This window comes from Sapajus apella, unplaced genomic scaffold, assembly GCF_009761245.1.
Source record: "Sapajus apella isolate SASKATOON/1434 unplaced genomic scaffold, GSC_monkey_1.0 scaffold8, whole genome shotgun sequence".
NCBI lineage: Eukaryota > Metazoa > Chordata > Mammalia > Primates > Cebidae > Sapajus > Sapajus apella.
This window is the reverse complement of record NW_022436948.1, coordinates 44,846,316-44,918,404: the sequence shown is the minus strand read 5'-3', so window position 1 is coordinate 44,918,404 and position 72,089 is coordinate 44,846,316. Positions and strand designations below refer to the sequence as shown.

Below are 72,089 nucleotides of genomic sequence, written 5' to 3'. Positions count from 1 at the left end.
TTTACAACTTTGAACTTTGAGGATTGATATATTTTTACAAACAGATCTAGGACATTTATATGAGCAATAGTTGTAATCATTTGAAATCAATCTTTTAGAAGAAAAACACTTGTGTAAATTTATTGATATAAAGGTTTTTAAAGAAGAATCTTTAATAATTGAATTTGAATCTGAAAGCTACACATAATTTAACAGTTTGTAATTAAAACAAAATTGAGGTTTAGAAGTAAATGTTTCCAAATGTAAAGTTCTGGAATCAGTCCAAAGGGGGATACAGATCTGATGAGATTCTTCATTGTAAAATGGGTGACCTAGACTTTAATCTACATACAGATTTTCTATGAAATAATGACCTCCTAAATTGCTTTTTAATTGGTATCATACATAGTTTTCTAACTGATAAATGCAAAGTTGCATATGTTTTCATTTTCTTCTAATTATTTCAGTATTTACCTCCAGACCAACAGAAGTTCGGCTTTCTGATCTTTGTTTCAAAGTCTTGGAAAGAGAGTTAATCAACAAATACATACTGAATTGAACTGAGTTGACGTCTTTTTCTTGAACATACACAAATAGTTTTGAATAACCATGAAAAAAGAAATAATAGAGAAAATGTACAAAATATTTATCAGATAAGGAGTCACCATGCCAAGCACATAAAAAATCTTATTTAATTGCAACAATAATTTTTTGAGGTATTATATACCCAGGTAAGATTATATTTAGCCCAAATTCACAGAAAACTTAAAGTAACAGTAGCGTAATGCAGACAGGTGCTTATTTCTCTCAAAAATAATGGAATAATTTATGTGATCACTCTGTTCCATAAAATCCTCACAGGCTGAGGCTCTTTCAAACTGTCTGCTTCACAGTGAGAAATTGAGATCCTCATAGATAGTGCCATTGAGGTTGAGAAGGAAGGGCATGAAGAAAAGGATGAGGAAGAAAACAGGAGCTTTCTAGATACAGACACATTACGGCTTGCATTTGTCAGCAATAGTCATATATAAAGGAAGGAAAAATAGAAAATATTGTCTTCGTTTTGAAAGATTATACATCCAAAAATTCTTTCTGAGAAAGGAGTATCTGCATATTGATGGAAAACTAGCATGTCTATAAATGTATTTCAAGAGAATGTACTCACGAGTTGAAAAGTTGTAATTTCTCAAAGTTGAAACAATTAATAAATGGTGGAGTACATACAGACAGAAAGTTTGTCTCCAGACAGTTTCTCATGACTATTTTTTTAATTTAGAATTTCTTATAACTTTACGTAGGATTTTACATAATGTGTCTATATGTTTTCCAGAATTATACTCAGAAAAGGACATCAATTGTCAAAAAATAAGAGAGGCTGGGTGTGGTGGCTCACGCCTGTAGTCCCAGAACTTTGAGAGACCAAGGTGGGTGGATTGCTTGAGTTCAGGAGTTTGAGACCAGCCTGGACAACATGGAAAAATCTAGTCTTTACAAAAAATACAAAAATTAGCTGGTGTGGTGATGCACACTTTTATTTCTAGCTATTGGGGGGCTGAGCAGGAAGATCACTTGAACTCAAAAGTTGGAGGCTGCAGTTAACTGTCATGGCACCACTGCACCCTATCCTGAGTGACAGAGTGAGGCCCTGTCTCAAAATACAATAAATAAATGAAGTACCAAAACCTCCCCAAATATAAGAAATACCTTAATCTTGCCAGCCAGAAATGACAGTTGCTACTGACTTTTGGTTCATTAACTTAATCTGTTTATTTGTTTCTTTGTGCATTCTATCATGAGTACAGAGAAATTAAAATTGTTAGACAATCAAGTCATACTTTTAAACTGTACATCATCAGTGAATGAATTTATAGCACATATTTTTATATATTCAGACCTGTCAACATTCTTTATTTATTGTATTTCTTAAGTAGCTAATAAACGTGAAATCTAAAATTAGAGAATACTAAATAATAGGTGAAGTGGAGAGAACTAGGAGTTGGACCAATGGTGCTGAGTTATAAAGACTAAATTTATTCTGAAAATCCAAGCGTTTCATTACTTTATAGTTAGTAAGCATGATTTGACTTACGTATTTTAATTCAGAATATTTGGCTAAATTCCAGGCAAATCTGAGTCCATGTGTTACTCACCAGTCTGAAGAAATGTATTTTGCAGCTTCTTGACAGGAACTGCTTGCAGAAATTCAAGGTGCTAGTGACAAGATCAGCTTGTTCCAATAGCACCTCTGTGAAAGGCTGTGAATAGTAGATAAGAAAATAGATTTATTATATAACAGCGCTTCAAGGCATAAGATTTAAATAAATTGCTTTCATTCATTATAGTGAAAATGACATGATATTTATTGTTTCCACATAAAAATTGGATAACTGAATTACAGTGCTTAGGAACAGGGAATATGTAGTCAATGTTAGTAATACTCAGGCTCTCCAGAAGTTCTCTTCTTCCTTAGCATATGGAATATTAAAATTCTAAGGTTTCTTAAAGCATGCCTTGAATGTGTGACTATTTCAAGCCAATAGACTGCGGAAAAGATTAGTAGGTGTCATTTGTAGGTGGAATTATAGAACAATAGGCGAAGCTTAACCATATTCTCTTTCTGAGCTGCAGCAAAAGGCAATAACATTGTTGAACCCCAGCAAACCTAAATTTATGAATAACTGCATGGAGCGTTGTTCCTTACCATTGCCCAGCTCTTTTGCATTAAACGTTTAGTGTAGATGAGAAAAGAAAAAATCTTTCCTGATTTAAGACATTGAGGTTTTGGATTACTATATTTTTCTGGCAGCAAAACTAACATATTATAATCAACACAACTTGGAGTAATTAGAGTTCTATGTTTTATTTTTATTTAATTTCTTAAATCACTGAAAAAACTTTACCTTATAATATTTATATAAATATGATATTATATCCAATTTATTTCTAGTGTGAATCAGAAAAATTCCTTATTAGTTTGTGAAACTATAAGTAAATTTAGAATTATAAATAACTATGTGTTGCTTATCCATTTTCTTTCACATGAAGCTATAAATGTATTTGATGTATTATTTCATCATAATGTTTAAATAACAATCATAGAACCAGGGACACAGAGAAAAAGCATTCACTTGTTGACCTACTGTAATAGGTTATAAATTCAGTCATAGGATCTTCAACATTCACATCTAAAATAAAATCTTTTTTAAAAATAACAATGGTATCCTGTTTCTCAAAGTTTCTTGCTTAACCCATTTGTATAGACATTTACAAAAGCAGAAATGAAACAAAAACCCAGATTTCTCACAGTGTGCTGTAGACTGAATATTTGTTTCCCCATCAAATTTATTTTTGAACTATAAGCCTCAGTGTGATGGTATTTGGAGGCAAAGCTGTGGAAGTGGCCTTGACAAGGGAGTCTTCTTGAAGGGGTGTAATGCCCTTACAAGGAACTGAAGGGACCAAAGTTCTTCCCTTCTGCTATGTGAAGACACAGGGAGAAAGTAACAGTCTATGATCCAGGAAGCAGGCCCTCACTACACATGGAATGTGGTGGTACCTTGATCTTAGACTTTTCAGCCTCCAGAAATGTAAGAATTAGAATTATGCTGTTTTTAAGTCACCACGTCTACGGTATTTTGTTATAGTAACCTGAGTGGACTAAGACATGTTGCATAGATTTTTAGGAAGACAATGACTAATTTTTCAATTTAGAACCAAACATTTGATTTTGCAGTACTGAATTTAAACATATTTTATGGAACCATATTTTTTGTATGAGTTGTTGCTGTGGAGATTACATGCATAATTCAAAGGGGATAGCAGATCGGAGCTCTCTTATTTTTTGCAGTACAGTAATCATTCATAAGGTGTTTAAGATATTTTTGTCAAGAAGTCTAATATTTTGTTTCAGGTAATCTGGTTTGATTTACTTTGTGAACATGAGGGAAGGGGAAGTATGTTGTCCCATTCAATTTGATTTTTATTTCATAGACTACAAGTGTAACTAAAGAGTGGTAATTTTTAAACCAAGGCTGTGGTATTCTCCATTATGAAACCCTTAATCCTTTCTCAAATAAAATTCTTACAGAGGAATAAGTCCTAATGGCCTCAGACAAGCACTAAACATAATAAATGAACTGCTTTTCTATGCATCTAGAATGATACGATTTATGTATTATCCTTAAAAAAATTGAGAAAACAGTCAAATCATTTATTATTCATTAGAATTGAGAAAGACTGCAAGAAATCAGTCCATGTTATCCATGGGATAAGTCCAAGCCTCTTAAAGTGGCATATAAAAGCCACACTGACCTGGCCTTGGACGCCTTGCTTGCCTGGACTTGTCAGCAGTCACTTAGTGTGGCCTACAGTTTTCTAGTGTACAGTTTTCTCCACATGCACTATGTCTCACTTTTACCACAAGCAATGTTTTTGTCAGCTCCATTCAACAGCTTAATACATGTTCATTTCTTCCAAGAAATGTTTGTTGATCTCTTTCCCCAAGAGGAGGCTATCTTATAGCCTGTCTGCTATTTCTGAGTTAAGGCTCTTGCAGCACATGCCAGCATACACAGTTATTTAATTATTGCTGTCTCATATCTTTCAAGTGTGGGGGCATTCGTATAAACCAGAGTCTTCACATGTGTGTTCCATTCCCATTTACCTGCCACAGGCAAGCATCTTCATAATTGGGAAGCTATGTCATGCCACAGATTAGCACCATGCCAGCGGTTGTCACCATCCTGTTTATACCAACAATATGATCCTTATTGACACCTGACCAAGGAGTGACACAATTTTTAAAGCTCATTCTGAAGAACTGTTCTCTAATGCCACTTCCGGTAACTCTTTTTTTTTTTTTTTTTTTTTTTTTTTGAGATGGAGTTTCACTCATGTTACCCAGGTTGGAGTGCAATGGCGCGATCTCGGCTCACTGCAACCTCCGCCTCCTGGGTTCAGGCAATTCTCCTGCCTCAGCCTCCTGAGTAGCTGGGATTACAGGCACGCGCCACCATGCCCAGCTGATTTTTTGTATTTTTAGTAGAGACGGGGTTTCACCATGTTGACCAGGATGGTCTCGATCTCTTGACCTCGTGATCCACCCGCCTCGGCCTCCCAAAGTGCTGGGATTACAGGCTTGAGCCACCGCGACCGGCCTCCGGTAACTCTTAATTTGCAATCCATTCACTCCTCTTCCCTGCCAAACCTCCCACGGAAAGAGGATGTTGAGACAAAAACTTACATGCACTTTGTTCATTTGAGAGCCAATCCCAGGAAGCACCAGTGAGTGAGTGGGGAAGGTGAGGCATTGAAATAAGCAAAAGCGTGTGTCAATGAACATTTCACCACTATGGAAACAGGGACTCAATCACGCTGGAAACACTGAGAAACTGCATGGAACACACATCACAATTATCCCACCAGAAAACAGGAAGCTAGTATTATTCTACAAATACCAGCCCCTTTTAGGTGAGGGCCTCTTCTCATGTGGGTATGTCAATTTCCTCAGTTTCCACCTGAGTCTATAGTGGTAGGTGGAACAAACTTGCAAAGTGCTGAAAAACGTGCAGGCAAGGGATTTCAAACGAAGCTCACAGCCTGCTGGTTACTTTGGACCATCAGTGCAGGTGAATCCACATGACCAGAGCTGATACAGGTCATGACGTTAACAGTGTCTCCTACATTGCCCCAAGATACTTTGTATAATGTCACATATTTATAACTATTGATATTATATTTTCCATGCTTGACTGGAAAATTTGAGAGAACATTACATATGATAATCCTTGGCGTATGGTGTTCAGTGTAACTGTCCACAAGTCTTAAATTTCTTAATTTTTCTAAAATCCTACATATTTCACTATTATTTTCTACCTCAATTCTATAATGCCTTCATACCTGACTTCCTATCACTTGTCTTGTTTTCTCCTGTCCAACTTCTTCATTGTTGTAATGGTGTTGATTTTTAAAAGTTTGAATATATCAGGATTCCATTGCTTAAAATCCTTAAAATGACATGCAAACTCCTCATATTCTATATTAATAGCTACTATTTACTAAGTCTATAGATATAAGACCAATTCAAAGAACATAACATAAATCATCTTATAGTATTACCAATTATAGGAAAATAATTAGCAGATTATATGTAAATATCTGTCTTTGGGAGAAGAACAAATTTTAAGGATTATTACTCTTTGAAATGTTTGTATGTAACATAGATCACACCAGCCTTTAGAAAAAGTTGACCTTCTGTAGCATAAGTAACATATTTCTCTGGATCTAATCTCTGCCTGTTACTTTAGGACCTTACCAATGTAACTCTTTACAACATTTCCTCCAATACTTCTGAGTATTCGTTAGGAATAACCCATGTTAATCTATGAAACTGATCTGCCAACCACCATGAAGCATAATGTAGATGCCACTGATCAAGTTGTCCACCAAATATGAAAACAAGTGGAAAAATATTATATTTCTTGTTTTAATCTTATTTTACTGAAAATTAGTTTTTTTTAATGTGGATAAATTTTTCAGCATTTTCATCTGAAAATATAATGTATTAAGCTTTTATTGAAAGGCCTCTCTCTCTAGAAAACACATTAGTCCTTGAGAAGTTGAACAGAAAACAGATGTGAGAGGCTGAGCTCTGCTCCTCTCAGGAACACCTTTTAATGCTGAGGGTGTTGTAACTACTCCATGACCTTCAAATGTTTATCAAGAGGCTTTCAGCTGATGAACCCACAAGTTTATAAGACATGGTCATAGCTACATCTCAGGGGACAAAATTTCAATTGTATTCTCAACTGGAAATTATGTTCTTTATCGTTTATGTTGCCCTTTAAATGTCAAAAGTACAGAGTCTTATATAATCTCAGAATTTTCATGTTACTCCACAATCCATAGATTAATGCAAATAAAATATACACTAATTTGAAAAGGTTAAAAAGGAAGAGATTTTACAAGAATAAGCTGATTATAGTTCTTAAACACTTAAAAGTTTGTTCTGAATGCATACTTTTCTTATAATACATAACTTGGTAAGTGAAATATACATTATGCTGGAAAGGTCATGCTTTTTTTTTTAGGTAGAAGAAACTAGAGGTACATGACTGACTGAAGATCAATTCAGAAGCATGTGTTCATTTTCAGAGGATACATAGTCATGGTTGTACAATGGTTTAATCTCTTCAATGGAAACTGTCCCCAGAAATCTACAAAGCCACATTTGCCACATTTCAGCCCGGAGTGGGATAGAATTTAGAGAGCTGGGATTGTATCTTTTAGAAGTCAAGCTCTCTAGCTCAGTTAATAGATTGTTACTTTTTGAAATTGCCTTATTCTACCGAGGAACAAAAGAGATATCCTTCAAAGGGAAAACCTATAATGGTTCCTTGTCAGAGAGGTCATGAAGAGGATTTTTGTTTTAGAATGCATAACCCTTAATATCCCTTGGTGCTCTAAGTTTCTCTGAATTAATGTTATTTTCTGTTTATTACTTGTGTCTCTGACATGATTTATTTTCAGTTTATGTGCACATTTGCTATAGAACTTGTTCTGGGTTACCTTCACTAAAGGAAACGTGGTAGGTAAATAATGAAAGTAACATTACAATAAGATTTTTAACACTGAACATTGAACCCACCAAGAGAAGAGAATATTACTGTAGCCAGCTAGAGATGTAAGCATGTAACAGAAAATTTACAAGGTGGGTATTCATAACCAGGTAACTAGAGCATGACTAGACTGGATTTTGGAATTTGAGTACAAAGATAATAGAATTTAGCTTCTATGAATGCTTTATGTGATTTTATTATTTATCCTAGTAATATGTATATGAGGCACTGGAAAGCTGATAATAGGGAGATGCTGGTAGTCAGATAGAGTAAAAGAACTTCATCTGCATTCTGTGTTAGGTCTGTGAAAATCCAAATTTCCAGTAAAATTAGTTGAGACATTTCAGTTATAATAGAAAATGTCCTCAGAGCTGGAGCACACTTAAGGAAATATTGAATACTAAGTAATGAGTCTGGTTCAGATACTTCTAAAAATGCATTACTTTAAACTACTGATGTTACTTTGTCATCTGCAAAGTGGAATTATTAATACTAGCATTCCAAAGTCATGATGAGAAATTAACTAATTAAATGTGATAATGGCTGGCATATTTGAGGAGACTCAGTAAGTCTTATCTGAGTCTGAAACTGTTAGCTAAAAATGAAAAAAAATTGCTTTATAAATGAGGAATTTTCAATCATTCTTGACATGGATGCTTTAAAATAAGCACTAGGGCATTTTTACTCCTTAAAAATAAGTATTTTTTGTTGACGTGAAGGTTACTCAGCAACACCTTAATTGCATCTTTGAATCCTGCAGTAGCATTAGCATTCCTACGTCTTCACCTGAAGCTTTACCATAATCCTCTCCTGGGGCTTGCATGCCATCTGATGCAATTTTATTATTTCTTCAAAACACATCCCACATTTACTGATCTCTTAATTCACCTATAAACCTGGTCACAACGTATTCTTACCCACTGTCTATGTGTAGCTAAAAAAAAAAAAAAAAAGAAGAAATAGGTTTTTATTCAAGGATAGAATGAGTCTGAATTAGGTGAGGCATAGTTTTACGCTGGACTGAAGGGGAGAATTAGAGCATGTATTGTGCATACATTACATGATTTGAAAGAAAGCAAAATAACCGAAGGCAGCATTCTTATATTTGATCATGCTTATTGGACATATCAAAATGTCCTAATAATTATAAATATATCTTTTAGCAGTTGGGTTGAAAGCTATTAACACAGAGGGTAGTAGGTATAGGCTAGTTGGCATTGGTAAGTTCTTATTGCCATTAGTGAAACAAATTATTATTGGGGTGTCTTGACCTATGGTAGCTTTCTCCCAAGTAAATTTATGCATGTTGATTTTGTATTCAGGCAAACAACACCATTCCTTTAAAATGGTAATTCCATGTTGAAGAGGGTATATTTTGCAAAGAGATGACAATTCGTCATATATACAGAATGCATACACATGAACTTTCCTAAAATCTAAATGATGCCTGGTTCATGAATAAATTTCAAAATTATAATGTTTATCTTTGGTAGTTTCTCTACGATTGTTTATTTCACACTGATTAATAAGTTAGTGAGACAAAAGAGGGTGTCTCAAGATGTTTCAGTTCAAAATCAAAGAGACAGAAATTTAAATCTAGACTGGAACTTACTAGTTATACCTTTGGGCAAATTACTTGTTCCCTGAGTCACAATTTCTTTCATCTCAAAACATATAGTAATATGGCTTTCCTAACAAACGAGTTTTCTAAACACTTAGAGGATAACTAAAAGTGCCTGAGAAATCATAGGTAAGTACTAGTCATAGATTTACTCAATAGATAGAAATCAATTCATTTATTAAGGATAATATGTTTATAACTGTTTTCAATTGAAAATGATTACTATGTTTTAAAAACTGATATGCTGTAACTTTATCATACTGACACATTAGTAATAGATCATTTATTAGACAACTTTATTATATACACAGAGATTTTATATATATTATTTCATTTGATAAGTAAACAAAGCTTATGAGTTAATTAGTAATGTAAAAATAATTACATAATTTCACAAGTCAAAAAAAAAACAGAAGCTCATAAATGGCTAGAATTACAAGCATATTGAGTGACAGAGTTAGGACAAAAACTCAGGCATTTTTACTTCCCCATTTTATTGATTCCATCAAAATATGCCATAAGTTGGAATAATATTTGAGTTTTGGGAAAATAATTCTTAGAAATAATGTTTCTCACTACATAAAGACAGTAAAATAGCAAAGTGTGAGCATTGTCAAGAAGTTTCCATTAGTGATCAATTACAAAGAATCAATGACAGTATAGCTAAAGAGAATCCTTCTCTTATTTTATATTAATGAATAAATACCTTAATATATTTTTCCAGTTTCATACTCTGAAATTAATTTGTTAGATAGACTGTTAAGGATTCTGGACGATTTTCTAATATGAGGCGATATTCATGCATAAATTGGAATTTACAAGTCAACTTTTTATATTCCTTGAGTGAGCTGGAAATTGTGAATTAGAGCTCACAATCTGAAGTGGGTGAAGTAATTTAAAATGAATTATTTAATTTGCAGGACAGAAAAATCAAAATGAAGGCCGACTTTGTATATTTGTATGATAGAAGAGTCAACTCATATGTATATAGCGAACCAGACCCTACTTTCTATGTACTGTGTGTTATATTTCTGTATTCTATGTTCCATAATAAAGTGAAAGAAACAATAGGTGCTTCTCATACTTTGAAACAAAAGTCAATTTTAAAGACAAAAAACTGATTGCTAAAATTTGTCTGAACTTCCTTATCCTCAGGAGAGGTTATTATAAAATCGGAATGGCATACCTACTTTGTACCTTGCAAGTCTTCATACACACGATATTTTACATTTTTTAAGACTTATTATTAGAAATCCAAATTAAGTATCTATTAAAAGTTCAATCATTATGCAACCTGACAGTGGCCAAGGGAGTTATTAATAGCTTAAAAAGTATGAGGAATATCAGCATAATAATACATGTGAAGCACAAGCTCATAGGTGGACAAAAATAAGAGAAAGTTAATATTATACGTGTATATTTGCATATACACATATGCTATACATATATTCATATTTATGCATTGTCATTTGTGCTGGATAATTACTTTGATTCTGCTTCACTTGAGGTTATCTTAATAACTAAAATGAATTAAAAGTTATGAAAACAGATTTGCCTGGGTGAATCTCAAAGTCTATTCATTGCTTTAGCTCAATTTTAGAGTTTCTAAAATATGCCAGTGCTAGTCAGGGGAGCACCTCAGCACAAACAAAGCAATATGAATGGAAATTCTTCCCCAGCACAAGGCATCATTCCACAGATAGGTAAAATGAATATTTACTGAGTATTTATCATGTGTCAGGCACTGTGCTAAATGGTTTGATTACTATATTTTTTTTCATGTATGTCTCACCTAGCCCCTAAAGTGTAAATACAGGGCTTTTTTTATTTTGCCAGTTACATATGGCTTGCAAATAGTTTGACATAAATTTGCTCAGTTCTCTTTCTTTGCCTTATCTCTACCTACCGTCTGTATCCTTCTTTACAGACTGAGGGCTGTGGAGAGAGACATGGTAGTGGTTGATGACTGAATAAATTGGCTTATGCCGATGTTTGAATTCCACAAGTTTGGGTGGAAGTGTCCATAGGGACCAATAATGGAACTGAAAATAGCACCAAAACAAAGTCCTAGGAAACACTAGGGTTTACATCTGGGATATTGCAATCAGTATGCAAGTCCCACAAGAAAAAGAAAACAAAATCAGGGAAATAAAACAATGAAAGAAAAATTGGTTGATGGTAGGTGAAATGGGGTTTGGTGAGAAGCAGGACAAAGGCAAAATAAACTACGTGAGAATAGTGCATAAAGCTTGAGAAAGGTATCTGAAATTTCATACTTCGGGAAGTGATTATTTCAACTATCCTGAAGAATAGCTGTGGATAACATTAGACCAAAATGAGTAAAAATTCATGGTTGTACCTCCACAATAACCATGAAAACAATGGCTTATGCCACCCTTCTCAGCAAAGTAACACAGGGACAGAACACCAAACACCGCATGTTCTCACTCGTCGGAGTTGAACAATGAGAACACGTGGACACAGAGAGGCGAACCCCGCACACCGTGGCCTGTTGGGTGGTGGGGAGAAGGGGAGGGAGAGCATTAGGATAAACACCTAAGGCATGCCGTCTTAAAACCTTCAGGCTGGGTTGTCAGGTGCAGCAAACCACCATGGCACATGTATACCTATGCAACAAACCTGCACATTCTGCATATGTATCCCAGAACCTAAAGTAAAATAAAAATTTTAAAAATTGGCTTATGAGTTTACAGGTTCTGTGCTGTTTATTCTCCATCATATTCAAGATAGATCAATTTGCTCTCTTTGTCTGGTTCTTTACCCAAAAGAGCTGACTTTACATGGGCATTCTCGCCCTCTATGTTCTTGTTGGTTTTGTTAAATGGAGGGCACTGGCAACAGATCTGAGGTGAAGAGAAGACACTACGAGTATGTACCCCTTGTTCCCATTGTTCCTGCCAGGTGTTACATCCTGCCAAGGCTACACACTGGGCAGCCCTACTTAGTGACTGCAGGATCCAGTGGCTCTAGTTTCTCTCTTGCTACATGCAATCCATTGTTCTTCCCTGATTCCCTGAAACTGGTACACAATAAAATAAATCCATTAATTACGGTCTTTTTAAAATTAAAAACCTTATTTTCTTCTAAGATACTGATTGTTAAAAATTTCTAGGCTGGATGCGGTGGCTCATGCCTATTATCCCAGCACTTTGGGAGGTTGAGGTGGGTGCATCACGAGGATCGAGACCATCCTGGTCAACATGGTGAAACCCCGTCTCTACTAAAAATACAAAAATTAGCTGGGTATGGTGGCGTGTGCCTGTAATCCCAGCTACTCGGGAGGCTGAGGCAGGAGAATTGCCTGAACCCAGGAGGCGGAGGTTGCAGTGAACCGAGATATAGAAATAGAACAGTGAAAATAATTAAAATAAGGTAAAAAGGAGTAAAGATAAAAAGAAACTGGTCAAACAGCAAACAAATACAAATATACAAGTAATTAGACTAAATGTTTATAGACTGAATTGTCCAGTTAAAAAAAAAAAGATTACAGACAGAAAGAAAAAAACTAACAAGTGAGCAATCTGTTAAAGAAAAAGATTCATACACATACTGAATACAGGCTGCTGGAACGACTCTCAATTAAACACTTGAACATACGAATAGCAGCATAAATGAGTTAATCAAGTTGTGGCACTTTGTGAAAATAGCCAAAATATCTCACCACTTGGCATTCGCACCCTTGGCAAAGTAAAATTGCAGATCTTCTCATCAAGAAATGGAGTCTACTTTCCCAATCCTTGAACCTGGCCTTGAGACTTATTTTGGGCAAAAGGACATTGACAAATATGATGTGAGCAGAGCCTTTGAAAAGCACAGTGCTCTGAGGTTTGCTCTTTTCCCGTCTTGGGAACTCCGGTAAACATATGTGAATGAGCCACACCTAGACTGCTGGAGGCAGGAGCCCCACAGTAAAGAACAGATATGTCCTAATAAGAAGTCAGCCAGCCCCGAGATAAACTAGAAAATGATTACAGACATAACAGTGAGCCTATCTGAGAAGATTTGTGTGATCCTGGCACAGACCAGCAGTACAATGGCCTATTTGAGCCCAGGTCACTGCTAATACACAGAATGACTAGGTAATAAATAACTATTTGATGTGTAAAGCCACAAACTTTTAGAGCAATTTATGCAACCAAAATTAACTGACGTAGTAATTAGGAATAGTGACTGCAAATACATCTAGAATCATTATTATAATACAAAAAGAAGAAAATCTGGTTTGGGGAAGACAAAGGTTATTTCCAAATTAAAAATATGTTTTTCTGAGTAGATTGTAGGATGTTTGTTATGCAAGAGTCAGGCTATTTCCCTTTGAATAATTTTATACATATTTTTATCATCTTCAAAATAAAGAAGCTGAAGATTATCGTTATCATCTCTAATATTCCATGGCAGTTTATGACAGCAAATTCACCACAATATTGACTTTTATGATGAACTTCTAAGTCACAGACCATAAGCAAGAAAGTATTGAAAAAGCAGCTCTGATTCTTTGCCTCAGCTCTCTAACTAGGATTGTAACTGAAGTGTTGAACCAAAATTTATGGTCACAAGAGCTCGGCATGACTTCTACTTTTCTGCTAATAAAATAAGACTCTAACTCTTTTTTATTTATTTATTTATTTATTTTTCCCATTTATTTATTTTATTGCATTTTAGGTTTTGGGGTACATGTGAAGAACATGCAAGATGGTTGCATAGGTACACATGTGGCAGTGTGATTTGCTGCCTTCTTCCCCATCACCTACATCTGGCATCTCTCCCCTTGCTATCTCTCCCCAGCTCCCCACCCCCCACCGTCCCTCCCCTATTTCTCCCCAACTGACCCCAGTGTGTAGTGCTCCCCTCCCTGTGTCCATGTGTTTTCATTGTTCAACACCCGCCTATGAGTGAGAACATGCGGTGTTTGATCTTATGCTCTTCTGTCAGTTTGCTGAGAATGATGGTTTCCAGGTTCATCCATGTCCCTACAAAGGACACAAACTCATCGTTTTTGATGGCTGCATAATATTCCATGGTGTATATGTACCACATTTTCCCTATCCACTCTATTGTCGATGGGCATTTGGGTTGGTCCCAGGTCTTTGCTATTGTAAACAGTGCTGCAATGAACATTCGTGTGCACGTGTCCTTATAGTAGAACGATTTGTAATCCTTTGGATATAACTCTTAAACATTAGGTTCTTCAACTTCAAATTCTCAGAATTTTGTGGTCTTGTTCAGATATGGTAATATTATGTACAAATTTGATATGGAAAGAAAAAAGAGGTATTCAATCCTTTTTGGAGTTTACAGAAATCTTTATTGCACTAGGTCTCATAAACATACACTGTCAACCTCATTACCAAACTGCATTCCATTATCATCATTAGTAATATCACCAGGATGTCATTCCCAAAGCAGATGTCCAGGCTCTTTTTTCCACTTTTTTAATTGGCATTTCTGATTATTAGGAATTGCCAAGAATCTTTCTGAAATTTTAGTATACTTTTTCATCATCTAAATTCTTGGGACCCTAAAATTAAATAAGGATATGAAAGGTGTAAGATGTGACTTTACACTTTTAGCAAGAGTTACCAGTAATAAAATTACATGAGAAATATTATTTCACATAGCTTTTCATCAGTTGCATCAATTGACGGCTCCTAGGTAACATACTTAGAGGAGTACCTCACTGTAGAAAGGGCCTAAGTAGTATTTGTCATTGAACTGAGGAATTACTTAGATCTATTCACTTTTGGAATGGGCAAGACAATGTTATTTTCAGTTTTTAATGTGAAATTAATTCTCTCTAAATAAACACACACACACACACTTCATATACTTCATATATATATTTATATAGGAACATTACATTTTGTTTCATCTGGTTGTCATGGAAATGAAACTAAATGCAGGTAAAGTAAACTAAAAGGTTACCTACCAGTCTTATTGAATGATTAAGACTACTAAAAAGTCAATAATTTGTAAGAGATTCCAAATAAAATTACATTCATTAATAGAAGGCCAATTAAATTGTTTCTATAATGATGGAGGCATATTTATTGCTAACTCTTTCTACATTGTAGTGCAACATCTGTACTTAATATATACTCAGTGGGTTATATATTCCTTGGTGACAAGAATAAATAGGAATAGCTACATTAGATACAATCACTTTCCTTGGAAAATTTTAAATGTTACATAAATTGATAGATTGGTTTAATTATACTGTTTACAGATTGTTAAACTCTCAATCTCATGATGAAAATGTAGCTCAGCCTCTCTTTTCTTAAGAAATTGGATATCCTTATTTTGCCAGGTGAAAATTTTTTAATAATGCTTTCCTCTTGGCCTTAGATTTCTAAGCCATTTAAGATTTAAAAAAATATCACAGGGATCAACTGGTTATTTACCAAAATGTGTAATAGGTCATCCTTTGAAAATAGCACCAAAGACATCAGTGTAATCTCAGCTAACAACCTGTAAATCATATTTAATATGTAATTAAAAATCTAAATCTTGAAAAAAGAAAACACCTCTAAAAATTAATAATAAGTTACCAATATGTTCACCACTATATCTTTAAAAATTTCTGCCATTAAGAAACAGATTTTAATTTTGACTATACAGATTTCTCATTTATTACTTATACTATATTTATGGTATAGAATTTAGTAAATCTTGTAATTTCCTTCATCATAGTTTGCTGTTAGCTGTAAAATAATTTATAAAAGTTCTGTTAAAGAATATATAAAAAAGCTACCTATACTAAGTATATTAAAGCTTATGACTATGTCTTAAATCCTCTTAAGAGTTATTTATTATTTGGGACATCTTTCTATAGGAAACTCCAGGCAGACAGGCAGAGGGAAGTAATCAAGGATGTCATTAATAATGAATAATATTGCCTCCCACTAATAATTTAATATGGCTACTTCAAATTTTTTACTATAGAAGAGACGAGGTCAATTACATAAATGAAAAAAGTACATAGCTCAGAAATCAGATTGAATTTACCATTCAAAGTTTCCTTCACCCTTCAAACAGAAATTTAAGTAAAATTAACATAATGCTATTGGGTTCTCAACACAATCTAAATAATAAATAAAATGGAAATTCCATTTGACCCAGCAATCTCATTACTGGTTATAAACCCAAAGAACTATAAATTGTTCTATTATAAAGACACATGCACACGTATGTTCATTGCGACACTGTTTACAATATCAAAGACCTGGAACCTATCCAAATGCCCATCAACAATAGACTCGACAAGGAAAATGTGGCACATATACACCATGGAATTCTATGCAGCCATAAAAAACGATGAGTTTGTGTCCTTTGTAGGGACATGGATGAATCTGGAAACCATCATTCTCAGCAAACTGACACAAGAACAGAAAATCAAACACCATATGTTCTACTCATAGGCAGGTGTTGAACAATGAAAACATATGGACACAGGGAAGGGAGCATCACACACTGGGGTCTGTTCGGGGGCAAGGGTGGGACAGTGGGGGAGGTTTGGGGAGGTCAGGGAGGGATAACATGGGGAGAAATGCCAGACGTAGGTGACGGGGGAATGGAAGCAGCAAACCACATTGCCATGTGTGTACTTATGCAACAATCCTGCATGATCTGCAGGTACCCCAGACCCTAAAGCACCAAAAAAAAAAAAAAAAAAAAAAAAACCCACATACAGTATTCTACAATTAATGAGATTTACTTTTTGAAACATATTCAACATTTACTTCATTCCAAACACCACACCACTCTATGAGAATTTACATATTTCAAAAAGAAATCATTATTTCAAAACTAAACCAAAAGCTTTCCAATACTTTTAGAAATTGCATTTGATGCCTTCCATTATAATTCTTAAGTGTCCATGTCATGGCAGAGCTCACTTTACCACAGGTACAGATGATTAGAATGCGATTTTAAAAAGTCAGGTTGGGAGGCCCGGGGAGAGTTAGCAGGGGTTGAGGGGATAGGGGAGGGGTAGTATTAAGAGAAATACCTAATGTAGACGATGGGGTCATGGATGCAGCAAACCACCATGTCACGTGTATACCTATGTAACAAACCTGCACGTTCTGCACGTGTACCCTGGAACTTAAAGTATAACAACAAAAATAAATAAATAAGTAAATACATACATACATACATAGTTACGTGTTTTCACCAAGGACTTTCAGTACTAAATGTTGAAGCTGGATCTATCAGATATTGCTAGGATATGGTACAAAATAAACAACCTAAAATTTTTGGTGACTTAGACATCAAATCGTTATTTCTCTGCCACGTCACATTTGTCTGCTGTGACCTTGCTTTAGGATGCAGTCCAGGTTCAGGTCTGCACAGTATATCTTCAGATTTTGTCACCCCAATATACAGAAGAACTTTGTGGGACATAACCGTCTCATAGGCACAGGGCACAGGAACAGAAGAGCACATGAAAACTGGCAGTGCATCCAAAATGTGTGTTTGGATGTGGTGTACATTCATCTCATTCACATGCTTGGCCAAAGCAAGGTAATCAATTAAAATCCAAGGAAATTAATAATTGAAGGTATAGGACAGAATTGTATAATCTGCCTGTAGAGAAAGAGTGAATAATTAAGGACAATAATATGATCTACCTTTCAAAGTCTCATACATATGTTTTCTGGACATATACCTCTCTTTTGCATATAATCTCTGCTCTGTCCACTGTGATGTATATAATATGAGGTATTTCATATCTGCTCTGTCCACTGTGAGGTATATAAAATGATAGGGTTTGGAAATCCTAGGGGAGGTTTAGTTCTGCTTTACAAATAAGTATGCATAAAGAAATTTTTTCTTAAAACGTAGGACCCAAGCAAGTTATAAAATATAGTAAAGTGTACGTTTCCTAGGAATTCAGAGAAAGAAAAATTTGTTTTGTCTGCAGATAAAAGAAGATGCTACGTTGAGAAAGTGGAAATTGAATCTTTAAGAAACAATAAATTTTTATTGGCAGAGAAGAAATAAGAAGACATTTAGGTGCAAAATAAGCATAGACATACCTAAAATGACCTTGGTAGATATGGATAGCACTATGGCGATTGATTCAGCTCACAGAGAAGGTTTGTGTTGTATAATTAGAAAATGTAATCAGATAGGTAAGGTAGAATCAGTTATTGCAGAACCTCAAATAGAAGGAAATGATATGAATTGATTCACAGGCAATAGCAATCTTCTCTCCTAAAAGCATAACCAAAATTATGACATGATTGATAATAACACGTCATTAGCTTTACCCTTTATCTCTTGTTATTTTTTCTTCACAGTTTTAGGGAAATTTATCTCCAAACTTATGTAAAATATTTTCAAAACACTAAAAATTAAAACAAAAATATTTTAAGAATGAGTTGGTGGTTTGAGGTGCAAAAATTTGTCTATTCTATATAAATTAACATTCCTTGCTTAAAATGTTTATAATATTTATGTTTCTTGCTGAATTACTTTAAAAATTTTATTTCTAAATATATAATAGACTTTTTTAATAATTTGGATAGAATTCTATTATTTCTCTTTTAAATCTTTGATAGAATTCAGCAATGAAATTATCAGGCATCAAGCTTTTCTTTGATAAAATCCTTTTTATTGTGGCTTTAATCTCATTGCTTGTTACTGGTTTGTTGAGGTTGCCTATTTCTTCATGGTTCAATCTTAGAATGCTGTATATGTCCACTAATTTATCCATTTCTTTTCAGGTTTCCAAATTGTTGGCATATAATTGCTTTAGCAGTTTCTATTGATTATTTGGATTTGTGTGGTCTCAGTTGTTATGTCTTCATTTTGCTTCTGATTTTATTTAGGTCTTCTCTTTCTTTCTTAGTCTAACTAAAGGTTTGTCAATATTGTCTGTCTTTAAAAATAACTCATTTCTTTGACCTGTATTTTGTCTCAATTTCATTTATTTCTATCATGATATTTATTATTTCTTTTGTTCTACTAATTTTGGGCTTTTTTTTCCCCTTGCTTTTCTAGTTCTATTAGGTTCATCATTAGATTGTTTATTTAAAGTCTCTCTACTTTTTTTTTTTTTTTTTTGAGACAAGTTTTCATTCTGTCACTCAGGCTTGAGTGCAGTGGCACTATCATAGGTTGCTGTATCTTTAACCTCCTGGGCTCAAATGATTCTCCCAGTTCAGTGTCCTAATTAGCTGGGGCTGCAGCCATATGCCATCATGCCAGGCTATTTTCTTAATTTTTTTAGAGATGAGGTCTTATTATGTTGCTCAGTGGTCTAGAACTCCTAACCTCAAGCCATCCTCCTGCATCAGCCTCCTAAAATGTGATTACAAGGACGAAGCACCACAAAGCCATTTATTGCAAAAATTCTTCTCTCTTAGTAGTGTTTTTGTGTATCTCATAGATTTTGGTATGCTGTTTTCATTTTCATTTGTTTCAAAAATTTTTAATCTCCTTCTTAATTTCCTCATTGACTCCTTGGTCTTTCAGGAGCATGTTCTTTAACTTCCATGTTTGTGTGAAGTGTTTCTCTTGTTGATTTTTAGTTTTACACAGTCATGGTCAGGGAAGATAGTTGCTATGATTTCTGGCATTTTGAATTTATCGAGACTTGCTTTGTTGTGTAAAATATGGTCTATTCTTTAGGATATTCCATGTACTAATAAAAAGAATATACAATTCTGCAGCTGTTGAGTAAAATGTTCTGTAAATCCCAGTTAGGTCTGTTTGATCTAGTGTGTAGGTTAACTCTAATATTTCTTTGTTGCTTTTTGGTCAGGATGATCTATGCATTACTGACTGTAGAGTGTTAAAGTTCTCTACTATTTCTGTTTTGCAATCTATCTCTCCTGTTAGACCTATTAATGTTTGTTTTATATACTTGGGAGCTACAGTTTCGGGTGTATAGACATTTATAATTGTTATATTTTCTTGCTGAATTGACCACTTTATCTGTATATAGTAACTCACTCTTTCTCTTTTTAGACTTTTATTCTATTTTATCTGATATATGTGTAGCAACTCCTGCCCTTTTTGGTTTTCATTTGCATGGAATAACTTTCCATCCATTCACTTTCAGTATATATGCATTATAGATGAAGTAGGTATCTTGTAGGCAGCATATAGTTGGGTGTAGTTTTCTTTACCCATTCAGCCAGTTTATGCCCTTTAACTGAAAAACTGAGTTTGTTTACATTCAGTTGTATTGTCGATAGATAAAGACTTACTACTGCCATTTTTGTTGCTTATTTTCTGGTTGTTTTGTATTTCCTCTTTCCCTTTCTTCCTGTCTGCCTTTGTGGTTATGTTTTTCTTGTATGTTCTATTTGCTGCTTTTTTATTTCAGTGAATCTATGATAGGTTTTTGCATTGGGATTACCTAAAGCTTACAAAACTCTCATAGATATAACAGGTTATTTTAAAGAGAACAACCTATCTTAGATCACAAAGAAAATATTTTTAAATCAATTAAAAATGACAAAACAAAATCCCTACATTTAAACAAACTCCCCCAACATTTTAAATTTATGTTGTCTCAATTTTAATATTTTTATATTGTCTATCTCTTAACAGGTTGCTATAACTACTATTGTTTTGGTAGATTTTCCTTTTAGGTTTCATATTAGATTTATGAGTGGATTATATACCACAATTCCAGTATTAGAGTATTCTGGGTTTGTCTGTGCACTTATTTTTACCAGTGGGTTGTACACCATCAAATGATTTCTTTTGTATATTAACATTTTTGTTTTTCTCTCAGATTGAAGAACTCCCTTTAGCCGTTTTTGTAAGATGCCTATGGATTGATGGTGGTTAATTCTCTCAGCTTTTGTTTGCTTAGAAAGACTTTATTTTTCTTTCACATTTGAAGGATAGGTGAGCTGGAAACAGTATTGTTGGGTAGCAATTTTTTTTTCCAGTCCTTTAAAAATGTGATCACATTCCCCTCTGGCTTCTATAGTTTTCATTGAGAAGTTTGTTGCCTGAAGAATTCAAACTCTTTTATATATCATTTCTTCATTTCTCTTGATGCTTTTACAATTCTGTTTTTGTTCTTGACTTAGAAAATGTAATTATTACATGCCTTGGGGTAGTATTATTTGAGTTGAGTCTATTTGGTGTTCTCTAACCTTCCTGTACCTGTATATTTCTTTCTTTCTCAAGTTTTGGAAAGCTCTTTGTGATTATTTCTTTTAATAAGCTTTCTATGCTTTGATTTTGTTACACTACCACTTTAACAACAGTAATTCTTAGTTTTAGTCTTTTGAGGTGATTTTCTGTACCTTTTGGGTGAACTTTTGTTCCTTTCTTTTTTTTTTTTTTTTTTTTCTCCTCTATTTATTTTCAAATAGCCAGTCATCAAGTATACTGATTATTTCTTCTGCTTGATTCATTCTGCTGTTGAGACCTTCTAATGTATTCTTCAGGTCAGCAAATGTGTTTTTCAGTTCCAAGATTACTATTTTTTAAATTATTGTTATTTCAATCTCTTTGCTAAATTTCTGAATTGCTTTTTGGTTATTATGGAGATCACTGAGTTTCCTTAAAACTACTATTTTGAATTATTGATCAGAGAGATCACGTATTACTGTCTTTGAGGGTCAGTCATTCATTCCTTGCTTTGGCCATTTGTGGAGGTCATGGTTCTCTGCTTTTGTTTCTTGTGGATGTACATCACTGTCTGCATTGAAGGATTAGTTATTTATTTAATACTCTCTGTCTCTGTTTTAGTCTATATTGGATATATTTGCTTAAAGTTGTTTTGTCATTTACCAGTTGATTTTATTTCTCAACCATATACAACAGTTTAATCTTAATATTTGTTCCTTTGTACTTTAATGGTGGTGTTTCATTTTCATTTATTTTTAAACTCCGATAAATTTCTAGGGTATTTTCAATTGTTGGTTTTCTGTATATAATACATCTCTTTACTCTGGCTGCTGCTGGATGTTTTTTTCATCACTGGTGTTCTGAAATTTAATTATGATGTGTTTTTGTGTCTTTTCTCTTATTTCATTAGTTACTCTGACACTTTTGTCAATAAATCTTTTCTTTCCTCCTCAAATAATTTTATACCTTTGTCAAAAATAAAATGATTGTATAAATATGAGTTCAGTTCTGGGGTCTTTATTGCTTGACCCTATGTCTTGATTATAGTAACTTTGTATTATACCTTGATATCAGGTATTGTAAGACCTAAAAATATGTTCTTTTAAAAAAATACTATTAATTGTCTATGCTCTTTGTAGCCTACATACATTTTGTAATACAATTGTAAATTTCCAACACGAAATCCCATGGGGATTATGTTTTAGATTCCTTTTAATATACAGATGTATTTGCAGAAAGTTGACAGTTTGATTCTCCATATTTTAGGACTTTTTAAATTTCCCTTTATAATACTTTTTTAGTTTAGTGTAGAGACCTTGCACATCTTTAGGAAAATTAATTCCTAATTATTTTGGTTTTGATGCTATTGTGAACGGATTGTTAAATGTATACACAATTCAGTATTCCATTGCTAGTACATAGAAATGCAATAGATGTATGTATTTTAACTTGGGAGTATACTCTCTTTTCCCAAATTATGTCATAGTCCTATATATTTGCAAGATCATAATACATATAAATATCCATCAAAATTATGTAGAGGTATGTTCACAGATGCAAAATTTTGTAACAGATGAAATTAAAACCATTCACATGTTTAGCCACAGTAGAATAGATACATAAATTCTGCGGATTAGTTTAATGTGATATAGCAACAAATATGAATAAGCTACTGTACACAACAACATGGATATGTTTCCATCTTAGGTCATTTGTGCTGATTTCTTAAGTTCTTATTTACTATGTATGCTTTTTTGAATATGTAAATAAAAGTATATTTACTAAATCAGTAATAAACTTTTGGGTAATCTTTATTTTTTAAATAAATCACACTTTTCTGGTTAAAAATATAGCAATGGGAAAAATTTATAATAAAGAATTGAGAAGTCAGCATTTCCCAAGATGGCCAAATAGGAACAGCTCTGGAGTGCAGTTCCCAGCAGATTCAATGCTATTGCCATGAATCTACCTGTGACCCTCTTGAGAGAACAGGAAAAAACCACCTTAAACTTCATATGTAACCAAAAGAGAGCCTGCATAGCCAACACAATCCTAAGCAAAAAGAACAAAGCTGGCAGCATCATGCTACCTGACTTCAAACTGTACTGCAAGGCTATAGGAATCAAAACAGCATGGTACTTGTACCAAAACAGAGATATAGACCAAATGGAGCAGAACAGAGGCCTCAGAGGCAATGTCACACATCTACAACCATCTGATCTTTGACAAACCTGACGAAAACAAGTAATGGGGAAAGGATTCCTTGTTTAACAAATGGTGTTGGGAAAACTGGCTAGCCAGGTGTAGAAAGTAGAAACTGAACCCCTTCCTGACACCTTACACTAAAATTAACTCAAGATGGATTAAAGACATAAACATAAGACCTAACACCATAAAAACCCTAGAAGAAAACCTAGGAACAACCATTCAGGGCATAGGCAAGGACTTCATGACTAAAACACCAAAAGAATTGGCAACGAAAGTCAAAATAGACAAGTGGGATCTAATTAAACTCCAGAGCTTCTGCACAGCAAAAGAAACAACCATTAGAGTGAACCAGCAACCAACAGAATGGGAAAAATTTTTTGCAATCTACCTAGCTGACAAAGGGCTAATATCCAGAATCTGCCAAGAACTAAAACAGATTTACAAGAAAGAAACAAACCCATTCAAAAGTGGGCAAAGGATATGAACAGACACTTTTCAAAAGAAGACATATATGAGGCCAAAAAACATATGAAAAAATGCTCATCATCACTGGTCATTAGAGAAATGCAAATCAAAACCACATTGCGATACCATCTCATGCCAGTTAGAATGGTGATCATTAAAAAATCTAGAGACAATAGATGCTGGAGAGTATCTGGAGAAATACGAACACTTTTACACTGTTGGTGGGAGTGTAAATTAGTTCAACTGTTGTGGAAAACTGTGGCAATTCCTCAAGGATCTAGAAATAGAAATTCCATTTGAACCAATAGCAATCCCATTACTGGGTATATATCCAAATAATTATAAATCATTCTATTATAAAGACAAGTGTACATGTATGTTCATTACAGCACAGTTTACAACAGCAAAGACCTGCAACCAACCCAAATGCCCATTGATGATAGACTGGACAAGGAAAATGTGGCACATATACACCATAGAATACCATGCATCCATAAAAAATGATGAGTTTGAGTCCCTTGTAGGGACGCGGATGAATCTGGAAATCATCATTCTCAGCAAACTGACACAAGAACAGAAAATCAAACACCACATGTTCTCACTCATAGCCAGGTGTTGAACAATGAGAACACATGGACACAGGGAGGGGAGCATCACACACTGAGGTCTGTTGTGGGGGGACTATGGGAGTGCCAGCGGGGTGTGGGGAGGTTGGGGAGAGATAACATGATGGGGAGAAATGCCACATATAGGTGATGGGGGGATGAAGGCAGCAAACCACATTGCCATGTATGTACCTATGTGACAGTCCTGCGTGATCTGCACATGTATCCTGAACTTAAAGTGCAATTTTATATATATGTATACACACACACACACACACACACACACACACATATAATTCAAAAGAATTGAGTTGGGCCATAAAGAACTGGGGAGTAAAGAAATATTGCCTCAGGGTTTTCCATTCTGTTTTATATTGTTTCTATGCCAGTTTATGCAGAACTTACTGTTTGTGTAGAATATTTACATATCTGCCTAAGGTGACTATATATACAAATTTCCAAAGTAATCCAGGGAATGTATTAAAATATAATACCATTTAAATACAGAATTAGAAGCCATTTTTTTTGAGGCAGTTTCTCATTTTGTCCCCAGGCTAGAGTGCAGTGGCATGTACATGGCTTACTGCAGTCTCAACCTCCTAGGCTCAAGTGATCCTCCTGTCTTAGCCCTCCAAATAGCTGGAACTACAAGCATGCACTACTATGCCCAGATAATTTTCGTATTTTTTGTAGAGATGAGGTTTTGCCATGTTGAACAGGCTGGGGTGGAACTTCTGAGCTCAAGCGAGTTGGTCACTTTGGCCTTCCAAAGTGTTGGGATCATAGGAGTAAGATATGTACCTGGCCCAAAAGTAATTATTTATTTAACTAGAAACAGATGAGTTGAAAATATTTTAGCTGCAATAAACACATACACATTCAGACACATAGAGAATAATTGGATATTACAGAAAAGTATGAAGTATTTTATTATTTTTTTACATTGCCTTTAAATCCATCAGAAGTGAGTTCATAATCAAATTTGTTTCTCAATATTATTTTTACTTACATATTATTTCTATTCTTAAATGTATTCCATATAATATTGAAAATATTATTTCTATTTCAAAATAAACCCAATCATTAGCTTCCCTAGAACACCTATATACAGTTCTTCATAGCTCATGTTTTACTTTTACATTTTTTTTTTTACTCTTTTATCTTTTGACACATATTCTTTCAGGTACCTGGCTCTGAGCATGGCATGCAGGGATGCGAAATTGAGTATTAACTAATCTCAAAACTGTGAAGACTATTTCAAGCTCATGATATTAGCTGAGCTTTAGCTTAGAGAGTTATTGTCATTGTCCGAATAAGAAAGCAACTCTCTACTAAAAATATTGTTTGTAATTAAGAACCAAAGACATCATCAGATGGTTAAGGGGTGACACATGCTCTGAATATAAGGGAATGATCGTTCTCTAGCAGAGGGTAATAAACAGATTACATGGGAATGACAGTGTCAGGAGTTGTTCCCCAATCCTATGGGACCTGTCGAGTAGCATCTAAAACAAATTTGGGACCCTTATAAAAGTTGTGGACATTAAACCATTGGCAGCCCCTTATGGGGTTATGTTAGAATACCTGGCTCATATGTATGAACATTGTATTTTTTCTTACCACATTAAAAGCAGCGTTTTTGAACACATACTTTCTAATAAAAGAGAGTTATTAAGGCCAGAAAGCTGCTGATTCAAAGTGCCATATATGTAGAAGGCAAAACAGGCCACAGAGATGTCATATGAAACTTAAGGAGGGTCATAGCCAATAAATAACTCCAAAGTATTAGAGAGTTACATGGATTCCAATTGTATATAAGAAAATACAGGGTGCCATTCTCAAAAAAAAAAAAAAAAAAAAAAAAAAACTTGAACATTCCAGTAATTTAAATTCAGTGGTACTTTCCTGAATGTTAAATTCTGGGTTGTAGAAGAAAGCCATACCGAGAATCTCATATATACAGTTTCAGAATATGCCGCCCTTGCTCCAGAGGCCTTATGATCCACTCCTAGGCTTCACTCCTAGTTGCTCGTAGTACATTTTAGCCATACTTGCAGTTTTCAGAGTTTATAATACCTGTCCTTCCGTACCAGGCCTAGCTCTTCCCTAGTCATGAGGGGAAGGCAGCTGGAGCAAAGCGTGAGGAGGAAGCATTTGGCAAAACATCTGCCTCATTTAAACAGTTTAAAATAATCTTCAAAATGGGAGGATCCTTTTTTTTTCCTTCTAATTAGGATTTGGCCATTTGACCCCAAAATTTTCAGGAGAATCTCAAGACACTACTCAGATATTCTCATTGCAAGGTTCCCATTCCTTCCTTTTCAGGGTTCTAACATTGGACACTTGCTAAAAATGAGATTTCACTATTTTCTAAACTTCTGCTGCTCTTAGGATTGGGTCCTGAGTCTGGTCCACATACTTACGGCACTTAGGCTACAGTATATGAAGACTGCTTCCTTTAGAGGCCTTCTGCTGTCGTTTAATTGGTGTTTAATTGCCTAAAATAGTAATATTTTCTCTTCAAATCATCAATAGTATGCAATAATAGGCACCTGATTAACAGTCTTTATAATTATTTGCCAGTTACCTCTCTAATGTCAGAAATAAGCCAGTCTGTCTCCTACTCCCCAAGTTCATCATCTGTAAAAATCTTAGTAATTATATTCTACAGATGTTAAGAAACATTGATACACCACTAGATATGTGATTCTCATTGCTCACTCCCTGGTAAGTGATCAAAAGCAAATATCCTTAGAATCTGCCTTGTAAGGTCATTTCTGGGACCATCTGCCTTGGACTAGGTTTCCTAGAAGTAGAGCCTGAGACAAGAATTTTGGGCAGGCAAGATCTATTGAGGATTTGCTATTAGGAGAAACAGTTTCCATAAAAAACAAAAAACAAACAAACAAAAAAACCCAATGAAACAATCAAGCAACGAACCAACCAAACAAAAAACGTTGAAAAATCCAGTGGAGGAGCAACACAAAGACGTGGTGTCAGCCGGAGTCTAAATTGTATGAACTGCAACGCAAAGTTGTTCCTGTCTTGAGGCAAAGGGACCAGAATTTTCTGTTCCCTTTTTAGTCAGTCATTGTCTGTAGGTTACCTCTGGGTGGAGAAAACTCTGAGGAGGCAGCTTCTGTTTTACCAAGGGCAATCAGCCATTAGCAGTCAACACTTAAAACAGCTGGGGATTGGGTGTACTGGCCCAGAAAAGTGGATTTGCAATTCTGCTACAAGCGAGTTACGACAAAGTGAACAATTAAATTTTGAAAATAATGTGTAATTTCATAACTTTCAACTTATCAACTTACTAAGGTATTTGATATTTCATTTTATCAAAAAAGATAAAATTATCTCTACTGAATGTATTTTATTTTCTCTGAATTGATGTTTTAAAATGGAATTGCATAATAATCTTTTCCTATTTTTATAATCCAAGATCATTTATTACAGCCTTTGTAATTAGTAATGATAATATTTACTCAATTCTATTAAGTTGCTAAATCGTTGGTGATATCACCACTTGATATATTCTATCTTGGGCACAAAACCAAATATTCTACATAATAAAAAAAATTAATATGGGTGCAAGGAAAGAATATTTTTATTATAATGTCCTATTTATATTATTTGTTAATAATATTCTTTGAAAATGGTATTCCCTTATGTCTGAGGTTTATGCTAATATAAGCTCTTCATAACACACTATAGATATATATAATTGAGGCTTAATATAAATTCTTTGGAAAATGTTCTGGAATAGCTAATGAAGAAGTGGTGCAGGGGTTGAGCTTTTATATACTCATCCATCAGGCTCAGCTGTCTATAAACAGGAGGCCCCACTAACAGCTTCTGTCAGCATCCTGATGGATTTTGCTGGATTTTATTTGTAAAGAGAAGACAGATGAAATGCTCTATTGTTGGTGAAGGTCCTTTTATTCCACTAGATTTATCAATAGGCTACTTACTGAAATCACACGACTCATTATTTCATCTGCACACTGCTCATTTGTGTTTTCAGAAGAGGATGAGAAATTTCTAACAATAAAAGGAAGCCCATGAAATGGTGATACAAATTTGTATTTTATAGCACTATGTAGCCTTTCAACCATTGTCACATTTTCCTTCTCATTGGATTTTTGCAACTGCACCATGAAGTTGGCAAGGCATACCATGTGTGGATTTCTTTTTTGTTTCCTTTTGCATGTTTTTATAGAAAACAGACACTCAAACATATCCAGGGTAAGACAGGAAATGCTCGATCCAAAACCAGGCTCTAGCCCATTTCCAGATATCCCCAAGGTCTTCTAACATTTATAAAATTACAGTGATTTTTTTTCTTTTTCTCAACAGATAACAGAGGATTTTTTAAATATGGCTGTAAAAATACCTTATGTTATTTTCTCTTTATGAATGAAATATATCAGTCACATAATGCTAAAAGTTTAATAACACTTACAAAGTAAAGTAGGCTCCATTTGATATTTGCCTGTATTTGAGGAATGCCAGTTACTAATTACTGCCTTTTCAGTTGTTAGCAGCAGGACTTAGATTTGGCTGAGGATTGTAGCAATGGAATACTTTGTAAAGTGGTCTGAATTCAGGAAGCAAGCAAAAGATATGGCAGCACAATTCAAAATACCTCCCCAGCAGGAAACAGTTTAACTCGTTAGCTCTGTACAATTGACTGTGCCTTGCTGTTATGTCAGCTGCTTAACTCAAAGATTGCCCAGTGCTTCTCCCGCCCATCTAAGGAGGAGGCAGAAGGTGCAAAGATCAAGTTCCTTTTCTGATGTGGAAACATGGCATTCAGCAGAGTAGGCAGGGACGCAAATCAAACAATAGTTGTCAGGAGCATCCGCCGTGCAGAAAATCTGCCAGCTTTCTGTACTCCTCAGACCTCCTCACCTCCAGGTTACGCCACCTTCCTATTCAATTTGATCTCTAGGCATGATCCCAACAGCGGGGAATAAGCAGCAAAGGTTGAAGACAGTAAAGAGAATGAGAGAGCTAGGTATTTTTACTGCCCTTTTAGCAGGCCCTGGCAGTGTTATATTTGGGAAGTGCACCACGAGGCAAAAAGGGGAAATCTGGAGGGTTAATCTGCAGCTTCATTGTGTGGCAGCTGGTTTAAATCTGAGGCATTATGCTCCTGCCAGTCTCAGGTAATTTATAATAACCTAAAGTTCCAATATAAAAAGCACATAGCTGCAGGGAGACTTGTCAGCTTCCCTTACACAGCCTGTCATTTCCTTGGAAACATAATAATTAAGATGTCTGGTATAACTGCTTCTGCCAGAAATATTTTTAGATTTCAGCCCATTTCAAGAAATTCTAAATTCAAGGAGAGAATTATGAAATACTGCATGACAAACTATGGCAAGTACTCTTACAGGTTTCTTCTGTCAAAAGGAACAGATACTTCACCTAAATCTCTTGACAGTAAGTAGAGAAATACCTAGACTTGAATTAAAAATGAAAGGATTGGCCTCGGTTTGATTAGAGCAAAGCACATGAGATGGGAAAGGAATCTGCACACTTAATCAAAGCATTTTTCTGTCTAAAATACTGACACAATTTTCAAGGTAGAGTGACATCATCCCCCATTCTCAAATTAATGCAACTGCCTTTTTTGATTATCCATGTTATTCGTAAGCAAGCTACTTATCGTAGCGTGGGGGCACTACAGAGGATGTTCTTCAATATCCACTTGCTTGCAACTATCAGAGCGGGAAACGCACGACCTATGCGTGGTAAATTAATTTCCTGGCGGTATGATCAAAGCATGTCTGCTGTGTTAAAATCATTTACCTTTAATACGTTTAAATTAAAGAAAATATAATTAGACAGTTAAAAGGGGCATTTATATCCAGAGGTTAAAATAATTAAAAAGTGGGGCAGCTAAGTACTCTTTAGCAATGAATCCCTTTTTACTCTTACCTTTTCTTGGCTTTCTTAAAAAAACTCATTGTGGCCTAAGGTGAAAACATCAATGCAATTGAAATAGAAGAGTCAATATATATACTCTGATAACAAAGACAATATTACATTTTTCTGATGAATTTTACATAAAAGTATAATTAAAGAAGCATTCAAACTCAATTAACATTTGCTTCCAAACTAGTATGTTCCAGAGAACATGCTGGGTCGCCACTCCTCACATGTATTCTCTCATTACTCCTCACAAGTATTCACTGAAGGATGGCAAGTACTATTTTGAAATGAAGAAATTAAATCTCAACATCACTATTTATGAAATGGCAAATCTGTGAATTTTCTCAGCCACACTTAATGATTGTTTTCTTTCTTAATTACTTTTTTTTTTGAGATAGTTTTGCTCTTGTTGCCCAGGCTGGAGTGTGATGGCCTGATCTCGGCTCACTGCAACCTCTGCCTCCCAGGTTCAAGAGATTCTCCTGTCTCAGCCTCCCAAGTAGCCGGGATTACAGACATGCCCCACCACGCCCGGCTAATTGTGTATTTTTAGTAGAGATAGCATTTCTCCATGTTGGTCAGGCTGGTCTCGAGCTCCTGATCTCAGATAATCAGCCCACCTTGGCCTCCAAAGTGCTGGCTGGGATTATAGGTGTGAGCCACTGCGCCCAGCCAAATTACCTTTTTTTCTAAAAAAGTTTTGTTTGCAGGGAGGACACGTTTGTTTTTATAGCAAGCTGAATTCTTTGATTTGTCAACAATAAACATTAAAAATTAAAACTCTATAAAATATCTACCTTAACTCATTGCACATAATAGTACTCTGTGAATGTGAAGTATTCTGAGGGGCGGTTTAAGTTATAATAACACTAAGGTAAAATAGATTCTTATTCCAAATATAACTTGGAGGTTTATATAGACTTTGCTAATACCAAAGAAGTACAAATTTAATAATATCACTCTCATTACCTTATCTTACTCTATTTTTCTACACTGCTTTCCTTCTCTCTCTATTTCTAGCTATATCTCTATGTCTATTTGTATATTTATCTCTATTTCCACATCTACTTACCCATTCTTCTACTTATTATCTATGTACTCATTTTGCTATTCTCATCCCTCCTCTAATAAAAATGTGAACACCTTGAGAGCGGGGAATTTACTTTTTTGGTTCACTAGTATTTCCCTTTGCCTCATTCGCAGTAAGCTTAATAAATACTGATTGGACGAAGAGCTGATGCATTTATTGACGTCTTATAGGAATGTCTGATGTTCCCCTTAAAGTTATATCCACTTGGAAACTCAGAGTGGAATCTTATTTGGAAATAGAGATTTTGCTGTTGTAGTTAGTTAGGAATCTGGAGACGAAATCATCCTAGATTTAGGGTGGGCATGAAATCCAATGACTGGTGTCCTTGTAAGAGGAAAAAAAAACATACAAGAAGAAGAAGGCATGTGAAAATGTAAGCACACCATTCTCTGCTCTTGTATTCACTGTTTTTCATCTCTAAGTTCTGCTGACTACCTCTGTGCAGGACACCAAACACTTGTCACATTGTACCATCCTGCAGTTGTTAGCAGATTCTTCTGTCGTGATTGGAACTAAAGGGTGCGTTCTCAACTTTCACGCTCCCCCAGAAGGAAGTTATCATATTCTGGCTTGTTCACTGCTTTGCAGACTCCTGTATTTTCTGAAGCACCTGTCCTTTCTGCTGTTTTATGTCTGCTACCATTTGCAATACACTTTCTGTCTTTGGACTTTTCTTTGGGTTCCTATGGCCTATGTGACTCCTTTTGCCAAATATACGCCGCCTCTGTTTCCAGTGGCATACAGCATTGCATGTTAAATAGAAATGGGGAAAATAAGCAGCCATATGTCACGAGGCTGAATCCTTCGGGGATTATTCTCATGGAAATCTTTTCATTGTTTCATTAAACATTATTTTAAAAGCACATTTCATGGGAGGTACAAAATGAGGCTGAAGAGATAAAATCATTAATCAGAGTGACAATGCTTGCTCTTGCATTCTTGACAATGTATTCCTGATGAAGATCCTTAGTTCTTCAGGTCTAACTTACATTTTTCCATCTAGACAACGGGTAGGGACCTTAAAACATACATCAGATTAACAGTATAACCATTGGGATGATAGTCTATAGTATTTCCAAACAGTAAAAATTAATGTTATTTAAAAAATCTACTGCTTACAGCAGCACTCAATGTTGATATTTTCTACCATTTTTCCCTACAACAAGCTAAAAACTACCACAGCATTTATTTACATTCAAATTTGTTTTTGAAACTGGTGATGCTGGGAAGAACATACCTTTATTAGAAGTTGTCAGGTCAATGAGGCCATGAAATAAAATATCCGATATATGTTTGTATATTTTTGTTTTGTTTATAACTTTAAATTATAACTACAATACACGCCCTGGATTAATGATAACTTGGTAGATTATTTCTATGGGGGATCACACCTAGCATTCAGAGATGCACTTATAATTCCTTGAGAGCCATTGGTCCGGTACAATCAATATCCATGCTTTTCTGCATCCATCTGCAGTGTGGCCAGCCTCACATCACAATTCCCATTTGGATCACATTTTACTTCCTCCTACAAGTTTAAATCATGCCCATTTCTTAAGAACTGACTTAACTTTCATTTCCTTTTGGACAGTATTTAAATTGTAAAGTATAAATAAAGTCTATGTGGTTTTAAAAATTGAAGTATTTGGCTGGGCGCGGTGGCTCACGCCTGTAATTCCAGCACTTTAGGAGGCCAAGGCGGGCGGATCATGAACTCAGGAGATACAGACCATCCTGGCTAATATGGTGAAACCCGGTCTCTACTGAAAATACGAAAAAAGTTAGCTAGGCGTGGTGGCACGTACCTGTAATCCCAGCTACTCAGGAGGCTGAGGCAGGAGAATCACTTGAACCTGGGAGGTGAAGGTTGTAGTGAGCCGAGATTGTGCCACTGCACTCCAGCCTGGCAACAGAGTGAGAGTCCACCTCAAAAAAAAAAAAAAGAAGTACTTGAAAAAAAACATGATTCTTGACACTTTTATTATACCAATGAAGTCATTTTAATGAAATAGTTGTATAGTAGTTTAATTCTCCAAGCCGTAATGGATAACCATTTACTAAGCTAGAACTAAACAAATCCTCAGTAAATAGTACTATGACATACACTCTACCTGTGAAGGTACAGTAATAGAGTCATATATGGAATAGTGGAGTGTCTATTTGAGATGACCATTGTTGAAGAGTTATTTCAAATTTTCATATGTTTCGTAATGTGTAGCCAATTTGCATTAAATATGTCCCAGGAGGTGAAAATTTCACCAGTTCTTTTTGTAATTTGGAAGCACAGATGCTCTTCTCTGTCCATTTTTTTTTTTTTAACAAATCATCAAAGTTAGAAGTCTTTTTCCTTTTTGCTCTCACGACTCTTTGCACTTTTTACCTCTGACTGTATACTGGACTGTAATTGTTAGTTTCCATCTCTACCTTTCCCCAGTCTGCACGGTATAAAGGCAAAATCTGATTTACTTATCTTTTGGTCCCTAGCAACCTGAACAGAGTGCAACTAGACAACCCTTTCATTTTATAAATAACCATGTGTGACTTGAAGAGGTAAAGTGATTTGCCTTAGAAAATAAAGCTGCCACTTGACAATAATCTAAGTTTTTGTTCTTCTCTAAGCTATACATCGATAACAAAGACATTGACAGAAAACTATGAATAATTTTGCATTTATTAAATTTATTTTTGTCTATACATAGCCAACATCATGCAGTAATGTTTGAAACAATTTGTATCTTCCATTGTAACGCCCATGTTGCAGATTTTCCATAGTAAATCACTTTCGTTACAACAACTATATTCTGGTTGAATTTACCTTGGAATCAATTGCTGTGTAAGAAGGGGTACTGATTAATTTTAACTATAAAATGTACTAAATTTAACAATGAAGCTAATTTTCTCTCCTTAAATTCCCGGCATAAAAAAAAGGAATGAATGTTGAAAAAAAACTGCCCTCTGGTTCTCAATGGCTGGACTATCATTTGATAGTTTTCCTTGAAATGTCTATGAGAGCAAATTTAATTCTGTTACATATCTGAGATGTTTAAATGTGATTGATACATTATGATTTCATACACAAGTTTTAGTTTAGACTCTCAGAATTTAGTTTGTTTTATAACCCAACAATTGCTTATTCAGAACACTGAGGACGGTATTATGTGCCAGGAAGAGAAAGTCATTTTATTTCCCATTTTGACAGTACTATTTGTACAACCTCATTCTCTTAGCCCTTTATGTCCTCTGGAAGTGGAAGCCGAACCATCTGCCATGGGGGGTTTCTTTGCACTGCTCTTTCCCTTCTGCTGTCACCATCACGGTAAATATGCTGATAAACTCCCTTCAGACAGACTCCCTTCAAACATTATTATTAAAACTCTATTCCTGAAATAGTTTTCAAAACTTTGTTTTTTATGATTTTCCCATGGAGACTTTCAACAAAAAGGGAGAATTCCCATTTTAAAATATTATAAAATTGTCACAAGCTTCACCTCTGCGGCAACGTTAAACAAAGGCCATGGTTACGCTATTACAATAAGGTTGCAGAGAAGCATAAAGAGAAAATAAAATTGGCAGTAAAATCTCTGGTTATAAATATATTCATAAAACCCTATTCTTTCAGTTGAGAAACTAGCATATTTCTGTTTCAACTGTGCCAATAACAGAATAAATCTGAATTAGTTTAGATTTGTCTTTGCATGGTCAGCACCTAATTGGCAAGAAGCGTTTGTAGCTTTCCCAAAAAACTATCAAGTGACAATAACAAAAAATAAAATAAATACATATTTCAGAAAAACCAAAGCTATAATTGTGTCTAGCAGGAAAGTTACAATAAAATTGCAATAGAACCAAATATCCCTTTTAATAATTATATTCATTAAACAGGGTCTTGTTTTGACAGTGGCTTATAAGTACTGCAAAATAAAATATGAATATGCTTTAATAATTAATATTCTAAAGAATAACATAAGTTCTGAAATAAATTAATATATTTTTATTAAGAGGAAAACAAATATAAATGAATTCTTCCTTGCTTACCTTATATTCCTATGAAATTGTTGAGTTAGGTTTACAGAGTGTTAACCAGTTTTGTGAATATGACTCTAGCTACAAATTTTAAAAGCCCTTGGTATAGTTAAAAATGCGTATTGTGAGATCAATTCTGCCTCTTGGAACTCAAGCATAGTCTTTTGGAAAAGTAAAGTCTTGCAGTAAGTACTTACTGCACTAACATAAAGTATATCCTTCACTATATTTTCTACAGTTGCGTTAAGCAGTACTTAAAATTCTATTTCTATATCAACTATAATTAGCTATCTATCTTTGCTATAGATTTCAGACAAATTGTTATCTTGATGTGTATTCTTTTATAAACAATAGATAGAATTGAATGTTAATTACAATTTCATGCCTTTTTTTACTTGCTTTACTTTGAATTACCACCATTAAGTCTGGGTATGGATTTTCTCTTTGACATCCATATTTCTCACAAGATGCTATTAGCTGAGCTATGATATGTGAACAATTCATTTTAGAGAATAACACATTTAAGAAAGCAAATTAGATGGCGAACCTGCAAATGTTTCATCACACCTTTTGTCATCAGGGAACCGGGTAACCATCAAGTGTCCGAAACACTGTTCTTTAAGCATCAAATTTAGTATTGATCATAACACAGGCATTTTTCTAAAACTGATTGCATTTATTTGATACCTTCATGGAAATAATTTCCTAATGTAAACATTTTCTTGATGCGCGAGGATTACAATTATAGATGTTATTGTATTCTTTTATATACAATAACTTTAAACTGCTAAAGTCTATAAAATTGTCTATTTCTATATTTGAATGCCCTAAATTTTTATAATTTGCTAATTCTATGTCAGTTTTTCAGAATTTAACGCATTTTTGTAAATGACCGAATGCCAAACTGACTTCCTTCTTACAGCTGTGATTAGTATTCACTAGTCATTAATTTAACACAAGTTTTGCTTCACAAAAATATAGGTTTGAGTGAAGAGTGTACCATAGAACTTGGCAGTTAGTAACAAATGAAATCTCAATTTCGTCAGTAAAATGGCAACAATATTATGTAACCTAAAGTGTTGCGCTGAGATTTAATTAAAATAGAACACGAAGAGTTCCCAGAGTAATGATCATAAGTGCCATCTATTGCCAGTATTATTGTTTTATTAATTACATATTTATTAGTAGTTCATATGATTTTAAGAACAGTGCTTTTTAGATTTGATATTTAAGCTGAGATATGAATGGAGCCAGGCACACAAAAACTGGACAACAGTTTTTGAGCAAAGTTGCAACTTAAATGAAGAAAACTTTTAAGTCACGAAGATGAAGTCAATATTGGTTTAGTAAAACAGAAATAAAGTTGGAGATGTAATATAAGGGTCAATTCATAAAGGCACTGTAGAACACGAGTGGAAACCTGGTTCTTCCTTGTGTAATGCAGCCAGAGGCATTGCGTGAGTTTACATTCTGGAATGGTCACGATTTGATTTAGGTTTTTAAAAATATTACTTTCATTGATTTTTGTATGGAGAACTATACATGAGTAAGAGTCAAGATACAAAGGCAATAAGAGGTGTAGTGTATGTAAAAAATAATCATGATGCAGAGTAGAGTGAGTTTTCATGAAGATAAAAATAGATATGATTAGAAATGAATTATGAAAATAAATTCAACAGTTCTGATAGCTTAGATGTGTGAGAGGGATAATATTTGGTCCTTAGAGTTATTTTTGTTAAATAATTTTAGGTAAGAAATTTAATATTTCTGGATGATAAATGTATGATCTTACACAAGCTTTCTTGTTTCACTAATACAAGTTATGTGGACATTTCCTGAGATTTCCATCTGTGATACAAACTTTTGACTGAGTACTAAATTTTGGAAGATTGAGATTGTCTGAAGTTTATATTACTGTTATGTGAATATTTATTGCTTGTTGAACTCACATTGTTGTGTAGCTATGTCAAGTCATATTGCTATAAATGGAAACATGACATAAGGCTGTGAAAGATTTCATCATCCTCCTGCAAATTCCAGTGATAAGGTGGGTAGGCTGGGTGGCATTTAGTAGTTCTTCAATTATGTTTTTAAAAGAACACAGTGAAAAGTAAAATCACTTAATATTTTCACTGCCAATAAATAAGACATTAAGTATTGGATAAAAGTGTGCATGTGGTTCATATGCCACACACACACACACATATGCACACACGCACACACACACACTCATGCACAGTGCACACACACTCTCATACACACACACAGACCTGTGTTTTATTTCCTCTAATTTCTTCATTTTACCCTAATGTCATATTATAAAGATGACTCTATATCTTTCCTTAAAATCAATCACTTTGTTTGTATTTAATTTTGTGCTGGGGTTACATTTAAAAAATTCTGTAACATTTTATGCTGTATGGATAAACTATTTTTCTGCCTTCTGTTTTGGGTAATTTGTTTCAAATATTTTATTAGCTAAAACTATAGTGTTCTTGTCATTCTTATAAATAAATATTTGTATTAGTCTGTGACATTTTGAAGTAGATTAAAATTTTGTACTTTTAGACATGAAGTAAAGATGGACTATTAATTACATAGCCTACAGAAGAATATGTAAGTAGGAAAATGGATGGAAGAATGGGGAAATGAATTCATAAACAGGCAAACATCCTTTTTTTAAAATATAACATTTGATTTTTATATATAATTAATCAATCATATATTTAATTGATAGTTTATGCTCCTCCATGTGTTCTTTAAACAAATTTTATCTGAAGAAATAAGTTTTCTTCAATTGTATATTTTCTGTTATTTTGCAGCATCTCAATGCAAAACTACTTAGTTGACATTAATTAACTTATAGAAAATTAGTTAACATGAATTAACATATAGTTAACATTAATTAACTTACAGAAAATTATAAAATATAGTTCTACTGGATTCATTATATCTCTCCTATGTCAAAGAAATTAAACAGTTGTAGTTGCTTCCAATTAATTAAATATAGTCTTAAAATATATTCTTAGAATCTATTTAATTAGGCTTACATTTTATTGCTTGGATTTCTGATTCTTGATGGGAAGCACAGGTCTATTCATATTTTCATGGCTGGGTGCTTACCACATGACAGTGTTCTTGTATATAAGTATATATACTACTTTATACAAATCCCATTAGTTTGTTATGGATTGAATTGTACTCCCCTTTCAACTTCACAGGTTGAAGGCCTAATCCCCAGTACCTCAGAGTGTGACTTTATTTTAACATAGGGTCATTACAGTTGTAATTATTCAAGATGAGGTCATACTGGAATACAGTGAGCCCTATAGATGATCAGTGTCCTTACAAAAGGGGAAATTTGGAGACAGACATGCACACGGGAAGAGCACCATGTGAAGACCTGAGCTATGCCGATACAAGGTGAAGATCTTAGAGAGAGGCCAGGAACAAATTCTCCAGTGCCTTCAGAGAAAGCATGGTCTTCTTGGCACTTTGATTTTGACCTTCCCGTCTCCAAAACTATGACAATAAATTTGTCACAACAATAAATTAATATTGTTCTAAGCCATCCACTTTGCTACGACAGCCCTAGCAAACTAATACAGAGATATATCTTACAATCATCTTGAAGAAATGGTGGCAAAGAGGTTACATAAACTAAGGTCACATAGTGATAAATGTTAAAGCTGAGGTTACACGTGTGCTCGCCTCAGCAGCACATATACTGAAATTAGAACGATACAGAGAAGGCTAGCATGGCCCCTGCGCGAGGATGACATGCAAAGTCGTGAAGCGTTCCATACTAGAAAAAAAAAAAAGCTGAGGTTACACTTAACAATCTGGCACCGGAGACTGACCTCTTAACAATTTTGTGAAACTGCCTCATTAAGGCGTCTCTCAACTGTAATGAATTAACTTCTGCTTCTATATTTATTATCTGGTACAGATAAAGCAAATTTGTATAACAATGAAAATATTTGTAAATTTGAATTTGTAAACTTTATATACGAATTGATAAATTAGCTTCAAATATACTGGGAAATGTTTATTATTTGAAATTAATAATGATCTTTATAGTTATGACGTTAACGTGTTATGAAACAGTATGAAATAAGTAAATTTTGTTTAGAAAAATATTCAAGTTACACTATTTGGTCATTAATTGAATGTCAGATACTTTTAATAACTTGGGTAGTTGGTCACTTTTCAATTGATGTATTTTTAAAGATATCTGACAAACTTGAAATTTAGAAGAAAGTTATGGTTTAGTTTTTTTCTCCTAATACAGCTAGTGCTCGACTTACAACCACGATTGGTTCCGACAGACCGGTCGTAACATGATTTGTTCGTAAGTTGAGTAGGCTATATGCACAGTACTGTGAAATGATGTTATAAAAATCTTTAAGTCATATTTTATTGTAAGACTTAATGGTGTCTGTTTTTGAATTTGATCTTCCATCCAAATATATAGCAATTTCTCCATTTCGTGGATGGGCCTGCTTCGTTGCTTTGTTATAACTGTTGATCGCATGGGTGCAGAACCTTTCACAGCTTCACGAATTCTTTATCTTTCAAAATCGTCGACACAGTCGAGTGTGATAACTTCGTATCACGTGCGATTACATTCACTTTCTTTCCTCCTTCGTACTGCTTAATTACCTTCATTTTCCTGTCGAGATCAATGGCCTTTCTTTCCTCCTTGATAGGCTGAGGCATAGACAAAGACAATTTCCTCTTGGTAGACATCTTGGGAGGGGTTTGATGAAAAATATCCAAGACACAAAACACAAATTGCTGTACTGAGTCTGGGATAACAGTTGAAATGGTGCACGCGGAGATGGTAGTGCTGCCGGAAGCTGGTCCGCACTGTCCTACGCCCAGCTGGGCAACGTTTGCGCTGACAGACGCGGAGCAGTTGTGGCTAGCGATTGTGGTCATAAAGTCGAATGGTCGTAAGTTGCATAGGTCGTAAGTTGATCAATACCTGTACAGTACAGTTGCCCAACAGTTCTTTAATATAACATATAGCAATGTGATGTGTTACGTAAGTCAATGCATTTTGTAATTTACTGTTAGCCCTACACTTTTATGATTGTTAAACATTTAAGCACAAAACACGTGTTTCCATCTGGAGTAGTTGTAGAGTTGTGGTAGTTGTAGAGTAAGGATATAAACTAAATTTAAAAGTTTAAGAGGACAGGACAGTAGTCTTTTTTACAAAATGTGCTCGTTTTCTGATCTGTTTTAATCTGTAGTGTCTTATACTGTAGTTCTGTGCTGATATGGTTTGGCTCTGTGTCTCCACCCAAATGTCATCTTGAATTGTACTCCCATAATTCCTTCATATTGTGGGAAGAACCTGGTGGGAGATAATTGAATAATGGGGGCAGTTTCTCCCATACTGTTCTAGGGTAGTGAATAAGTCTCATGAGATATGATGGCTTTATAAGGAGAGAATCCCTTTTGCTTGGCTCTCTTTGCCTGCTGACATCCACGTAAGATGTGACTTGCTCTTCCTTGTCTTCCACCATGATTGTGAGGCTTCCCTAGCCACATAAAACTGTAAGTCCAATAAATCCTTTTTCTTGTATAAATTACCCAGTCTCCAGTATGTCTTATTAGCAGCATGAAAACAGACTAACAAAGTAAAATGATGCTAGTAGGCTGAGGTGCTGCTGAAAAGATACCTGAAAATAAGGAAACATTCTGGAACCAGGTAACAAGCAGAGGTTGGAACAGTTTGGAGGGCTCAAAAGAAGACAGGAAAATGCAGGAAAATTTGGAACTCCCTAAAGACTTGTTGAATGGCTTTAACCAAAATGCTGGTAATGATATGGACAATGAAATCCAGTCTGAGGTGGTCTCAAATGGAGATGAGGAACTTGTTGGGATCTGGAGCAAAGGTGACTCTTGTTATGTTTTAGCAAAGATACTGGCAGCATTTTGCCCCTGCCCTAGATGTTTGTGGAACTTTGGATTTCAGAAAGATGATTTAGTGTAACCAGTAGAAGAAATTTCTAAGCAGCCAAGCATTCAAGAAATGTCTTGAGTGCTGTAAAAGCCATGCAATTTTGTAAGGGAAGCAGAGCATAGAAGTTCAGAAAATTTGCAACATCATCAATGTGAAGAAAATCCCATTTTCTGAAGAGAAATGCAAGTTAGGTGCAAAAATTTGCATAAGTAATGAGGAGTCAGATGTTTATCCCCAAGACAATGGGGAAAATGTCTCCAGGACATGTCAGAGGTCTTTATGTCAGCTCCTCCCATCACAGCCCTAGAGGCCAAGGAAAAAAATGATTTCGTGGGCCAAGTCCAGGGTCCCAATGCTGTATGCAGTCTGGGGACTTGGTGCCCTGCCCCCAGCCAATCAAGCCATAGATGAAAGGGGCCAATGTACAGCTTGGGCCATGGCTTCAGAGGGTGCAAGCCACAAGCTTTGGCAGCTTGCATGTGGTGTTGAGCCTGCATATGCATGGAAGTCAAGAATTGAGGTATGAAAACTTCTGCCTAGATTTCAGAGGCTGTATGGAAATGCCTGGATGCCCAGGCAGAAGTTTGCTTCAGGGTGGGGCCCTCATGAAGAACCTCTGCTAGGGTAGTGCAGAAGGGAAATGTGGGGTTGGAGCTCCCACACAAAGTCCCTACAGAGGCATTGCTTAGTGGAGCTGTGAGAAGAGGGCCCCCACTATTCTCCCGACACTCACATGGTGGATTCTCCAACAGCTTGCACTGTTTGCCTGGAAAAGCTGCAGACACTCAATGCCAGCCCATGAAAGCAGCCAGGAGGAAGGCTATACTCTGCAAAGCCACAGCAGTGGAGCTGCCCAAGACCATGGAGACCCACCTCTTGTATCAATGTGACCTGGATGTGAGACATGGAGTCAAAAGAGATCATTTTTGAACTTCAAGATTTGATTACCATGTTTGATTTTGGACTTGCATTGGGCCTGTAGCTTCTTTGTTTTGGCCAATTTCTCCCATTTAGAATGGCTGTTTTTACCCACTGCTTGTACCCTCATTATATCTAGGAAGTAACTAATTTGCTTTTGACTTTAGAAGTTCATAGGCAAAAAGGACTTGCCTTGTCTCAGTTGAGACTTTAGACTGTGGACTTTTGAGTTGATGTCGAAATGATTTAGGACTTTGGAGGACTGTTGGGAAGGCATGATTGGTTTTGAAATTGAGGACATGAAATTTGGTAGAGACTGGGGCAAAATGATATGTTTTGGCTTCGTGTTCCCACCTAAATCTCATCTTGAATTGAACTTTCATAAGTCTCACAGATTGTGGGAGGGATCCAGTGGGAGATAATGAAATCATGGGGGTGGTTTCTCCTATACCGTTCCTGTGGTAGTGAATAAGTCTCATGAGAACTCATAGTTTTTATAAGGAAAAATCCCTTTTGCTTGGCTCTCTTTGCCTGCTGCCATCTACATAAGATGTGACTTGTTCCTCCTTGCCTTCCACTGTGATTGTGAGGCTTCCCCAGACATGTGGAACTGAAAGTCTGATAAACTATTTTTCCTGTATAAATTGCCCAGTCTTGGGTAGGTCTCTATCAGCAGTATGAACATGGACTAATACAGTGCTATGAATCTTAAAGATAATATTGTACTAAATATTGAGTCCCTCTCATAATTACTCAACTTTAAATATACTTTTTGGTAAAGAGTTCAAAAGTGATTTTACTTAGGATCAGGTTAAAGAAAATAATGTTTTTATTTTAGTGCAACAACAAGCATCCATGAAGAAAATAATTCCCGAGGTTAACAAATGTATGTAATCCTGTCATGTCATATTATAGAGGAGAAATCTGTGTCTTGGAAAGATGAAATTTGCGGGCTAAATTCCCAGAATGAGTTAGCAACACTGCTTAGTACAATGGCACACTGGGGTTTTGACTCTCAGATTTATGCACTTTTCACTACTGCTTCTCTTGACTTCACTATGTTAGAAAATCATATTTAAAAAATTGTCTTGCTCTATACCTTGTCAACTTGTACCATGTAATAACTCCTTATCATTTGAAGATGAGCCAGTGTTTGGCATTGCTATTTGCAAAGCTTACTCATTTCTGAGACATTGTTATCGCATCTTCTCCATCATTTTTTAGTTTTGATTTTCTTAAGAATATATTTTTCTTAAATTATGAATTTTCTGTTAAGTATGGAAAATCACTTTTCTTGTATTCCCATTTCTCTATCTGTTGCCCTTGAGAATATGCTCCCTAATTAGTAAAATGATTGTCACCTAATTAACTGAACTCAAATTTTGATCATGTGTTGCTCACTGCTTTTTTCTTGAGTAAAACAAGCCCTCAGGATATGAAAGCCTGTTGTAATAGTTTCTGAATGTGAAGGTTATGGTCCATATCATCCCTGAACATTTTACTTGTCATTCAGCCTTTTCCTAACTTCTAGCTAAGAAAATACTGCTTGCCACAAAGGTACAGTGCTTAACTCTCTTAACATTTCTGACTCATGCTAACTCATCACTGCCCAAACTAGATTACAGTCACAGTGTTGAAGTCAAAAACATACGTTGTAATTTGAACAACTCCATAAGAAATGTATTTTTTTTAAGGAATAAAGGACAGAGGAGAAGTAATGGGGAATTCCCCTTTTCCACATACTGTTATTTTTTTCATATAATTCAAACACTATTGAAAAAATATCTGTAACTAGAGTGAAAAATTATTTCAGGTGAGCTGGATTTGGATGGTTGGCCATGAATACAGTGAAGGTTGGCCTCAATTTCGATTATGCTGACAACTATCTGAACGTATTGCTTATCATTTTGTTTCAGAAACATAATCATGTGACTATGAAGCATATGCCACAAGCATGTGGTTAGTGGCATTGAAAAAGCAAATTGAGTTTAAGTTGATAATTATATTATTTTATAAATACCTAGTTTTCTCCTTAATTGCTATTCACATGCTTGGCTGACTGGTTGCCTTATTATATTTTTCTTTTTTTCAGAACATGGCTGTAATCATGTAAGAGAAAAGAGTCAATATGTCTAAGTAAATGTTCCTTAAACAACATGGTTTTTCTGTAGAATAATGCATTTTCCTAAGTAACACCTAATCTCATAGAGACTACCTTAGCAATTGATAGAAATTGTATTATTTAATGTATTAATACACATCAATGTACAATTTGGGGAAAATAATCATTGCAGGTCACATTACCCTTAAAACAAAATACTCATCAGGGAAGGGCGTAGTTTGGCATCTTTTCATATTGTGTTCTGCTGAATAGTTAGCAACACAAGTAATTTCAGCCTGGCGGAGGTTGAATACCTCATGGCTTGGTGATATCTTTGTGATAGTGAGTTCCAAAAGAAAGATCTGGTCACTGAAAGTGTGTGACATTCCACCACCCCCACTATTGCTCTCTCTTGCTTCTGCTTTACGCCATATGATGTGCCTACCCCTGCTTCACCTTCTGCCATAAGTAAAAGCTTCCTGAGGGTTCCCCGGAAGCAAATGCTGACATTCTACTTTCTGTATAGCCTACAGAACTGTGAGGCAATTAAACATCTTTTCTTATGAGTTAACCTATCTCAGGTATTTCTTTATAGCAATGTAGAAACAGCCTAATACATAGCTTCTTACATATGTATATTTGGGCACGTCACAGATTTTTAGTATAGGACAAATTTGAAAAACAAAATTCCTCAATGTAGATATTTATTTTTATATTGCATTAGAGAAAAGCTATATTGACTGACACTTGTATACTATAAACCTATAAAAGAATATGTAATTTCCCATTTCAAAATTCTACATTTTACTCTGTATTCATTCTGATTTCATACAGACATGTATAAAATATATGTAACATTCTACTTTCCTTAAATGGTTTACCAGATATTCAACATGATAGACATGACATTTCATTTTTAGCATATACCATATTGTTTTTTATAATTGGATATTTTTCTTGATTTTCTTTTATTTTCATTAATTGCTGTCACATTTCGGTATTATCGCCAATGTTTTTTAATGCCTACTGGTTTATTATAAAGAATATTGCAATGGATACAGATGAATAGATGTATAGGGGGAGGTGTAGGGGAAGGGGCACAGATCTTCCGTGCCCTTCCTGGGCACACCACCCACCAGGAAACTCCCTGTGTTTAGCTATCTATCTGGAAGCTCTCTGAACCCTGTGCTCTTGGGTTTTTTATTGAGGTTTCATTACATAGGCATAATTGATTAAACCATTGACCACTGGTGATTAGCTTAACTTTCAGTCCCTCTTCCCTCCCTGGAGACTGGGGAGTGGGACTGAAAATCTCCACCTTCTAATTCTGCCTTGGTTTTTCAGGTGACCAACCCTATCGTGAAACTATCAGGCAAAAGACAAGCAGAGAAGAGGACCTTGGAGATCCCAAGGATTTTATAATAGGAGTTGGGAGCAGTGAGCAACAGAAGATCAAAATTCGAGTTCAGTTAATTAGGTGACAACCATATGTACAATACACATACATATGTACACACATACACAAAAGGCAAACTCTTGGCTTTCAACCATAAATTCCTTACATCAAAAAAAAAGTACCTAATCATTAGTAATTATTCCAGTCCACGATATTGTATAAAAGCCTTCCATGGTGAGGCCTCAAGTTTGCAGGTTTTCTCTCAATCTTGTCAGATTTCAAAGCCAGGAGTGGTCTTGGTAAACACACAGCCTCATATTTGCAGGCATCTGGTATAATTAAGCTAAGAGAGGATATCATCTCTTGCTCTGAGACTCTTTTGCATTGTTAATGTAATACTGAATTTCTTTCAATTAATAACCCATTTATTCATTTCTCTACTCTCAGCTACTATTTCTCTTTCCCTTCGTAAAGATCCAAACTTTTTCATTTTTGGAAGGGACATTGGAATCACCACTGTGCTGGTCTTGATTGCAGGCAGAAATGCTAGTCTAGCGATCAGCATTACCCACTTCATTTCACCCCCATTCAGATAATATAAAGTTACACTGGTCCAGGAGTTGTGAGCTATTTTCACCACCAGGCAGTATAGCTGCATTTACTCTTAATCTCAATTTTGCTAGGTGGGGTGAAGGCGCAACCCACTTCCATCATGCCCTTTGGAATTCTGACATAAGGTGTAAAAATGTAGTTACAGTTTTTGTTTAGAAATCATTCCTGTTTTTTGCACTTCTAGCTGTAAACTAGTCCTAGGACCACTGTATCAGGTAGGGGAGAAAAAATAGGAAAACAATTTTTAAGATGATCTGAGGAAGAAATTTAAAAAAATGTATACCAGTGTGCTCCTCTCATGGCAAGAATTGCATAATCATACCAGCATCCTCCCTGCCCCTCTGCCCCAGATCAACCAGAAAAATGGAAAAATCTAGTAGGGACACTCTAGCGCCACTCATGCTGACTGTGAGCATGCAATCGTGAAGAAGGTGTGTAAGTTACCCCTTCCTGCATTTATGAACCCATGTGTTTTAGACAACCAGCAACTTAATTGCTGGTTCTACTTCTCTATCAGTTATTCTGAGGAGGATACCCTTCTGCCTATTGCTGGAAACTGCAGGCTGCACAGTGTGTTCCTTGGTCTGAAAAAGCAGCAGTCAGTTGTCCAAATCCACACAATAGCTTCTGTTCTGTTTTGTTTGTTTGTTTTTCTTTTTTGTGGCATTCTGAGCATGTGCATCTTCCACTGGGTCAGCAAAGGCCCAATCTGCAGCCAGTGTCTATTCCCATCAAGACCCACGTGTAGCCCTGAGGGCTACCAGCATCAGTCTCCTTTTTCAGCTGTATTCAGGGCCTTCCCACCAGTGAATCTGCTTCACAGCCGCCGTTGGCACTCTCTGTTTCCCTTGTTGACAAGCAGAACAGTTCATACTGGAACTCTGGGCCTAAGAAGATGCAGAAGAAACATGTCTAGATTGAGTCCATCTCTGCATTGCTGCAACACCCCCATATCACTCATTTAATGGACCCACGTGGCCACTTCAAGGGACCAGAGGGGCATATCTGCTTTTCAATGCCAGTCACCTTCTGAATCTGGAAGGGAGTTCTTCTGATGGGTATTGATCTGTTCTACTTTGAAGCATCCTTCAAATTTCCATAGGACCAGGCTCCATAGGAAATATCTATTAAAGGGCCAGATTTCCATTGTCCTTTTGCCTGAGAGTACGGCCATGCCATTGGTCACTACCCATGAGTCAAAAAACCCAAAGACAGGAGCTTTCCACTACTGTTCAATTTTTCCATTACTGTAAGAAAAACTGTATGCAATTCAGCCCAGTGGGTTATTTCTTTTTTATATTATTTGATCAAAAAACTTGGAGTCACCTAAGTGTTAGCAAACATTTTGTGTGCAGCTGACCTAATGATTTAGATATGTGGTCCATGCTGTCTACAGAATCCTTCTTGCGCCAAATATTAATTTAGGATTTTTTTAGTTTGTGAGGCTACATCAATGAACAAAAACAGTGAGTCCAACTCATGACTGTCTTTTTTTTTTTTTAATTGTACTTTAGATTCTGGGGTACATGTGCAGATCATGCAGGATTGTTGCATAGGTACATACATGGCAATGTGGTTTGTTGCCTCCATCCTCCTGTCACCTAAATCTGGAATTTCTCCCCATGTTATCCCTCCCTAACATCCTCAACCCCCTTGCTGTCCCTCCCCTGGCGCCCTCTAACAGACCCCAGTGTGTGATGCTCCCTTCTCTGTGTCCACGTGTTCTCATTGTTCAACATCTACCTATGAGTGAGAACATGCAATGTTTGATTTTCTGTTCTTGTGTCAGTTTGCTGAGAATGATGGTTTCCAGACTCATCCATGTCCCCACAGAAGACATGAACAGATCATCTTTTATGGCTGTATAGTATTCCATGGTGTATATGTGCCACATTTTCCTTGTCCAGTCTATCATCGATGGGCATTTGGGTTGGTTCCAGGTCTTTGCTGTTGTTAACAGTGCCTCAATGAACATATGTGTGCATGTCTTTCTAATAGAACAATTTATAATCCTTTGGGTATATACCCAGTAATGGGATTGATGGATCAAATGGAATTTCTATTTCTAGATCCTTGAGGAATTGCCACACTGTCTTCCACAGTGTTTGAAGTAATTTACACTCCCACCAACAGTGTAACAGTGTTTTTATTTCTCCACATCCTCTCCAGCATGTTGTCTCCAGATTTTTTAATGATCGCCACTCTAACTGGCATGAGTTGTTGCCTCCATCCTCCTGTCACCTAAATCTGGAATTTCTCCCCATGTTATCCCTCCCTAACATCCTCAACCCCCTTGCTGTCCCTCCCCTGGCCCCCTCTAACAGACCCCAGTGTGTGATGTATCTCAATGTGGTTTTTATTTGCATTTCCCCAATGATCAGTGATGATGAGCATTTTTTTTTCATGTTTTTTGGCCCCATATATGTCTTCTTTTGAAAAGTGTCTATTCATATCCTTCGCCCACTTTTGGATGGGTTTTCTTTTTTTTTTTTTCTTGTAAACCTGTTTAGTTCTTTGTAGATTCTGAATATTAGAGCTTTGTCAGATGGGTGGATGGCAAAAAATTTTTCCCATTCTGTTGGTTTCTTGTTCACTCTAAAGATTGTTTCTTTTGCTGTACAGAAGCTCTGGAGTTTAATTAGGTCCCATTTGTCAATTTTGTCTTTTGTTGCCAATACTTTTGTTGTTTTAGTCATGACGTCCTTATCTTTGCCAGTGTCGTGAATGGTTTTGCCCAGGTTTTCTTCCAGGGTTTTTATGGTGTTAGGTCTTAAGAGCATGATGAATACATTCTTTTTGATGCCATGGTGCTTTAATATATATAAATAGCCATGGTACATAAAAATATTGAGTAGAAGCTGATTAGAAATATTATAGATGTGATTTCTAATAAATTGATTTTTATGACTACTTCAATTTTAAGGGAGCTTTAAAATATTGATAGTTGTTTCATTATAGATGCATATTTTTAGATGAATAAATACCTCTGGGATCAAATATGTTTAAATAGACGTTTCACCTTTTGATTCCACTCTGGAAATTTTTCACTGAATTAACTATTTAGAAATATGCAGTAATCAACATAGAAATATGTTTTGATGCTGCTTACTTTTTAGAGAATTAATATCAACAAAATATTGCCAGCTAAAATTGAAAAAAAAAGACCAATATCTTAGATACTGTAAAGAATCTGGTCATAGTAAAATTGCCAGAAAATAAAGCTTAATTAGTGGATTGCATGGTCTCTTTCTGAGTTCACAGTACACTCTCTCTCAAAGTCCCAATAAAATACCTGTTTTATTGGGTACTTATCTATTTATTAAGTAAAATTAGTTATTTAGTCAATTAAAAAATACTAGAAAAAAGCAAAACTAAAAATTATATATTTAAGTAATTGAAAACTAAGAGTTATGACCAACCTATTTCTAAAAGTGAGAAGATTTTTCACTAGGTTAAAAGAATTGGGGACTTATCGAGAAACATAATTGGTGGCTTGTAGATGTAAGACTGTACTGATCAGAATGGCATGGTTTGCCTCTTAGTGTCTGAGAAGGTGTAAGCGTTCCCAGCAGACTACTGCCTGCTGGTTTTGAGATGCTTTATTTTTACCAATGATAAAAACTGGGCAACTAGAAATAAATTATACTTTTCTTCTTTATCAATGTATATCTTTCCGGTAACTTTCAGAGACTGCTTCTCTCATATTTAGTCTATCAGAATGCTGGGTAGGGACTGGTGGCCACAGTTTTCATCTGGGCATTATAGTGCCACCACATAATGTTTATGGGCAAAAGCAAAATCAGAAGGAGGCAAAGGGAAATATATATTCAAATTAAAATATCTAAAAGGCAATCCACTGTAAAATAAGAATACCCAAGTCTAGGACCATTGTGCCATGTAAAAAACCACAGACACCCGGCTTTATGTTAAGAGAGATATCCATCCACCTCAGACTGTAGATTAGAAAGCAGGATGCTCCAAACACCTACACAAGCAGTGGAAACAGCAAGGAATAGTCTCATATTTTCTTTCTTGGCAAACACTTCATCTGCTTGGGCATCTATTTCACCAAAGATAAATAAGCAGAAAAAAAAATTTTAAATCTAAAGTAGGAAATATATTCTGAAAAATAAGACAGAAGAAATAGTATCTTACATACTGGTAGGTAAAGCTACCTCAAATTAATCAACTAAAGGAAAAATATTTAGAAAGGTTATATTTATGCTTGTAATAATGTGCAAGACAATATCACCTCTGTGAAATGAAGGTGAGGGACTATAAAGCCACATCTGAAAGAATGACCGCAGACCCAAGATTCATAACATCCTATTGAGAAACAAGCACTCAAATGGAAGTAGGGAAACTGAAAGGTAATTGAAAATGTAATAGCAAAATTATGACCCATTCACTTTGCTGGATGGAAAAAAAGTGCACTCAAGAAAATTACAATAATTATTCTCAGGACATTTGGAGAAGTTCTTTTAGAATCACAAGTGTAAGGCCAGTAATGCAAACTTTCTAAGAACGAGATGGTTGACATTAGGGATAAAGAAGTAAAGATACAAACTTTTATTATAGTTTGTTAACATATAAGAAAGGAAAAATAATCAAACTCGTAATACAAAAAGAACTCCCAGATTGGAAAAATTACCTGGATAGATGTTCTCAAAGAGTTTACTAAATCTAGACAAAATTCATGAAAAGAGAATCATGCATTATATTTTGAGTTACAGTGACAATGGAAAAAAGACTCCACATATATCCACACAAAACTACAGTTGACTTACAAAAAAAAACCCAAATACAAGCAAAATTCCCTTCCAACTTCATCTCGAAAAGACTAAATGTCAGGAATGTGTTGATCAATATTTAGAGGTTTAAAAATTTTATGGTTTTTTTTTGTTAACTAGATATAACACTGGGTACACAGAATGAGCTCAGCTACATACTTCAGTCATCACAGAAGAAAAAGACCAAGTTTGCCAATATAAAATTGGTACCAAAGATATTGTGTCCTGCCCTAAGAAACTGACCTCTTTACTCAACTGTGGCAACTACATTCCTATTTTCTAGATCGATGCTTCAGAATTTGTAAGCTTGTCAATATTAAAATTTCAGATTATTTACTATCTGATTCTATTCTCTCCAAACAAATTCTTGTTTGCAAATTGGCTGCCAATATCAGATACCTTGAAAGAGAAATTTTTTAGCAGGAAAAATTACATCCAGATATCCTTTGAAGTTATAACTTTGCAGCACTTGAATACGGCATATGGCTGAACACCAGTGTAGAATATTTTAAGTGAATTAATCCCTAGGGAACAAAACGTATTCTTTGTGTGTGGGAAAAGTCTGCCTCTAAAAGACTTGGGGCTAAACTTTGAATTGTTAAAGATTTGCTAATGGATTTCAGGCTTTTGAGGATCTGGCTATCTGGTTTTTACCTTTCTTACTTAAAATTCTACTTAAGGTACTAGGTTACAAGCATCCGTTGATTTCACAGTAACTGCAGAAGAAATTCTACTTTTTTCTCTATGTCTTATGTGAGATAATTGAGTCTCCAAAAAAATAAGAAAATTGACAGTGTTCATAGCTTGCTGTTTTGAAAGCCATTATAGTGTATTATATAGCATATTACAGAGACATTTGTGTAATACGCAGACAATAGAAATTCATTTTCATATAAATTTCACCACCACCTTTAAAAATCCTGCTTTGGTAAATTAAAACTCATTGTACTCATTTTAATTCCTAGCATTTGCTTACAAAGAAAATAATATAAACATGCTATAAATGTTTTAAAAATGTTATACGTTGAAGCAAATAATGTGGAGTTTCCTGAAATCTGATGTACAGAAAAATGTTCATCAATCATACATCATTGCAGTAACACTTGAATTGCCCCAACTTCTCCTGAACATATATTCCGTGGATAAAATTGGAAATAATAGCAGTTACAGCTTTTCTTACCAGTATCATCAGTAAGCATCTATCATGTGTTTAAAAGCACAAGCTCACACTCTTTAAACGAGAGAGTATAGTTTATTTTAGAAATACTAAAACAATAAAAATGATAAGATGAAAAGGCTTTTCTTAAAATCGTATTGAGAAAATGCTAATTCCTTGATTAGAGTAAAAATTCTGGGAATGATATACTGTGGCTCTTGTATCTGCTTTCTGAGTAATAACACCTTTTTCAGAAATATAATCCATGTTTGCAGCTGAATGACTTTCCTTTTTCTGTTTTTCTTTTGTAGATACTTGATGCATTTGTGCCAGCCTAACAAATCTAGCTACAGCATTGGTAGAGGCTAGCTATCCTTTGGCTAGATGTGCATATTAAAATTTGTTGAGTCACATGTTGAAGGATGTGGCTACTTAAATTGTTATATTTTATTAGGGTAAAGAAAAATGGAACTTAAATGAAATGCAAAGTAGGAATGAATGTTTTCTGAAATTGAAGCTTTGGATAAGCCCAGGAAGTGAAACTTGCCATCATATCACTGTATATGTCTGAAATAAGAGACTTATTGCAATGGGACCACTGAAGTTAGGAAAAATTGTTCCGTCACATATGATAGTTTTCTGGTATGAATTATATTTCTTTTATGTGGGGAAAAGATGGAATTGCTTACTTGTGTCATATGCAAGAACTCCTTAGCAAAGCCATAATGAAAAATAAAATTATCCCTTTTCATCTGGAGACAAACTGCATATATCAATTATTTATCACTACATAACAAATTATCTCAAAATTAGTGATTTGAGATAACAGTAAATATTGGCTGGGCTGTTTTGAACTAAGTCTCATGAGAGATTGCTAGCAGACATCACAGGCCTACAGTCTTTGAAGAACCAGGTTTATTGGGGCTGGAAGATCCACTTCAAAGTTTACTCACATGCCTGGCTGGTTGCTGGTATTGATTGTTGGTGTGAAGTCCTAGTTTCTTTCCAAGTGGGCATCTGTAAAGGGATGCTTCAGTGTCCATAGGGCATGTTGGATGGCTTCTCCCAGAGGAGTGTGATATGAGACACAAAGGCAGAAGTTTCAGCGTCTTTTTTGGCCTGGCCTCTGAAGTCACACACCATCACATCCACAATATCTAACTGGTCCACAAATCAACTTTATTCATTGTGGAAGGAAAGTACACACACATGTAAATACAAGTAGGTGACTGGTTAGCTCAGTCCATCTTTTGACTTTCAATGTTGAATGCCTTCAAGCCCACTCCTTCATAAAAAAAGTCCACATCTTATCTCCAAATTCTTATTCATTTCCAATGTCAGCTCAAATACAGGATATTTTCTATGATATCAGGTTCAGATAGGGGTAAGACAGCTCAGGGGTGGTGGTTAGAGTGCACACCTTCTCAATAAGAACCTGTGAATGAAAGACACAAGTTCTTGCTTCCTGTCATCCCCACAGGCCCAGCAAACAATGGTGGAACAGGCAAAGACTAACTGGCACAGACCTTCATTTTCATAATGGGGAAAAATAGGAGAGACACAGTCGTCACCACTCCAACATTTCTGGATCTACAGTGGCACATGTTGTCAGTTCCTTGGTTAGGGCTCAAAGTCTGAGGACAATGTACTGTGGCTCTTGGATCTGTCCTCGGAGTAATTTCTCCTTCTTCATGAAATGTTGCCCACATTTGCTGCTCAGGAGTGGCTTTCTCAACCTGCATACTGCCTATGGAATTGTTAGTGTACATCACATCTTTTTCATCTCAGGCTGTCATTGTCCCTTTTGTTTCAAGTTGGCAGTGTCGGACAGTTCTCTTAAAACATTTCTTGGGTCTCCTAGGACTGTTATTGGGTGGACTTCACTAGACAAAAGACACACCTGCATATGCTTTGAGCTAAATCTTTTTCTATGTGTGTTTCTTAGGCAATAGGCTGCTTACATTGTCTTGTATTCTTAGAAGTTATTGGCATATAAATTCACTGAGATAGATATTCACGAGATTTTAATAAAGGATTTTATGGTCACACCCTTGATTTTACTATTAGACCCTTGTGGTAGGCAGAATATTAACATAAAAAGATGTCCTTGTCCTAATCCCTGAAACCTGTGAATATGCTACCACATATGATAAGAGGAAGTTTGGCAAATATAGGTAACTGGAAGGTCTTAAAAAGGGGAGATTATCCTGGATTACCTGGGTGGGCCAAATGTAATTACAAGAATCTTGATAAGAAAGCCAGGAGAGTCAGAGTCAGAGTCAGAGAAGGGGATGTAATGACAGCATCAGAGGTCAGACTGCTGTGGCCATGACCCAAGGAAGGCGGACAACCCCTAGATGAAGAAAAAAGCAAGAAACAGATTTTCCATTAGAGACTCCAGAAATATATGGCTGTACTGACACCTTGGTTTCAGCCCTTTAAGTCCCATTTTGGATTTCTGACATCCAGAATGGAGGGATAATAAATTTGGGTAGCTTGATACCTACATGTTTGTAGTAATTTGTTACAGCAGCAAGAGGAAACTAATAAAACTGCATTTTCTCAAATATGCCTTCAATTTATCTTCAACCAAAAGACATTACTTAATATTAAACATTTTACCACCTGAAGAGCCTGAGCATTTTCAAACCCTGGAGGTCTTTAGTTTTTTATATTCAATCATTCTTTTTAAAAATCAGTCTCTTGATTTTCCTGTAAGCATCAAGGAGAAACCACATGGCAACTTCTGTACTGTGCATGGAAATATCTTTATCTCGACTACACAGTATATTATTTTTTTCTCCTTTCCAAGTTCTAGCAGACACATGTTCTGCTACTACACAGGCTTTGCTTTCTCATTTCCAGTGATTCCAAAGTCACCATTACCATGTCCACAAGATCCTGTTGGTCTCACAGGATATAGTCCTATTCAGGGTGAGAGGGGACTCTACACTGATGTGGATATTGGAAGGTGAAGGTTATTGATGGTCATTTTGGAGATAACCTGTGGCTTTGAGACCACCAGCTAGATTAGCGGTGGTATTTCAAAAACTTGAGAAAACGTAGTGAGAATTATACATTCCAAACAATATTCTACACTAATTGTCACCATAAGAGATAAATATCTCAGTCCCTTTGGGATGTTGCAGCAGAATGCCATAGACCGAGTGGCTTACAAACAATAGAAATGTATTTCTTACAGTTCCGGAGGCTGAGAAGTTTAAGATTAAGAGGCCAGCAGATGTGACATCTGATGAGAGCTAAATTCCTGATTCATATAGTCAGTCATCTTCTCAATGAGTCATCGCATAACAAAACGGGCAAAGGAGCTCTCTGAGGTCTCTTTTATGTGGGCACAATCTCATTCACAAGGACTTCACCTTTATGACCCAATCACGTCTCAAAGGCTCCACTTTCAATACCATTACATTGGATATTAAGTTTGAACATATGAATTTTGGGGTGACAAACATTCAGTCTACAGCAGATGATGTGCATGTGTGTTTGTGTGTATGTGTAATAGATGTACATACACACACACCCCATCTGCTCTAGGCTGAATTTTTTAATATATATATACAGTATGAACATATATATGAATCCGTATGTATTTATATATAAATATATAATATAAATATAAATATTTTATTATTTTAATTATTTATATATTTGTTATGGAAGATATATTTAATATTTTATAAATATATTGTAATATATTTTGATAAACTATTTTATAAATTTTAATCTTATGTTTTTTTAACAATATAAAATATTTTGCATATTTTATAAAGTATGGACTTAATCAAAAACCACTCTCTTTCAATAACCATTAAAGTCCCGAGAATGTGTCATCAGAGGCTATATAAAGTGTTCTATTATTTTATGTCAGGTCACACCTAGAGATTTGAGGCAAACATCTAAAGATTTGGGGCAAACATATAGAGATTTTTGCCATTTATTATGAGTAGATCACTATGACTTAATGTAAAGTTTTGTAATGTAATGCTTTTTCTGACTGAGGACAGGGTAAATTTTATGAAAAACAGTTAGTTTCAAAAATAATGGGAGTAATATGTGCTATAGCTTTATATTTTGTAGAACCACTGAAATATTAAAGAACTCAAGTTATTTGGACAATTTAGTTTTAAACCAAACTATTAGGATTTGAAAATAATAGTTCTATTGATAACTATAGACCTATTTTATATAATGGCTATGTTGGTTTTGTTGTTACAGTTTATCAAATGTTTTATTTCATTATTTTTTATTTATTTGATAATTTTATTTATTTTATTTACATGTATTCTATTTGGCTATAGTTAATAGAAATTTTATTTAGTTATTTAAGCATATTTATTTTCTTTAATAATATATTAAATTACATCCAAAATGCATTTTAAAGGTAGAGCTAAATCATATTTTGATTTACATAGTAATCATATTTAGAGTGCTTCTCAGCACAGCATAATGTTGCTTTTCTATAAAGCATCTACATACAATTTTTTTTCAATTATGTGCATGTGTCTTGGTGCAAATGTATTCTTGTCTAACTGTTTGAAGAAAACTTGGAATTATATTCTTGGTAAATACATGTCATTAAATACAAGTTTCAGTGTAAAATACAATTTTTACTAAAATGATATGTTTAATTTAGTATGAAAGACGCTTTCTTTAAAAATATGTACCTACTCTTATTTCTCTAAGAAAATTTCTACTTGTCTTTTCTCTTGCTATGTTTTTCAGATAATTCATCACACCACTGATCTATTATTTAAAGAGTAGAAGCTATAAATCACATTTTTTCCTCAAATTGCTCTTAATTGGACAGACACAGGAAGAAGCATGTTTTGTTGATCATTCATATGTATATATGTACTCGGCATACACCTACCTGATTTAAATTCTCTACTTCTAAAAAGCCAACCTGTTATATCCAGCCTCTCCTGCAAGACTAGCATTCCTTCCCCATTTTCTGCTCTAATCATCACTGTTTAAATCCAATTGTTTTGTTTCTGGATATGTGACGTGAGATATAAATACAATATTTAGATGGTTAACACTTTCAGCCACTAGCAGCAACGGTGTACATTCCTCAATGGTCAAGAAGGGTCGGGGTCTGAACAAATATAATACAGGCCAGGTAGAATGATCTGGACTGAATCAGTTATGAAGCATTGACAGAGGCTTGCTGACTTGCATGGACGCCAGAGCACACGGACAGCATACACACCAAGGGGTCAAGGCGAGGACATTGAGAACTTCAAGCTGGATCCAGGGACTCTGGAAGGGAGGTGAAAGGGCACTGAAAACAAACCTGGCCTATTTCAAAATTTTGCCTACAGCTGTAACCCATCTCTGTAAATATCTCCATCACTGATTTGGGTCTGTCACACCTGTCATTTTGACATAACATCGTTGCAGTCAACATATTTACATATGTTGAAACTTGGTTGCTACTAAATGCCCATTTTGATGCTTTAAGAAAATATTCTTGGATTTTATTTCTCATCTCAGATTTTGGCCTGTAATTTCTTCTCTATGTTTCCTGCATTAACATTTAACTTTATAATTGACTTCTATTCTTTTTCCAATTTAGCAGCTGTCATGGCTCCATTGTGATTCCTCACTTAAATACTTCGTGGCAGCTGTAATTTCTCCAATTTAAAAAAAGAAAAAATAATAATAAAAGTAAATGCAAATTTCTAAGAAAACTACAAATACCAATAACTAACTGGAAGAACCACATGATTGTTGATGCCATGAATAAAATAATTTAACCTATGGCTGAAGTAACTAGTCAGATTTATATCATTTGTGTGTGAGTATGTTTATGTATTTTCCAGCTAACTCAAATATGCTAATTCAAATATAAAAATCAGATCAGATTACACTATCTTATGATGATAATCTGAATCTGAGTATCACTGTATTAGATCATATTGTTCTAGTTCTGATCATTTTAGAATTCAAAAAAGTAAAAGAACCAAACTCTCTGGTTCCTCAAAACTTTATTTTCTCTTTTTTATGTAAATAAATGTCAAGTAAAACATTTTTTTAACAGTAAGAGTTACTGTTAGGCAGAACTCATAATGTATGGAAAGAACATCTCATAAGTGTCACTGAAAAATTGCTTACAACAAAAATCTATGAGTCATCTGTGAATTTTTTCCCCCTCATCTCCACATTCAACTCACATGCAGATCTTTTGGCATTACTTCTGAAATGCACGTTAAAGTTAACGGTTTATATCCATTTTTAGTGCCACCATTGTAGTCCAAATGATCATCTCTTTTCTAAAGTACTGTGGTGGTTTTCCCACTCCTGCGTTGCTGTTCTCACGCCTGCTGTTACCTCCAGCTGCCTAACCCATCCAGGCAGTCTTAGAACTTTTCTTGCAGTCTGGTTTAAAGCATGGGCTGTTTCCCAGAACAATTGCTTTCAAAATAAAATATTTGGAATTACAGGAAAAAAAAAAACCGTATTCAAAGGCGTTCTAACTTATTACGCAATGATTTATATTTTAGTAAATCAATTTACATGACTATTCTGTTCAATGAAACCTCATTAAACTAAGAGAAAAACTAAACTACTTATCATGATCACCTAGGTTCAACTACCTGCCTCTCCAATGTCTATCATTCTGTGCCTTGCTTACCAGTCTCTGGCTAAATGTATTTTCTTTCTTTCAATACCTAAACTCTTTCCTTCCTCGTGGTTATTAAATTTGAAGTTCCTTATTTTTGTTTCATGAGTCACCTCACTTTAAATCTTCTGAAAGTCAGTACTATTTATTATTGTACACTGAATTTCCATAAAATAAAGGTACATAAAAGGTTGGTCCTAATCCTCTTATGGATTAAATTGGAAATTACAAATATAGACCCCTCACTGCATTCAAAGGCTATTTGTTGAAAGCTTTGTTCCAAAAACCTAGAGATTAAAAAAAAAGATAGCTGCATTGTATGAACATTTTGACTTTTTCCAATACTACATATGATATATTGAATTTGGACATTATAAAAATTCAATGTTTTCTTGATAAGCGTTACTGGCAGATTTAAATGAGAGAGAATGGAGTTTTAAAAGTAATCATTTGAGGCCAGGCACAGTGGCTCATGCCTGTAATTCTGGTACTTTGGGTAGGTGGATCACTTGAGGTCAGGAGTTCAAGACCAGCCTGGCCAAATGGTGAAAGTCCATCTTTTTTTTTTTTTAAAGTAATCATTTGAAATTGCTTTTTCTATTTTCCTATAAGATATTAAAATAAAATTAACAGACATCTTTTTGCTCTCTCTCTCTCTCTATATATATATATATGTTTATATATATAGCAATATTTATCTATATTTTCTGTATATATATATATATATGCTATAGCAGTATATAACAGACATCTTTTTGCTATATATATATATGTATATATATATGTACCAATATTTATCTATATTTTCTGTATATATATGCTATATATACAAGAATCACAAAACTCAAATATTAAAATACATTACTTTTACTTTTTGACCTAATGAAGTCTGTACAAAAATAAAGTCATCCTTTAGTATATGCTGTGATTTCAATTAGTAATTTATGAATCTATCACTGTTTAATATACTAAGCTCAGCAGTACATAGTGATCATGGGTGACAGAAAGAGGACTTAAGACCACTGACTGCCTGCAAATTATGGAAGGGTAGTCCAAGAAAGATTCAACTAGGCGTGAGTTATTGATGAAGAGTAACTGAAACAAAGTGCCATAGCATTCATGAACTTAATGAAGGAAAACTCGTAAAATCACATTTTAAGGGAATTTCCTTGGGGTTAGAATTCAAAAGAATGCCATTTTGTTTTCCTGTCATTCATTGTAACTTAGTATGATATTTAAAATAATTGGCATAATATGATTAGGTAAAGAAAGAGGGTATGAGTTTATTGTTAGATATACGTTTTTTAAAAGTACAAGTACCATTATAACATAGTTTAAATTTCTAATGGAATTTGAGATATTTTTATCCAAACTAATGAATTTTTGCGAATGCTGGGTAAGTTTCTTGGTGATTTTTCCTGCATTTAATCTTGGAGATTAAGTACAAATTAAAGAGCAATTTTTCTCAAATTTACTTGCAAAAAATGATATGAGTAAGAATAACACATGAGACACAGTATATAATTTATAAAGTATATCCACAGATACTTGCTAATTTATCTCTTTCCAAAGAGTATATTTATGATGATAAAACTAATAGATGTGTCTTACTCACATATTTTTATACATATCTGAATAGAAAAAAACCAATTTTCTTCTTATTACTCCAAACTCCATGACTCTATTTTGGAAGAAAAATAAATAAATGCTTATGTTCCACAGATATTTTGTTATTTCACTAACACAGTATAAAGAAAATAAATAAGTATTAACATAACCACATGAGTAGCAGAGACATTGAGAAAAGAAAACTTTCTAAGTGAGACACACAATTTAGATCCGGTAAAAATCATGCTAATATATGTAGCTCTATTGTTGTCTTCATCAGTTCACCAGTAGTCATTTAGAAGGATACGTGGGGCTGGGTATAGTGGCTCACACCTCTAATCCCAGCGTCTTGAAAGAATTTGAGACCAGTCTGGGCAACAAAGTGAGACCCAGTCTCTACAAAAGTACAAAAAAATAAAATGAGCTGGGCATGGTGGTGAGTGCCTGTTGTCCTAGCTATGGGAGGCTTAGGGAGGAGGACTGCTTGAACCAAGGAATTTGAGGCTACAGTGTGCCAGGATTGTGCCCCTACATTCCAGTCTGGGCAACAGAATGACACATCATCGAGAAGGAAGGAATGATGGAAGGAAAGAAGGAAGGATGTGAGGAAGGAAGGGAGGGAAGAAAGGAGAAAAGGAGGGAGGGGAGAAAAGAGGGAGGGAAGGAGGGAGGAAGGAAGGAAGGGAAAAATACTTGCAATTCCTCAATAAACATTGTAGGGGACTACTTAATAAAGAATAGACTCTATTGTACATATGTTCTAAATTAAGGATGATGTAGGCTGAAAGCTAGTTTTAATCTTAAAATATCACAGTCAAAACACGGTTATTTCCTGTGTTAAGAAAACAGAGTTGATGATCATAACTAAAAGATTTTGAAGAGCAGTCACACACCTCAGGTCTATACCCGTGCACTACTAAACAGATTTTGAAATTCCTCCCCCAATAATGAAATTCCTCTTTCCAACAATATTTGAGATGAGAATGTTGTTGGAAATGCCTCCATATATGCTCTGTTACTAGCATTTTATTCTGTGATTATATCCCTAAGATTCTAAAACTTTTTTTTAATCTCACACAACTTGTTTTCCTTGAGAAAAGAAGAGGAAACACTTCTTGACTGGTTAACATCAACCATAAAAATATCACTATTCTTTTATTTGAGCAAAGGCTCCTCTAAGATTAACTTGACCACTTTATAATTTTACGTATTTCTGGTTTTTTTGGTCTGATATTTGAATATACTGTGAGAGAATAGACGTGTTTTTTTGTTTCTTTCTCAAGAAAAGAAACATAAAACTATTTTTCTAACTGTAATTGTTATTTTTTTTCCCCTAAAAAATGCACTGGGCAACAACTCCTGACAATATCTCTCCAGTGTGAGGGAGTAGTAAGTCACAATCTCTCTAGATTTTCACTATTATGTACTTTTATTATGACAGTAAAACCTTTGTCCCAGAACATTTCAGTCTGGAGATACTGATAAGAATAAATCTGGCAGGGGGATACATAGAAGAGACAGGAGCACCCCTGGGCACCTGCCTGACTGGGCTTAGCAGGGAGCCAGGAAAAGCTCTCCAACATGGAAAAGAGTGAGTGGGTGAGAGCCCTCTAGGGGATTCTTACTCTCCCCAGGGACAGATGCAAGACTGGGAATGAGAGAATCCCCCTTACCCCTGCGCCTCCTCACTGAGCCTCTAGACTGAGGCAGAGGTCATGCGGATATTTTGCAGGGGCAAATTTTAAGTCCAAAGGGATCTCTAAAAGCCTTGGGCCCCAGAGCAAACAGTCATTGGTGCCATAGCCCCAGTAGAGGCCACTGCCACAGTGCCTGAAAGCAGCAACTTTTCCCTACCCCTTACTCACCAGACAAAGCTCAGCATCAGCTTCCAGCCCAGTGATTCCACTTTTGTGTGAACTCAGCCAGTGGCTGCAGCCTACTAGTGTCCCAGGAAGCACTCAGATGCTAGGTCAGGCAACCCCACCAACCCCCACCGCTAGTAGACAAACATTCAGACAGCAGAATAGGGCAGATGTGGCAAAGATATGGCCTGTCTTCCAACTGTGACCCCTGCCTGAAGAAGCCCTGTGAACCAGAGCACCCAGCAAAAGAAGGTATTGATACAAAAACAGACATCTAGACCAATGGAACGGAATAGAGATCTCAGAAGAAATGTCACACACCTACAACCATCTGCTATTTGACAAAGTGGACAAAAAACGAGCAATGGGAAAGGACTCCAAATTTAATAAATAATGCTGAGATAACTGGCTAGCTGTATGCTAAAGACTGAAGCTGGAACCCTTCTTTATGCCATATAAAAAGATCACTCAAGATGGATTAAGACTTAAATGTAAATCCTAAAATGATAAAAACACTAGAAGAAACCTAGGAAATACCATTCTGGACACAGGCTCTAGCAAAAATCTCCTAATGATGATGCTAAAGGTAAATGCAACAAAAAGAAACATTGACAAATAGAAACTAATTAAACTAAAGAGCTTCTGCACAGTGACAGCAACTATCAACAGACTAAATATACCTACTCAATGGGAGACAATATTTGCAAACCAAGCATGCAACAAAGGTCTAATATTCTGAATCTATTAGGAACTTAAATTAATAGACAAAAACAAGCCCAATACACAGTGGGCAAAGGACATGAACAGATACTTTTCAGAAGAAGACATACATGTGGTCAACACGAAAAACATGCTAGCATCACTGATCATTAGAAAAATGCAGATCAAAACTTGCATTTCTCAAGTGAGATACTCTCTCATGCCACTAAGAATGCAAATCAAAACTTGCATTTGTCAATGAGATACCTTCCTGTGCCACTAAGAATGGCTATTATTAAAAAGTCAAAAAATAACAGATGCTGGTGAATTTGCAGAGTAAGAAAATGCTTTATATGCTGCTGCTGGAAATTAGTTCAGCCGTTTTGAAAAGCTGTGTGTTGATTTCTCAAATAACTTAAAACAGAACTACCATTTGACTCGACAATCCCATTACTGAGTATATAACCAAAGGATTAGAAATTTTTCCACCATAAAGACACATGCACCTGTATGTTCTTCACGGTACTAGTCACAATAGCAAAGATATGAAACCAACATAACTGCCCATCAATATAGAGTGGATAAAGAAAATGTGGTACATATATACCATGGAACAGGCAGCTATAAAAAGAATGAGATCTGGTCGTTTGCAACAACATGAAAAAATCAAGAGGTCCATTTTCCTAAGTGAACTAACATAAGAACAGAAATCCAAATGCCACATATTTTCACTTGTAAGTGTGAGCTAACTGTTGAATATATATGGACGCAAACAAAGGAACAACACACACCAGGACCTGTATGAAGTGGAGGCTGGGGAGAGGGAGAGCATCAAAAAACTATCAGGTGCTATGCATATTACCTGAGTTACCAAATAATCTGTATACCACACCCCTTGACACTCAATTTAGTATATAACAAAGATGCACGTGTACACTTGAATCCCAAATAAAAGTTAAGAACAGCATCAAACAAAATAAATGCTCAAAGAACTAGTGGCTATAACTCACCTGTGCTTCATGATCTACTTTTCTGTCTAGCCATGTTATATCTATCACTTTTTCTCTCTTCTGTCTGAAGCCATTGGGGCCTAAAAATTCTTTTTTGCTGTTAATGTTGAGTTAACAATGGCAGCAGGACCAGAAATATCCACTTAAGTATCAGGGCAGCTGTTTTCTCTTGGTGTTCAGAATGCTGAAACAGAATAGTAAATTGTCTTTCACAGGTGGTGAATACATCAACACCAATAGTGTTGATACATCTACACTCAATGTGCCAAATATTTTTTCCCTCCCCTTTTATTTTATTTTATTGGCTATTTTATTTTATTCATAAATATTGTTTACATTGTGCCCATCAGAACTTATGGGGAGGACAACCTTGGGAATAGTAAAAACATTCTTCCATTTAGAATCACCCTCCTCTCCAATGCTGACACAATAAACATGAATCAAATTTGTGAGACTCTACCAAATTTTTCCTTCTGGCTAATTGCTTCTCCGGAGGTTCCTTACATCTTCTTGCCTGGGCAAGCTTGACTTCTAGGATGAGCACAAAGTTGTTTTTAACTTGGGTTTCTGCTGCTCTGAGTTATGCTAGTCAATTCCCTCGACCACAACATGAAAAAAGATGTAAAAAACAGTGAAAAACAAGAAACCATAGGGTATATCTGCTGATTATTGCAGTGTTGACACAAACGTAGTGTCACTGCTCTGTTTCCCTTTTATAACCAGAACCACCGTTCCAAGATGGTGCTTTAAAGATACACTACTATTTATTTTCTGTGAATGAATATTGACTTCCTTTTGTACTTTTGCGCCACTGAAAGAGAAGAGGAAAGGAAAGAAAAATATCGTCGCAGTTACCATGCTTCATAAATGAGTCTATTGGCAGATGTGCTTATATATATGTGTGTGCATGTGTTTATTTAAAGCAATACCAGGTATTCTTGAATGGAAAATTAGAAAATGGAATAGGCAAGTAGATAATATCATAGTAAAAAAACCTCTGTTCTTTAGGCTATATTATCTTAACAATGTTAAACAAAAGTTATGTTCACTATTCTCTTGCTGAATGTGTGTATTCTCTCCAGAAAATCAATGAATATTATCATTGCAACAGCAAATTTAAAATAGGAAAAACAAAGTCAATGCACTGCTGTCGTTTACACTTGTACATTTATTTCGTGCTTTTTGGCCTGGATTTGCTCTGTTCATTGTCAACTATGTTCAGTTCCTCTCATGCTAATCATTGGTTTTTGGCTTTTTTAATGTAAACTTAAGTTTTATTTATTTCTTTTGGTCCTGTAGACAAATTACAAAGTCAAAATAAACTAAGTTCTACAATCCTATGTTTCTTCTTTCCTTAGGACATAACATTTATCGCCAACTGAGAGATTTTTGTTTTTCTAATAACTGCATAACAATTGATTCTCCATCCCATTTTAATAGCATTAAATTGTTTACTTTGAACTTGCCATGATTAAATGTCATAGTAATTTTTCACCATATCCACTTTCTTTTTGATACTCAAATTTGCATTATTTCTGACTAATATGCAATCACCTAATTGTTGACAAAGTACTAGATATCATATTGCTTATTCAATAATAATTTTCATATTTAAAATTTTCATTTAAATATATCAATTGTATAGTACCCTAGCTTAATGGTCTTCTCCCTGTTTTGAAGTCTAACCACCATGTGGGGTGCTAGGAAAGACCAAGGACGTAGCCTAGACTTCCACACTTGCCAGGCTGTAATAAGGAGGCCCAAACCACTTACTGTAGAGATTTTCCTAGAAGGTGGAGTAGAGAGCTGGGACTTTCATCCCCACTAAGCTGTAATAAGCCCCCAAGGTACTAGCAACAACCACATGGGAAGCTTAAATTTCTACTGTATCTGATAATAATGAGGTATAGGTCCCTCTCTCTCTGTGGTCATGTCTGAGAGAGTCTATTGGAGGTCCCCTCACCACTACTAGGTAGTAAAATAGCTACTTTGCCCTCCCACCAATGGAGGCCATGGGAAATTGAAATTTCTTCCACAACAGAAGAAAGGTTTTCTATGCCAATTATCAAATATCAAACAGACATGACATTTTTTGCCCTTATTTTCAACATCTGTGCATAAAACTTAGTAGTTATATTTTTAATTAATGTTTAAAACTCAACAAAAAAGAATAACCACACAGGAATACTAAATTCATTCTGAAATACAGAAGTACTTCAGCCATTGTAATAGGGAACTGATGGAAAGAAGAAAAATAAAGAATGAATGGATGGAAAGAGGGAAAGAGAAGGGGAGGGAATAAAAGGGAAGGGAAAGAAAGGAAAGAAGAAAGGAAGGAAATAAAAGTTTGCAAACAATTTGGATATGCTCATTTGGATCGTAAAGAAAAGACTAAATAATGAAAACAATGAGACAGGACAAAATGACAATAAGTTCTTGTGGAAGGGAAAGCCAAAATTAGATTTACTTTCTATTGGTATAATGAAATAGCAATAAATGCAGATATTGTAGAAATTGTTAATCATATTGCAAAAGGAGAGTTACTAAAATAAACTGAATCTAAATATAACCTAAATATAAACTAGGTAGATGTCTTAATATGTCAAAAAAAAGACTCTCTTCAATCTATAAAAACATGGTCAAGTGTAAAAATATTAACTCTATATGTATCCTCATAAAGTGTAGAATACATGACTTATATATACTATTGTTTCATTTTATTTTCATGGAGAAGAGTTATTGGGGACTGAATAATGCTAGGCTCTGTGTCCCCAGCCAAATCTCATCACAAATTGTAATCCCTAGGTGTCAGGGGAGGGACTGGATGGGAGATGACTGGATCGTGGGGGTGGTTTCACCCATATCTCATTACAGTGAGTGTGTTTGGACAAGATCTGATGGTTTTATGTGTTTGACATTTTCTCCTACACACACTTTTTCTCTCTCCTGTCACCTTGTGAAAAATTGCCTGCTGCCCCTTCCACCATCATTGTAAGTTTCCTGACACCTTCCCAGCCACACATAATTGTGAGTCAATTAAAATTCTTTTCTTCATAAACTACCCAGTATTGGATAGTATCTTTATAGCAGTGTGAAGAATGAACTAATAAAGTAAATTGGTAGCAGTAGAGGGAGGCACTGGTATAAAGATACCCAAATATGTGGAAGCAACTTTGGAATTGGATGACAGGCAGTTGGAACAGTTTGGAGGGCTCAGAAGAACAAAGAAAGATTTGGGAGCTTGGAATTTCCTGGAGATTTGTTTAATGATTTGGACCAAAATGCTGATTATGATATGGACAATGAAGTCCAGGTTGAGGTGGTCTCAGATGGAGATGAAAAACTTCTTGGGAACTGGAGCAAAGGTGACTTCTGTTATGCTTTAGTAAAGAGGCTGGCAGCATTTAGCCCCTCACCTACAGATCTGTGGAACTTTAAACTTGAGAGAGATGATTTAGGGTATCTGGTGGAGGAAATTCCAAGCAGTAAAGCATTCAAGGGATGACAGATTGCAAAAGTTTGAAAAATTTCCAGGCTGACCATAAGATAGAAAAGAAAAACTCATTTTCTGGGGAAAAATTCTAGCCTGCTGCAGAAATTTATGTAAGTAAGGAGGAGCTGAATGTTAATTGCCAAGACAATGAAGAAATGTCTCTAGGGCATGTAGAAATATTTGCAGCAGTCCCTCAGTCCCAGAGACCTAGGAGGAAAAAATAGTTTCCTGGGCCAGGCCCAGAGCCTCCACTGCTCTATGCAGCTTCAGGACTTGGTGCCTGGCATCCAAGCAACAGGGGTTAAAAGGGCCAAGGTACAGCTCAAGCTGTGGCATCACAGGGTGCAAGCCCTATCGTGTTGGATTTCGTGTGATGTTGGATCTGCAGGTACACAGAAGACAAGAATTGAGGTTTCGAAACCTCTACCTAGATTTCAGAGGATGTATGTAAGCACCTGGATGTCCAGGCAGAAGTCTGCTGCAGGGGTGGAGCCTGCATGAAGAATCTCTGTTAGTATAGCATGAAGAGGAAATGTGGGGTTAGAGCCCTCACACAGAGTCCCCACTGGGGCACTGCATAGTGGAGCTGTGAGAAGAGGGCCACCAACCTACAGACACCAGAATGATAGATCGACTGACAACTTTCACCACGTACCTGGAGAAGCTGCCAAGACTCAATGCCAGCTGTAAAAGCAGTTGGGTTGAGGGCTGTATTCTGCAAAGCCACAGGGATGGAGGTGCCCAAGGCTCTGAGAACCCATCTCTAGCATCAACATAAACTGGATGTGAGACATAGATTCAAAGGAGATCATTTTGGAGATTTAAAATTTAATGACTGCCCTGCGGGTTTTTGGATTTGCACAGGGCCTATAGCCCCTTTGTTTTGGCCAATTTCTTTCATTTGGAATGAGAGCATTTATCCAATGCCCGTACCCTCTTGGTATCTTGACAGTAACTAACCTGTTTTTCAGTTTACAGGCTCACAGGTGAAAGGGACTTGCCTTGTCTCAGACGAAACTTTGGACTGTGGAGTTTTGAGTTAATGTTGAAATAAGTTAAGACGTTGGGAATACATGATTAGTTTTAAAATGTGAAAAGGCATGAGATTTGAGAGGGGCCAGGGGAAAAATCATATGGTTATGCTCTGTGTCCACACCTAAATCTCATCTTGAATTGTAACCTGCAGGTGTTGAGAGAGACGCCTGATGGGAGGTGATTAGAACATAGAGGTGGTTTACCCCATGCTATTCTCATGATAGTGAGTGAGTTCTCATGAGATCTGATGGTTTTATAAGTGTTTTACATTTCCTCATTCACATGCTGTCTCTCCTGCTGCCTGTGAAGAAAGTGCCTGCCTCCCCTTCCCCATAATTATAAATATCCTAAGGCTTCCCCAGCCATGCAGAACTGTGAATCAATCAAGCCTCTTTCCTTTATAAATTTCCAGTCTCTTGTATTTCTTTATGACAGTGTGAAAACAGGCTAATACAGGGACTTTTGTATGTAAAGAGCATTTATATTGCATCTATACACATTAGTCACCATTTTGTTGTGTAGAAATCATGTATTAAATAATTCAGTTATTGTGAACTTTTTATCAAGAGTCAATTATTTAGAAAATTACATAACATAGTATTCACTTAGTTTGGGTCTGTTCTTTTAATAGACTTTATATTTTAAAAAGTTTTAGATCCATGGCAAAATTCATAGAAAATACAGAGAGTTGTTGTACCTCCTGGCCCTACAGGTACATGTGTGGACATAATTTTCCACCTCCTTTTCTTTCCTCCTCCCTTACACACAGCCACTTCTTTGTTTAGAAATGAACTCTTTTCCTTGGTTTATCTACATCTTGATTTTCTTTTGCAAGAAAAAGATAATTGTTGTCTTTTTGTTTGAACTCCTTTAAACTTCTTGAGGACACGCAGGCTACAGTACCACACTTGCAGCCATATTTTTATAATTTTAAAATCGCTTTCATATATGTGGTAATTTTCTCATCTCCTAGTTGCAAATTTCTCTGGGCAGTGTGAGAAGGCTCCCTTTTACTAATTTTTACATTTCAATGCAGCCATAACTGAGTTAAGATATGAGTTCTGAGGATGGCTAAGTTAGCAGATATTGGTACTATGCAGGAGGGAAGTTATGGTGAGAGTATATGTCTTTTCAAGATCTCTTCTTCCAAACAGGTTAAAGAGATAAAGGATAAGGAAAGCTGAGAATGAAACAAAACAATAGAATTGGAAGAATTGTTTTCAAGGTAGAGATCACTAAAAATTAGTATTTAGAGTACTGGAATTATAGAACAAAAATTGTTCCCTGCTAAAACTTGATTGTAAGAAATAGCATGAGTTCAGAGAGGCATCCATCCACAATGGCAAGTACTTAAATAAACCTCAGGAAATGTGCTTCGGAAAATTGTCCTTAACAAGAAATGAAAAGCTTAATTTAAAAATCTCATTATTAGTTGAGAAATGAAACTATATGATTAATATTAATATATTTAATTAATAATCAAATTTACCAATATCAAATAATTGCATTCAATAGTCAGAAAAATTGATATTCCAATCAATGGTTAGTGTCTCATAAAGTATCTTATAAAAATTATTGAAAGGAGTGTCTAAGATCTAATTTACCTAAAAGCATCGAAACATATTTCCTTTATAATCCCCATAAATAAAATATTTATTACAATAACACTTAATTGTGCTTGTAAGGCATCATCTTTATTTTAAAAAACTAGAGAACGAGATCCATGACTGAATGCAGTCAGCTCAATTACAACTTCTGTCATTCTAAAATGAGTAAAAAATAAAGAACACTCATTATGCATTTTCAGTAAGTGAAGGCATTTACTATTTGTAGGAAGAAAATACCATTATAGACATAGAGTATATTTTTTAATGTCACTAAATTTGAGCTTGAGTATGTGACTTGCTTTGACCTATGGAATATTGGCAGATGAGATATAAAGCAGTGTTTTGAAACATTCATTTGGCAAGGAACTTTCCCTCCTGTGCTTCTGTAGTCATCAAAAAACAGGGACTCGAGGGAAACTATCTCAGGCGAACCACAGTCCGAAGCACTGCCATACCAATCAACCCACACATTTGTGAGTGGCAAAGGTTTTACTTGCAATGTTTTGAAGTGTTTATGTATAATAAAATTAATGCAATGAGGAACAAATAAATAAGGGCATGGTGGCTGAAATTCATGATAAAAGGGTAAAATAATTTGAGAATATAAATACGAAAATTATGACCAACTGATCAATGTTGAAGGCCATCCTGAATATATCTATGCATGTATATATGTATATTTATGTGTATATATATGTGTGTGTGTGTATACATATATATATCTATCTATCTATATCTATATCTATATATATATGGATCTTGCCCCTCAACTCTTTCACAGTCCAAAACTCTGCATATAACATTTGACTTTTCATAAACTTAAGTACTAATACTCTACTGTTGACTGGAAGCAATATCGAAAATATAAAGTAAATTAACACACATTTTGTATAGTGTCATAACATAATGAAGTAAGCAGAGAAAGTAAATTATGTAGCCAATCATAAGGAAGATAAAGTATATTTTCTATTCATTAAGTGGAAGGGAATCAACATGAAGACCTTCATTCTTGTGATCTTCACATTGAGTAGGCTAAGGAAGAGGAGAAAAGGATGATCTTGCTGCCTCAGGGGTGGCAGAGACAGAACATTTGTGAATACAGTACATACAGTCACGAACTGCATAACAACATTTTGGCCGGTGATGGACTATGTATATGAAGGTAGTTCCATAAGTTTACAATGGAGCTGAAAAATTTTTATTGCCTAGTGACGTCATAACCATTGTAATATTGTGGTGAAATAATACTTTTTTGAAGAATGAATTTAGGGCAGCCTAAGTATACAATGTTTATAAAGTCTACAGTAGTGCCAATTTTCTAGGCCAGGGGTGTCCTGGGAGAAAAGCAGGTAACTAGATAGATAACTCTTTACCAGTTATATTTTAACAGTGTGTATGTGAATGTATACCTCTCCCTCCTGCCATTCCCCCCTTCCCTATACGGTTTCTTCTTTATTTAGAACTGGACTCATTTCCTTGGTCAGTCAATATCTCAGGTTCCTTTTGGAGAAAAAAAAAGGAGAT

General features: G+C 35.4%; 1 long non-coding RNA gene and 1 other non-coding gene across 2 annotated transcripts; one reads left to right on the top strand and one right to left on the bottom strand.

The window, feature by feature from the left end:
• Positions 1–39,364: 39,364 nt before the first annotated feature.
• Positions 39,365–39,471, top strand: LOC116551093. Its single transcript, XR_004268716.1, has one exon. It is a non-coding gene; the product is annotated as a U6 spliceosomal RNA (small nuclear RNA).
• LOC116550722 lies at positions 39,374–49,807 on the bottom strand. Its single transcript, XR_004268549.1, has 2 exons — positions 49,772–49,807; positions 39,374–39,466 (listed from the first exon to the last, which is right to left on the bottom strand). It is a non-coding gene; the product is annotated as an uncharacterized LOC116550722 (long non-coding RNA).
• Positions 49,808–72,089: the final 22,282 nt, after the last annotated feature.